Here is a 72,089-nt window from a genome sequence, read left to right as displayed (position 1 = left end):
TTCGAAATCTTGCCTAAGGTCATCAAACGTCGTTTCTTGCTCATAGACATCATGCACTCATATTCATCACTAGTTCATCCACTTGCGTACCAATGGAAAATTTTCCGAGGTGTAACATTCTCCCCACTAAGAACATTCGTCCTCGAATGTTAAAGTGTTCAGGGATTCTAGAAAATTTTCGCCAGAGTTTCCCCTACATTATGGCACTGCCATCCTGCCACAACATCCCATAATATCGATGCCACACAGGGCCACTACATAATAACATAAAAATTGGCCACACACGACCCAAAAGCATAAAAGGAAAACATGTATACCTTATGATCTCGACGTCTCATTTTGTACTTCTTCCAAGGGCTGAAATAGATGTGGGTATTTGGATCGCATACTCTTCTGCTTCCCACGTCATTTCCTCTCGATTGTTGTTCCTCCATAAGACCTTAACTGAGGCCACTTCTTTGTTTCTAAATCTCCGTACTTGCCTATCTAGTATGGCAATGGGTATCTCTTCATAAGTCAATTTCTCTGTTACTTGCACATCATTCACTGGGACTGTTATATCCCGCATTTTTGGGCAATCGAATAATTCGAGATAATCGCGGGAAGATAACAAGCAAGGCCTTATTTTTATTTTGTTTGGCATACAAGTTGTTTATGAAAATTTTTGAAGTGGGAATGTTAAGAAAGGTCAAGGGTGTAAAGGGAAGTTCGCAATATGACTCGAGGAAATATGGAGGAAGACGAAGGGTAAATTTGGAATTCGGAAAAAAAAATATTTTTCTTGAAGTGCAAAATAGAACAAAAAAAATGGGCTTGGGTCATTGGACCATGTTGGCCGTCCAAGTGGGTGGGCTTAGGCCCAATTAAAAGCTTAATGGACAAGATTTAAAAGATGACTAATTCATCTTTATCCTCATAATATTTCCTAGAAACTTCAAGAAGTCTCAAGAAGAGAAGAAGAAGATAAATCTCCAAGGCCATTCGGCCAAAGCAAAATTCAACATAACCTTGGAAAACATTTTCTTCAAAAATCATTTTCTACCAATTGAAGGGTTCCTAGCAAGGTGGAGTGGTTCTTGGAACAAGAGAAATTCATATTCTTGCAAGTTACAAGTCTTAACTAAGTGGGAAGTTAAGGAAGAAGGTAAGAATTCATTTTTCTCCTTTCTTTATATGTTATGGATATTGGTGCATGTTGTAGAGTACAAAAATGGATGAAATTCATGAGGAATATGAATATAGGGGTGTGGCCGTGCATGTGTGTGTGTGTAGGAATCATGTCTTAATTATTGTATCTCGTGGTTAGTTGTGGTTGTAATGAATGCTATGTTAATAATGGAAGTTGGATGATTTTAGTGAAGTTGTAGCCATGTGTGTATGATGTTGGCCGTGAGTTGTATATCACATGTATAGCCGTGTATATTTGGTGAATTATGAAGGAATGGTGAGAAAGTTTTATTTAGTATGTTGGTTGTTGTGTTGTGGATTTTATATTGCAAATGAAAGCCTCATGAGCTTAGTGAAGTTGTTGTAGTTGGAGACTTGTTTTAGAGAGTATGTTAATTGAATACAATGTTCTTACATGTATGGAAGACAATGATATTAGTATGGTGTTGTTGGAATATAAATTATAAGGTTGTTATTGTTTTTATTGGAGTTGGAAAGTCTTGAAGGAAGTAGTATGTTAATTGAAGTGTTACAATGTATCTTGGGTTGATTATTGAAATTGTTAGTATGGTTGTTGACATTATGTTGATAGTTTGGCCGGGTTAAATTCCCGGATTGTTGTTGATTAAGAATTGGCTAAGTTGAATTTTGGGGATGGTGTATTTACAGGGGAAGTGCTGCCGAAATTTCGGTAGACAAGTGTTATCTTAAGATTCAACTTCTAAATGCTCTAATCAATGTTTGGTAAATGTGACCAAATTGTAGATTTTGGCGGATTTGCAACTTGAATTTGGAGTAGCATAAGGAGCGGAAAAAGGTATGTAAGGTTTTACTCTTTCTTCTTTGGCATGTCTTAGGCATACTAGGTTGGATACGAGCCTCGGGGACAACTCTATTCTCCGGAATCCGCACCTAAAGTTACCCCTTTTTCATTCAGTAGAATTGAATTAGATATTCATGAATAGTTGGGAGAATTGCCTAGATATCTAAAACTTGCACAAATGAGACCCGACCACCTTAAAACTCTCACAAGTGACGTCATGAAATGTAATGTACGTAAATTTTGTACGCTACCTCACTCGGCCCGAGGTGGGCCCATTGTTCCCGGATTTTCCTTATTGTTCCGTATGACTTACTTTGAAGTAGAATCCAAAGGAAACTTTTGATCCTTGTTCCGTTTATCAAACGATAAGTACTGTAACTATTCTAATGGAAATATGTCTATGATGACAATGATAACGATGATGCTAAGAAAGAGAATATGTCTATGATAAGTATGACAAGAATGATTCCATGACTAAGAGTCTTAAGCCAAGGATTCAATATGAGTATGAAAGTATTAAACTAGTTCTTGATCTTTAATCCTATTCCTTGGTTATGACACTATCTTCTAAAGATTCCAAAGCAGATGAATTGATTTCTATGACATCCATGACTTCATTCTATGTTTCTTCCAATGCTATTCTCCGTTGATAGTCTCGCCTTAAAATACTCATTCCTTCAAGGTGAGACAAAGCGATCACGGTTATCCCATAATGTAATCGGAGATCACCGACCTTACGTCACTCCGATGGATACATGATTTTTTTTGGGCTCTCCTGCATGCTTACATGACATATGTATATAAGATATGTATATGTACATGGGGTGGGGGGAAGGGATACATGGGGGATGGGAAGGGACACATGTTTCATTGCCACCTGGTCAGCTGGCGTTATCATCCCGGACGCGGGATGCCCAGACGCGGGATATATGGGCGAGCCGGCGTATTTCGGCTCAATGTGGGTGAGCCGACGTTGTTCGGTGCTATGATATACATGATATGATATGACATGATACGATATAACATGATATGATGTGACATGATACGATATAACATGATATGATATGACATGATACGATATAACATGATATGATATAACATGATATGATATGATATGATATGATATGATACGATACGATATGATATGATAACACATGACATGATATAAGCTCTATTTTCTATGTCTATGGAAAAGAAATGTTTCTAAAAAGGGAAAGACAAGCATGCATGGTATCCGGCCTGAATGGGTATTCCTATGTACAGGTTACTTCTTATCTCATTATATGTCTGATGATCCCATGATACTGTTATTCATACTTTATGTTTCTGTTTGTATTATCTTCCATGCCTTACATACTCGGTACACTATTCGTACTGACGTCCCTTCTTGTGGACGCTGCGTTTCATGCCGCGCAGGTCAGCAGGTAGGCGGATTTGATTCCTAGGAGCTCTATCAGCAGTACTTGGCAGCGCTCCAGTTGTTCCGGAGCCTCAGTTCCTTGGTACTATTTTGTGTATATATTCAGGCACGGCAGAATCTGGCCCCTCCTATGTATATGTGTACTTTGTTTAGAGGCTCGTAGACAGATATGTACAGTTAGATGTTTTGTACTTTTGATTGCCCTTGTCGCGGTATAATGTGCTAGCAAAGTTTATTAGCCTATGTTTATAATTATGCTACTAATGTTACTGTTAAGTAACAAAAAAAAAAGATATGGTATAGTTCATACGGCCCACTCGGAAATAGAGGTAAAATGATAGATAAGGGGTGCTCGGTACAAGTATCGGGTACTCGTCGCGGCCCCTAGTAGGGTCGTGACAGGGACGATCCTAGTAGGATCTCCAACACATTTCCGAAGCATCGAAACATGAAATACTGGATGAACTGACTCCAAGTCTGGAGGTAGATTTAACTCATAGGCCACTTTGCCTATCTTGCGTACAATTTCGTATGGCCCAATATACCGGGGACTGAGCTTCCCCTTTTCGCCAAATCTCATTACGCCCTTCATCGGCGACACTTTCAAGAATACCCAATCCTTCACTTCGAACTCTAAGTCTCTTCGACGATTATCCGCATAGGACTTTTGACGACTTTGATCCGCTAGCAACCGATCTTGTATGAGCTTAACTTTCTCTATTGCTTGCTGGACCAAGTCTGGCCCTATCAACTTAGTTTCTCCGGTTTCAAACCACCCAATTGGGGATCTACACTTTCGCCCATATAGAGCTTCATACGGTGCCATTTGAATGCTAGAATGATAAATGTTATTGTAAGCAAACTCAATGAGTGGCAAATGGTCATCCCAATTTCCTCCAAAATCTATCATACATGCTCGCAACATATCTTCAAGAGTCTAAATGGTACGTTCGGCCTGCCCATCGGTCTGTGGGTGAAACGCCGTGCTAAGGCGCACTTGGGTCCCTAAACCCTCTTGGAACGATCTCCAAAACTTGGTCGTAAACTAGGTCCCTCTATCGGAGATAATAGATACTGGAACGCCATGGAGTTTCACTATCTCTTTAAGATAAAGCTTCGCATAATCTTCTGCCGCATAGGTCGTCCTGACCGGTAAGAAATGAGCTGACTTTGTGAGTCTATCCACAATCACCCATATGGAATCATACTTACGTCGAGAACGGGGTAACCCTGTAATGAAATCCATATTAATCACTTCCCACTTCCAAGTTGGGATTTCTATAGCTTGCAATAATCCCCCCGACTTTTGGTGTTCAATCTTCACTTGTTGGCAATTAGGACACTGAGCTACGAATTCCGCTATATCTTTCTTCATTCCATTCCACCAGTATATAGACTTAAGATCATGATACATTTTCGTCACTCCGGGGTGAACGGAGTAACGGGAACAATGAGCTTCCCTCAATATTTGGTGACGTAGACCTACCACATCGGGAACACATAACCTGCCTCGACATCGGAGAACTCCGTCTTCCGAAATATCAAATGATGACTCCTCCTTCTGAGGGAGTGTATCTCTATACTGCATTAGCATGATATCCTCATATTGTCGCTCTTTTACTTCCGCTACTAGCGATGAAACTGCTGAATTCTGAATAGTAGCTCCGCTGCTACCTGAGTCCACTACTCGAACTCCTAGGCTCGCTAACTGTTGAAGCTCACGGGCCATCTCTTTCTTTTCTGGTCGTACATCACTTAGATTCCCCATGGATCTGCGGCTAAGAGCGTCAGCCACAACGTTAGCCTTTCTGGGGTGATACAAGATATAAACATCGTAATCCTTTAGCAACTCCAACCATCGTCGTTGTCACAAATTCAATTTTTTCTGCTTGAAGATATACTGAAGGCTCTTATGATCTGTATAAACATCCACATGGACACCATATAAATAATGTCGCCATATCTTTAATGCATGGACCACTACGGCTAATTCTAAATCGTGGGTTGGATAGTTCTGTTCATGTTTCCGTAATTGTCTAGAAGCATACGCAATCACCTTACCATTTTGCATCAATACACAACCTAGCCCGACGCATGAAGCATCACAATAAATAACATATCCTTGCAATCCCTCTGGAAGTGTCAAGACTGGGGCTGAAGTCAATCGGTCTTTCAACTCTTGGAAACTACGCTCGCAAGCATCTGTCCATTGAAACTTAGCTGACTTCTGAGTCAACTTGGTGAGTGGCGCAGAAATAGAAGAAAAACCCTCAACAAATCTTCTGTAATAGCCTGCTAAGCCCAAAAGGCTACGAACCTCCGTAGGAGTCGTGGGCCTTGGCCAAGTCTTCACGGCCTCGATCTTTTGGCTATCCACTCGAATACCATCAGCCGCAACAATATGGCCCAGAAATGATACTGAGTTCAACCAAAACTCACACTTGGAGAATTTTGCAAACAACTCTCGAGCTCGAAGAACTCCAAGGACAATTCGCAAATGATCTGCATGCTCGTCCTCGGATCTAGAATACACTAAGATGTCGTCGATGAATACAATTACAAATAGATCCAGAAAAGGTCTGAATACATTGTTCATTAGGTCCATAAACACTGCCGGGGCATTAGTTAACCCAAACGACATTACTCGGAACTCAAAATGGCCATATCTTGTTCTGAAAGCTGTCTTAGGGATATCTTTCTCCCTAACTCTTACTTGGTGATACCCGGACCTCAAATCAATCTTTGAAAACCATTTGGCACCTTGCAATTGATCAAATAAATCATCAATCCTCGGGAGGGGATACTTGTTCTTAATCGTCACTTTATTCAATTGCCGATAATCAATGCACATTCTCAAGGAGCCATCCTTCTTCCGGACGAACAATACGGGTGCTCCCCACGGGGATGAACTAGGCCTAATGAAGCATCTTTCAAGCAAGTCTTTCAATTGCTCCTTCAACTCTTTCAACTTTGCGGGTGTCATTCTATAGGGAGGAATAGATATGGGCTTAGTGTCTGGCAACACAACAATCGCAAAATCGATCTCTCGCTCGAGAGGAAGGCCTGGAAGCTCTTCCGGGAACACATCCGAAAATTCGTTCACTACCGGAACTGACTGAAGAGTCGGCGACTCAGCTCCTACATCTTGAACTCGCACTAGGTGATAAATACACCCTTTCGTGATCATCTTCCTAGCCTTTAGATAGGAAATAAACCTACCTTTTAGTGATGCCGTATTTCCTTTCCATTCTAAGACTGGTTCTCCCGGAAATTGGAAACGAACCATCTTTATTCTACAACCAACATTGGCATAACAAGAAGCCAACCAATACATGCCCATAATGACATCAAAATCTACCATCTTTAGTTCATGCAAGTCAGCTATAGTACGGCGGTCACATATCACGACTACACAATCTCTATACACTCGGCTAGCTATCACCGATTCGCCAACGGGCGTGGACACCTCAAAAGGTTTGATCGACTCCGGCTCGACTATAAATCGACCCGCAATGTATGGAGTAACATAAGACAATGTAGAGCCCGGATCAATCAAAGCATATACATCATGAGAGAATACCGATAATATACCTGTGACCACATCAGGAGAAGACTCAAGATCTTGGCGTCCAGCCAAAGCATAAATACGTGCTGAGGACCGCTAGTACTGGGAGCTCTGCCTCTACCTCTGCCATGGCCGACTGGCACATATGAACCTGGCCCCGTAGGGCGTACAGATGCCGAAGATCCGGCTACCGACCCTGATGGCTGGGTCCTACCTCTACCATGCACTGAGGGGCAATCACGCATAATATGGCCCGGTCGACCACATGAATAGCAAACATCTGAACCCAATCGGCATTGACCCCAATGCGACTTCCCACACTGGGAACATCGTGGTATAGGTGGCCTTGACTGGCCTGAATCACCTCTAAACTGGGACCCCGAATAACTCTGACTCGGCCCGGGATGAGTAGATCTATCAAGGCTCTGGCCTGAAAACCGTGGAGGTGCACTGGTCATAGAATAGCCCGAATGTCTAGGGAACTATTGCCTGTGTCCGCCTCTGGACTCACTTATTGGGCCCGAAGATCTGGCCCTCTTGCTATGTCCCCTATCCTGTCCACGTTCACTTCTCCGCTGCTGTAGGCTTTCCTCTAAGTTCTGAGCATGTGCCTGAATGCGTGCAATATCCATACCGTCCTGAAGGGACGCAGTCAAGCATTTGTCCATCAGATGGGGCCCTAGGCCCTTTACAAATCGGTGTACCCGGTCGCCCATATCTGCTACCATGGCCGAAGCATACCTGGCCAAGGAGTTAAAACGGAGGCTATACTCTAGGGCACTCATACTGCCTTGCCTCAAATTTAAGAATTTATCGGCCCTAGCTCGCCGAACTTCTGGAGGCATGTAGTGACGGAGAAAAGCATCGACAAACTCTTGCCATACCGGCGGAGGTGCATTGGCTCCCCGCGAAGCCATCCAAACCGTATAACACTGGATTGAGACATCCCTCAATCTGTATGATGCTAGCTCCACCGATTCGGTGTCTGAAGCATGTATCAACCGGAGCGTCCTTAGCATACCATCAATAAAGTCCTGGGGATCCTCCTCCAGTTTCGACCCAAAGAATTCCGGGGGTTTCAAAGCAATGAAGTCACGGTCCCTTGCACTAACAGTCCTGTCACCTTGCCCTGCGCTTGGCCTCTGAGTCTGGGCCGCAACCAACTGAGTCAACAAATTAATGGCCTCTCTCACATCTTGGCCTGAAGCATTCGGTGGAGGAGCTGGAGCTGCGGCTGAGGCTCCCACGTGCTCCTCAGTAATAGGCACTGTCTGGGAGGACTGAGATTGAGCTGCACTCTGGGACTCATCTTCCTCTACTACCGGTGGCGGTGCTCTTTCGGCCCGCTTTTCTGCCACCGTCTTGCCCTTTTGGGCTGCTGTAGCCTTTTTCTTTTTAGGCATCTCTGAAATACACAACACACGATTTAAGAACAAGAATTTCTTACATCATAGCTCTATCGCACGATTCTTATGAAGAAAGAAGGTCATATATTCCTAAGATGTCCGCAGCTTCTCGTTTATAAGTGTGGCGCGCAACACACCCATAACCAAGACTCTACTAGACACGGCTCGTAGACACATCCTAGGACTGAACTGCTCTAATACCACTTTTGTCACGACCCGGCTAGGGGGCCGCGACGAGCACCCGGGCACCCTCTTATCGGACATAACATAACATCTAGGTGAACCATAAGTCAATTTGTGCTCTTCTTATCGTTAATCATATTGATCCCATTAGACGACCATCATCATTTAACATATCATAGGAATCTATGCCACATCATAAGTACAAGGCCGACGAGGCCAACAAAAGATATACAAAACATGGGCCGACATGGCCGAACATCTCTACCCACATACACATGACTACGAGCCTCTAAGAGTATGACATATCGTATGAGCGGGACAGGACCCCGCTATGCCCATAATTATATACACAAAAGAATGAGTACCCAAAAGATATGGCTCCGAAGGAATTGGAGCTCTCTATGTAATCTCCGAATAGGCAGCTATGGATCAAGTCTGTCTCTCTGTGCACCTGCGGGCATGACGCAGCGTCCACAAACAAAAGGACGTCAGTACGAAGAATGTACTGAGTATGTAAAGCGTGATTAACATCAATATAGAAGCATCATAGACAATATATGAAGTGGCACAGGAGGGAAGACAATAATATCATCATCATGGCACTTACCTGCCTTTCATAGGAACTTTCCATTTCTCATGCGTATGTCATAATAGTACTCGTACCCTACTTGTGCTCATATTCGCATACATGTCCTTATTCGTATCCGTATACATAGTCTTTTCACATTCATATTCATATTATATACATAGCCATACACTTATATACATACATAGCGTGCCCGACCATAAGGTTCGGTGTTTCATACGTACTTAGCCAACAAAGGCTCAATGTTATTTCTACCTGGCCCTACTAAGGCTTCAGGGTTATCCGTACCATCTGCAGAGGTGTGCGCGCGTTACGTAGTCATATACATACTTTATACATAATCATATACATATATACATCCATATACATATATTCTACCCGGCATTATAAGCTCGGGGTGCCATTATAGCCCTTCATAGGCACATGTGAATATAATAGCCCGTAGGCACCTTTAGCATCATTATTATTATCATCGTCATCACTATCATCGTCATTATTGCTACATCCATATCTTAGGCTTACTCGTCATATGAGGGGCGTAGTACAATCGTAGTACATGTTAAGGATCGTGAGCTTATGAGCTCGGAGTGTCAATCACTTGAATACAACATACTCATATAGAGGAATTAGAAATTTGGCCAAGAACCATGCCTTATGAAAGAAGGGTTAGCCTTACATACCTTTTCGTCGGACTATTCTACACTTGCACGTTTCCTTCCAATGCTAGCGTCTATACCTTCATTAATATCATAACAATGGCCATTAGTCATTCACATCATCCACATTATCTAGATTTCTCAATTTGCTTCTAATTCTCCCATATTTATGGTCATGACCTCCAACTTCGTCCATTCGTCTAAAGTGTCTAGTTCATGATCTTAGTACCATTTATAATACATTCATATCGTAACACAACAACATTCATAATTCAATTCAAACTATTCCTCAAAATGTCACTATTCACCATTCATGACCTAGTTGACCACATTTTCTACAATCCATGTATTTTAATTCTCCAATACCTTAAACATCATGTAAAAATCATGAATCTTACCTTAGAAGTTGTAGGAACAAGCTTTGGTTGATAATACTCCTCTTTGAGCAAAACCCTAGTTTTTCTCCATTAGCATTTCTTGACTTGGATGATCCTTGATGATTCCCTTATCCTTGATTCACTTGTCTTAATGTTATTGTTGGCTTATGGTCCTTGAAAACTTATGAAATAAATGTAGAGAGATGATTCTAGAGAGAAGTGGTGTAATGTTGTAATGAAATAAGACAAGTCTTGATCCTCATATTTAATGAATTGACAAATCTGTGTTGGGTGAACAGTGGTCGTCCATGGAGGTTTACGGCCCGTATTCCACTATACGGCTCGTCCTCCATGGGCGTAATTAACCATTTCCAAAACCAAAAGCTGGGCTGCCTTCATGGTGGTTTACGACCATGGTTTACGGGCCGTAAATCACTTTACGGTCCGTCCACCTGGTCGTATTTTACCATTTCTTGACTGGGCAGAAAGTTGAAGCCTTGCATGGCAGTTTACGACTGCCAGTTTACGGACCGTATAGCAATTTACGGTCCGTATTTTGCAATACGACCACTGGGCAATTGCAATTCTGCAACATCCCATATTTCTTAGACTTCTCATTTGAACCACCCACGTCCATGCACATGCATCACTCACCTTATATCTCATCTAAACTTGGCCAACTCTCTCATCTCATATCGGATACCTTCGAAATCTCGCCTAAGGTCATCAAACGTCGTTTCTTGCTCATAGACATCATGCACTCATATTCATCACTAGTTCATCCACTTGCGTACCAACGGAAAATTTTCCGAGGTGTAACATTAACGATAAGTTTCGCTGTCAACTTCAATCCATCTATTCCAGAATAAATATCTTAGATGGTCACTCAACTATGGGTGTTTCAATCAGAAAGTCACTCAATTTTATTTTCTAACCAGAAAGTCACTCAACTATGGGTGTTTCACTCTGAAAGTCACGCAACTTTATTTTCAAACCAAAAAGTCACTCAACTATTGGTGTTTCACTCACAAAGTCACTCAACTTATTTAAGTGATTTTTTAATTACATTTTGCTAATTTGTATTTAAAGCCAAAATTATAAGAAATAAACAAGTACCCATGTTAACCATTTATTGACACGGCCCACTAAAAATATATTGACCAGGCCGTTTTATTTTACTCTCATTCCCTCCTAAATATCCTACAAAATTATAATGAATTCCTCCTCTCCCCTAAATTGAGAGAGGGGAGAGGAGGAACCCATTATAATTTTGTAGGATATTTAGGAGGGAATAAGGGTAAAATAAAAAGGGTTGGTCAATATATTTTTAGTGGGTCGAGTCAAGTGGGCAGATCAATAAAATAGTTAAAATGGATACTTATTTATTTTATAATTTTGCCTTTAAATAAAAAATCAGCAAAATGTGATTAAAAAATAAGCTGAATGACTTTCTGAGTGAAACACCAATAGTTAAGTGACTTTCTGAAACACCAATAGTTAAAGTGACTTTCTGAATGAAACACCCATAGTTGAGTGACTTTCTGGTTAGAAAACAAAGTTGACTGACTTTCTGAGTGAAACACTCATAGTTGAGCTCAGATATATCATATTAGTTGTATAACTTCCCAAGGTGGATGTAGTATTTTGCCTATGGGTTCATCTGAACCCAAGATTTTCAACATGAAATATAAGATATATGTAAAAACATACTAAAATTTTAAAAAATATTAGATTTGAACCCATAATTTTAAAAATACAATAAGTTTAGTGCTAAAAATGTTAAAGGTTGAATCTATTAAATTTAAATATTGTATCTGCCTCCGAACTTCCTTAATCATAACAGTCATTACTTCATAGCAAATCTAAGCTCACCTTCTGTCAATAGCATACTTAAGCAACAAATCAAAGTATAACTGGATATCTCAGATTGGAGAATTTCCTACACATTGATGACATCTTGAGATACACTTCAATATTTTTGCGGGGAGCTTTCAATTTAGTTGTTCGCTTCAGTTCTACAAGTGAAGCAAAGGAAGATAACACTGCAAAGTCATCAACAAGACTCTAAATCGGAATAGTCCTTAAAATCATGTTATTAGAATACCCCAGGCTTCCTCCAGGAACATCATAGACAAGGTTTCTGTGTGATTTTTCAACCTCGGGATACAATGTCAAATAGGGAGAACACATATTTGGATGAGAAACTGATCAACATCCAGCAGTATTTCTTATGTGTCATTAAGGAACACAAATTATCTGCTAATTCGTGCCATTAGCATATATAACCAGATTTTCTTCAAATCTTGGCCTGCTTCACAAATTAAGTTAGTGTTTGGGAACTCTCAAAATCCAGATTTAGTGACACAACCTAAAGTAGCGTTGTTATCTTGCTCAGGAAATGTTGAAATTGTTACCTTTTTGGGGTCAACATTGCTCCAAGGGGTCTAAACTTAAATCTCTCGCAACCTCTCTTCCCCTCTCGGCCTCTCTCTCTCTCTCTTTACGTGCACACTCAAAACACATTATGCAGACTCACATATTGTACAATGTGTATGCGCATAAACAATAATATCTTACCACTATTATAGTACATACAATTTATTGCCACTGATCAATGTCAAAGTTTAGACGAAGGCTAGCAAATTGGATTGAACAAGACGTACATCAATTACAAACTAGATTATAAATAAAATAGAATAAGAATCAGTAAGATGCTAATCTTTGAGTACCAAACAGACTCTAATGTAGTCAATGATATAGTGAAACCAAAGAAGCAGTAAACAGACTGCCGTTTCATTGTATTTCAACCACTAATGCTTACTTTGATCAGCCCACCGACTTAATATGTACGACTAGCTTCATCAGAAAAAAAAAAAAAAAAAAAAAAGGACAACTAGTTACCCCTTACATGGGGATAGTACTTAGCATCTGACAAGCCAAAGGAAGACATTAATATGGGGGTCGTTTGGTATGCGAGATAAGATAAGCAAAGATATTCCATGGGATTATTTTATCTCATCTTCTGTATGGGAGAGTAATCTCATCATTTTAGTACAAATGATGGGATAAAATAATCCCTGAACTAATTAATATCCATTACCAAACGTGCGATAAAATAATCTCGCATCTTATCCCGGAATTATTGTTCTTGTTCCAGCAACCAAACGTGCCCGGTTAAAATGTTGGGACCTTTTCAAGTCCAATATCCAAGTAATTAACTCAATTTCGATAGCAAAAAGCATAGGGACCAACAAACAACTCAAATCCGCCCATTAAATAGATTTGGGTAGACAGATTTTCTAAATAGCAACAAAATATCAGGTACTGGCATTTCCTGTAATGCTTCCGGTTCATTTTAAAAGAAATTTGTTGAAGTATACAGTATATTTCGCATAAATGAGTTAAACACCAAAAACTAAGTTAGTCGGTATTACTAGATTTATTAAGGCCAAGTGGCCCTATTCACGCCGAACCCATCATAGGTCTGTTACAGAGTAAGGTGTTTTATTTTATCGTCCACAAATATATTCAAATTCTTGACTACATTTAGGCAAACCAACATGGAAGGTCTACACATCTTACCTGTACAACAACAGATGAGTTCAGAGTAGAATTTATGTCGATCGATCACGATTCTCTAACTAATCTCTTATCTGAATCTGCATTTATACATTGAAAATCTCTCAGATGTGCCTACCAAAGGTGATTTTTGGGGGTAGACTGACCAAATCATTTTTTCTCTTGATTTTGGTCCCATCAATGTACTGAGAAGTTGCCTTGTTAACTGCTCTCGCAGTTGGTTATTCAATGCCAAGCTTTTCTCCAAATTCGCTTTTATAGCTACAAGTTCTTTTCTTCTCATCTCAGCAGCAGCAATCTCAGAATTATTTGAATGGTTAAGGTTGCCTTGAAGTTCAGAAAATCTTGTTTTGAGCTGGAGCAAGGATCAGAGAAACCAAAGAAAATTCTGTTAAGAAAGCAAGTTATAAGTTTTAAAAGTGAAAATTGGAGAACTAAACAAAGACAAACTAAACATTCTCCAGAAGGTTTAGTCAAGTCAAGTTTTTCTGTTTTATTTATTTCATTTTGTGTGTTGCTCCGAGGACTTGTACCTTGAAATTTGACAGATCTGCTAGTCACTCCACTGTATTTACTAGGATAAAGAATCACAGAGCTTAGCAAAATAAGAGAAGAAAATACTATTTCAAAAGTAATTTCAAGAAAGTACTCCAAAAAGCTTGTATGCCCGACCAACCACCCAATCATATTGCTCGTGATTGCTGTATGCATTTCACTCGCTGCGTGATGATTGATTTACATGGCATCTTGGGCCGATGCATATCAAAGAATAACCTGAGAATTGTAGACGTTGTACCAGCAAGGTCTACGAGGAACTAATTATTTATGGCTACTCAGGAGTTAATTTTTTTGCCAAGCAGACATGACTAACTACTTCCTACAACGCGAACAGATGCAAACATGAACTTGACGTTTGAGTTTGCAAAGTCAATCACAACATAACTACAGCTTCACAGTTCAGTTGTCTCTTCATCGTCTATTTATTCATTAAAAAATGTGTGTCCATCAAAATGAAAAACAATATTCAGGAGAATATATGTGTATGCCTCACTCTTCCACGATGCACAACGAGAAAAAAAAAATATGTGTATGTCTACAGAACATTTAGGGAAACAAAGACTACCTGATTGACGTGACTCCTCAATTCTTCGACTTGTACTTGGCATTCAACTAGGAAATTTCCAACTTGATCCCTGAATTCCTCCATGTCTCCACTTTCTAAACTGTAATACATCTCTTTCTCTTTCTCTATTTCCTCCAACTCCTCCACCTCATCCTTCAAATCCCTAACCACAAAATCCATTATGTTTTGAGAAGACAAAATTCAACAGAATGTGGTTCTGAATTCAACAGGTAATCGAATATCTTTTTCTGATACAACTCCATATTCAAAACTAACAGGGATGTCTTTTAATGTCCTTTTTATTTTCTAAATTCATCTTAACAATTAGTACTACTTATTATTCAATAAAAATAAACTTATACACCTGGCACAAAAAACAAGAGAGAATAATCAAAATGTAGAGAGAGGTTGCAACAATTGTGAAACGATAATGATAAGTAGAAGAGAAGAGAGTAAATGCCTGTATATGTTGAGCTTGTTTTGATAATTGGGATTGTGGTGGTTGAGGCGGGAATTGAGAGAAGAGAGAATGAAGTAGTGAGAAGCTATTTTGCGATCAAGGTTGAGGCAACGGAGTTGGATGGATGTGATGTTGGAGAGTCTCGAAGCCAGGAGCTGAGACTTGATGTGCTGAAGCTCTTTCTCCGACTGAAGAAGAGAGAGACGCCCCTTTCTCGTCTCCTCCATTTCTTCAACTCTTTCACCGAATGCCGACGGAAGCGCCATACTCCTCCCGCGCACGTTCACCAATTCCTACTCCACTACTTATACGGCACCAAAATCCCTCCAAATTTGACAATGCCCCTTCTACCCTCCCCAGACCCCTAATTTCAACTGGGCACTTATTGTGACTGCAGATTTTAGTCGTCTTCTTTTCTTTTTTTGAACGTTTGAATCGACTTATTTTAAGTGTTTTTTTATTTTGCTTTTAAACTCTCTTTTTATTTTTGTTGTGTTTAGAAAAGATAAAAAGTATTTTTAAGTAATTAATACTAGCATATAAGCTAGTTTTAAAAAGTCAATCTAAACATTTTCTAAGAGATTATTGAGTTTTGGGCCCCTCTACTATAGCCCAAACCTAAGGTACATCCTTGTGTTAGCATAGTGAGCAAAAAACATCCTTGTACTATTCAAAAAGTGGCAAAATCCGTCGTTCTCTTAGAAGTAGGAGTGGGCGTTCGTTCTTCAGTTCGGTTTTATCAAATTTCGGTTTGACTATTTCAGTTTCAGTTTTTTGAAGGTGGACACCGAACACCGAATCAAACTAGTTCGGTTTCGGTTTTTTGAAGTTTGGTTCGGTTCGATTTCGGTTTTTCCAATTCGGTTTTTTTGATATGATATTAGAAGTGATTCCATTTACACTAATTCATATTCTCAAAAGCAACAAAATATAAAACTAACAAATTAAAATCAAAATCAAACAAACAGGATACACAAGAACAAAAAACCATAACCATAATATAGGATTACTAGGTGTTATATACATACAGTAAGAATAATTAAGAAAACACATAAAGGACATACATTAATCCTAAAGACACATCCTAGTCACCTTTCTTTGTTAAGGATATTTGATTTTCTCAATTGAAGTGGAAAATTAGGTATACAAAAGTAAAAGAGAGCTTATTACAATTGGGTTTTTTTGGGGCTTAAACTTAATGGATCTGGACTATTTTAATTTTTTTGGGTAATGTATAAATTTCGATTTAAATTTCGGTTCTTCGGTTCGGTTTCATCAAAGTTCGGTTCTGCTATTTCGGTTTCGGTTTTTTGAAGGTGAACACCAAACACCGAACCAAACTAGTTCGGTTCGGTTTCGGTTTCTTGAAATTCAGTTTGATTCGGTCCGGTTTTTCGGTTTTTAATATTTATGCCCAGCCCTAGTTAGAACCTGTCAAAAAACTCATGGTCCCAACAAAAGAACGTGCCAAGCACGTGGCTTTCCCCTTAAATTTTCCAAGTATCTCCTTCCCGCCCGATCGTCTTCCACCTTTCACCAAACTAATACTTCTAAAACTAGCAGTTTCTTTCCATATATGAACTTTCAAAAATAATCTAGGGTTACTCGATGAAGAAAAACAGAGTGTTCTCCTGAACAAAAATAAAGGACTCTTTTCTCAAGCTTCAAAAACAAGGGAAAAAGAATTGTAGCAATCGGAAAAAGTTAGAAATTTTCCTATTCTATTACGATTGTTGCTTTTTATCAAACTAAAATTCTTCTTCATTCTTAAAACACCAGATATTGTGGGTTGGAGCAAAGAAACAATAGAAAGAATGTTGGCTCGATGTTTAAGTGGCCGATCATCCACACCCAACTATGGTATTATGGATATTCAAGATCTTTAAGTCTTTGTTATGAATATATTGTTTGTTACTGGTTATTATAGTATTATACGCAGTCGCTTTCACATTAATTTATACAAATACTACGGATTTTTCAAAGTCCTGATAACTTTTTTATTTGATATATAAGTCTATTAGATTAATATTCATTAGACGTGTATTTTATTTGTTAGCTGTTTATATTCATATTCACATTTAAAATAATAGTCTCATATTGGTAATGTTATATGCAGATCCTATCTCTGAAGCCTCACTTTTCACAATTAAAGTACACCATGGTGGATCATTTGTGCGTACTCCGGCACGAGGCTACATAGGTGGGAAAGTCGAATATTTTGACTATGTAAATGGGACAACGATAAAGCTATCAGATTTTAAGAATATGGCCGAGCAATGTAATTATGAGAAGGAGCCAGTGGTGTTTTGGGATAAATATGGTTTAAACCTTTATAAGGTTCGATTAGTCGGGAGCAACACTGAAGCTACTAGAGTTGCTACTTGCATTCCAAAGGATAGAGTGGTTGAGATATATTTTGAACATTTGGATTTCTATCGTGACGAAAATCAATGTCATGAGGAAACAAAAATGAATTCTTCACCAACGATTGATGTAGGAGCAAGCAGTGATGATTCTCATGATAGTGATTTTGAAGATTCTGATTATACTTTGGAGGAAGATGATCTATTGTTCTCCAAAAATGTTGATCCTTCGGCTGAATCTTTTGGGATAAGTATCCATGGGAAAACAAAGAAAAATGATGCAACGCAAGATTATGTAAGTGAAGATATGCGAAGAAAGATGCAGAATGAGGAGGGTGACTCGGATTGCGTAGATTCTGATGACACAAGGAGTTTGAATAGTGACTGCGATTCTGAAACTAATGATTGTGAGTTTCCCAAGCACAACCCAAAATTGATGCCCTTAATCCCAAATTAGAGTTGGGAATGATATATGGTAACAAAAAAGAGTTTAAGGAAGCTGTCATTGCAAATCAAGCCAAAATTGGAATGTCAATCAAGTGGATCAAAGATGACAGAGAAAGAGCTAGGGCCGAATGTAGACGTAAAAAGTCTGGATGTAAGTGGAAGATATTGGGCTCGGCAATGCAAAGGGACACATCTTTTCAGATAAAGACTTTTGATCCCGATCATACTTGTTTTGGATGGAATTTTAAGAATAAAATTATCATTTCAAGCTGGATTGCAAGGAGGTATGTTGATAGAATTAAATCAAATAAGACTTGGAAAGTATCAGAATTCAGAGATACATTGAGTAGGGAATTACAATTGCATGTGAGTATACATCAAGCAAGAAGGGCAAAGGAAAAGGCTATTGCAATGATCGATGGACATATCAATGATTAGTTTAGTATATTATGGAACTATTGTAATGAAATTGTTAGAACCAATCCCAGGACTTCTGTTTTCATGAAACAAACTTCAAATGAAAGTTCTGACAAGCTGATGAGATTTTAGAAATTTTATGTTTGCTTTGCAGCTTGTAAAGCTGGTTTCAAGGCAGGTTGTAGGAAAATTGTTGGGGTTGATGGGTGTTGGCTGAAGGGTACTATGTATGGGGCACAATTACTATCAGTTGTTACTTTGGATGGGAATAACAACTTCTTTCCAATAGCTCATGCAATTGTCGAGAAGGAAAATAAGGAAACATGGAAATGGTTCTTAACCTATCTGATGAATGATCTTGAGATCGAAGAGCAGTACTTGTGGACTTTTATGTCAGATAAGCAAAAAGGACTCCTTGAAGCTTTTGAAATTGTATTGCCTGGCGTTTCTCATAGATTTTGTGTGCGACATATGCATAGCAATTTCAAGAAAGTTGGATATTCTGGAATGACTTTAAAAAATGCTCTTTGGGAGGCAGCTTCAGCAACAACTATTGACAGGTTTGATGATTATATGGCTAATTTAAATGGAATTTGGGTGACATTTGTCCTGTTATTAAAAAGAAGTTGGCCAAAACAATGAAGAATGCTGCTTATATTCCTAAAAAGTCGAACACTTGGAATTATGAAGTCATTGGACCTATCGAAGGTGACGCTTGGGCTGTAGACTTGTATAACAAAACATGCAGCTGTAGGAAATGGGAACTTTCAGGAATTCCTTGTAAGCATGCCATACCGGCCATTTGGTTGAAAGAGGATGAGGTTCTAGACTATGTTGATGATTGCTACAAAGTCGAGACATATAGAAAAATTTATGAAGTTTCTATATTTCCTATGAATGGTCCTGATTTATGGGCTAAGTCACGGAATCCTCCACCATTGCCACCTTCTTACTTGAAGAAGAAGAAAGGGAGGGAAAAAAAAAGGAAAGAAGATGATGAACCAGGAGCTGGCAGGACCAAGTTAAAAAAGAAATCAAAGTCAGTTGATTGTAAAAAATGTGGTAGACTTGGCCACAATAGCAGAACTTGCAGTTCTTACTTAGATACCATCGAAATTCATCTGTCGGACTAACCTTGCAGTTTGGAGTCCGTTATAGTCAAGGAAGCATCAAGTTCTCATACTGTCGAAAAGCTACCGGTAAGAAATTTTACATCATTTTGTGTTTTAATTTGTTCTTTCAGGTTAGAAGAGGTACATCTCAGGTTACCCAACAAAGTTACATCTTTCCGTCATCTCAACAAGGCGACGATTGTTGAAGAAATTTGGCTTCTTATTATATTGAAGAAATACTGATAGTTTCTTCTCTTCTATTAGTGTATTGGTTTATGGAGCTTTTGGTTTCTTGTTGATCAGTTGCTGGTTTCCGTTTTAGTTTTTATGCTGCTAGGTTTTTGTCTTTAATTAATTAGTGCTACTATTGCTTTTGCTGTTGCTGGAGAAATGGTATTGTAGTACATGGGTACTGAGTTTTGTTTGATTATTCTGTTATTTTTTTGCTGCTCATTATTGCTGGTGTGAATCAGTAAAGCCATAAAGTTGTTCCTTGTTACTTGTCTGAAGTACTACAAAAATGAAGATTTAACTATACAAGTACTTTATTAGACTTGAAAAACAAAGAACTTAACAGTACATTGCACTTGTTAAAGAAGAGATGATACAAGTACTCTTGGGCAACAATAATACTTTTCATTTAACTTGTAAACTGTACATACAAGGTATTCAACTTCTTCTCCAATTGCTTCTCATTGTTGTAACAATCTTTAAATTGTGCCTCGCGATCAACCACTTTTTCGAGAGTTTTGAATCATATGAAGAGATCTTAATTAGGCTCTTCATTGCTCCAACTAAAATAGTTGCATTATTCTCCTGTTGCTGCAATAACAGAAAAAATAAAAATATCTTCGTGCTTGAAATGGTCATTGATGTAAAATATAACTAGAAAAACATGCTAAAGATTTTCTTTTGAATTGTAAAGCAGTTGTGGAGGCTTGTTTCACACATATTTTTTCCAAGTCTTGATAATCAATTGTTATGCTAGATAGGGTGTAACTTGCCATAAAAATTTGGGTGCAGTTGACAGAATGCATAGAACAAGATACAAACAAACTAAAATAACATGGTCTAATGATGATGGCATTAAGTTCATGATATTGTTTCTTTAAAATCTGCATTCCTCCACTATAGGTCTCAAATAACCACCTAAATAGAATCAAGACAATAGGCTTCTTATTTGAGAAAGAACTGACAAAGTTGAATCACTCCCTAGCATTTGTATTTTTCAAGTGTAAATTCAATTTTACATCATGGAACACCATCTGCATTCTATCCCTGTAATCGCACTATACATAACTATGAAGGGGGGTAATGATATAATTTAGTGCAGTTCTATATCATAGACTGCTGAAATTAGCAGAGTAAAGGACTAAAAACGTTCTAGAATTAGAATCAAGCGTGGGAAATGATTGAAAACTTAACAAATTCACCAAGTGATTGAACCTATCAATAAACCAATGCAGTTGAGAATCTCAATGAAGAATGGTACCTCTCTAATCTAGGATACTCAACTTTCGAAGAAAACAAGATTAACCTACTTTGATCTATGTTGCGTGGACTCTTCAAAATGTCAACTGATGCGTGTCGGATTCATCAACATTAGTGTATTTTTGGAGAATCGAACACGGGTGCGGCATTAAAAGTGAAAAGTCCACGCAACTTAGACTTTGATTTTTAGTGTCGACATATTTCTTTATATATTACAAAATGAATACAATACTGGATTATCCAAACCAGAATGAGAAAAGAAACAAAATTGTCAAGTCATTCTAACATTTTATCAAACAGGTAAGGGACATCTTAATGTCCAGTTATCAAATCTTGGTAATTTCTAATAGTTCTTAGCAAGCAATAAATTTTTTAAAAATGATGAAGATGAGGAGAACACAAGTCAAATACATCAACCAATTAAAGCACTACAGGAAAAAGAAAGAAACGAAAAGCTTGCGAACTTTTACCATGTCTTGTGAGAAGCGATGACAAGGTAGACATAGCCCTTTGAGTTGGTGTAAAAGAGTTGGAGCTATGATTTCTGTTCCCAGAAGTTCTAGGCTATTTTAGTTGAAGGACAGTTGAGTTATTGAAGTCTGCTTTGCTGAAGGTGGAAGACAATGAGAAGGATACTTGGAAAATTTAAGGGGAAAGCCACGTGCTTGGCACGTTCTTTTGTTGGGACCGTGAGTATTTTGACAGCTTCTAACAGAAGAATGGATTTTGCCACTTTTTGAATAGTACAAGGACGTTTTTTGCTCACTATAGTAACACAAGGATGTACCTTAGGTTTGGGCTATAGCAGAGGGATGATTTTAGCCCAAAACTTGAGATTATTTGGTTGGTCAAATTAGCTTATAGACACGTTTTACCTTATTTCAGTAAATATCATAAGTGTTTATAAGTCAGGTGCTTATAAGCCAAAATCAGTTATAAGTTACTTATCTCATATGCCAAAATCAGTCATAAGCCAAAGGCTGAACCCATCGGGAGGCATCTGTGGTTGGCAGCATCTTTCAATTAGACACATCAACTAAACCTTGTATCTATTGAGCACTCAGACTATATCGAATTTGTTCCAATTAGACATTTATTGCTGACATGACATTGTGAGTGTAATACACTCAAAGTCAGCACGTGAGAGGATCTCTTTAGCCAATTTTTACTTTATTTTCTCTTCTTCTTCCCATGTTTTCAGCCACTACCTCCCACCATTTCCCTAAGCTTAAACTCCTTTAGTGGAGGTCGAATTTGGTCTCTTCAACTTTTGAATTCAAAAAGCAGTGAAATACATAGGTTTCTATGAAATTTGCTTGACTTTAGACAGATTGATGATGGAGGAGCATGATGATTTAGTCACGAACGCGTCGATCATGAAGAAGAAGAAATTGAAGATTTGCTAGAAGTTATTCATGGAGCGAAAGTTGGAATTTTATCGGGAAAAGTGTATCCAACTTTAAATCAATCTGCGTGAATTGTGACTTGAATATTCAACCCTTGAAATAGTCGGTCACTATATAGGGAACGAGGGGGCTGGTTCGTCATCGTTGGGCCGGAGTTCGCAGGTCAAACTTCTTTTTAGGCCAGATCTAATTTATTTTGGCATGAGAGCAACAAGGGAGCAATGAGGTGAGGGGAAATGAGAAGTGGCTCATTGTTTGGAGTTCGTCGGAGCAAGTGGTGTTGGTGGTTCCTGGAGGTTAGCCAGCAATAGTCCAGTAGGGGTAGGGTAGGTGGGGTAGGATTTAAAAAATAGGTCTGAAAAATAGTTTTTTCTTTTATTTTCCTTTTTATTTATTTTTAAATTATTATTTAGCACCCAAATGCTATATGTCCTCTTTTAATTAGTCATCATGTCACGTCACCCCGAGCGTATTTGTCACGACCCAACTAGAGAGTCACAACATGCTCAAAACAGTCCATAAACACAACAACTACAACACAACACTTTATGACCTTTCCTCCATAACTATTTTCACTTTTAAGACTTGCTAAACCTTCAAATCAACTCAACATAAGAGATAAGATGAAGAACATACCTTATACTTGAAGAACTTTAGCCACACCAACTTTCTTCAAGACCAAACTCACCACAACATCAAGTAGAACCAAGAACAGTCACCTTTCATGGACTAGTTTTGTGTAATCTTGTTAAATTCTTGATTTAATGGGCTATAAATATTTGGGGGATGTGTTAAGAGATTTCTAGAACTCATGGGAGTGTAAAATGCTGAAAAAATGGGGTTGATGGGGGTATTTATACCCCTCATAAGTTGGTTCCACCAACTTTCCCAAGTGGGACCCGCAGAAGCCATTTGGCAGCTTGGATGGGTTATCTTAAAATGGCCATAACTCCCTACTCCCATGTCGTTTTGACGAGCGATTTGTTGCATTGTAAACTAAACTCGACGAACTTCATTTTAGGATTTTGAAACACCTTAAAACTCCTAATATACCTAGAGATATACCCCTCCAAAGTTGACCCAAAATTCTGTCCAAAATTCTGCCAACTTTTTTCCAAATTTTCGACAAACTTATTTTCTTCGATTTGCTTGGTCCCGGAATCTTCCGAAACTCTCCATACATGATATTTATCATTAATCATACTTGATAATGGTCATGTGTCCTTTTTTTTCAAGGTTGTCCTTCCCGGTTACGACTTAAGAGATCGTAATTCATCTGTACTTCATTGATAGGTACTTCCCATGGCTTGTACCTTTCAAAACTTCAAGGGACGTCTCCGATAATCCATTAATACGGTGAAGTACATAGCATGCTCATGCTCTGAAAGTGCGAGGTATAACCGTATTATCATACTTTGTAATTTTAACTGATTGTCAAAAAAGTGCCTAATTGGAACAAATTTTATGTAGTCTGAGTGCTCAATAGGTACAAGGTTTAGTTGGTGTCTAAGTGAAAGATGTTGTCAATCACGGGTGTCTCCCTATGGATTCAGCCTAAGCCAAAACTTATGGTGTTACTACTTATAAGCCATTTTGATTTGATATACCTTTTACGATTTTATCCCTGACATCTGTTGTAACCTCCAAAATACTCTTCAGACATAACTTTTAATTATTTGCTATTTTATTTCCTTCATATATCCTATTTTATGTACAATACTTTTAAATTAATGTTGAGTAGTTGTTGGCTCAGTGATTATGTCATGACCCGACTAGGGGGCCATGACGGGTACCCGGAGCTGACTACCGAGCACCACTCATTATGTCAATCATCACACTCATCCTGGACACATATAATCTCTAAGACAACACATGCATATATATAGGCCCTCACGACTACAAAAAAAATGATATAAAAATGTACAATGTAGTCATTATGGAGCATCTACTACCCACACATACACATCTACGAGCCTCTACTAGAGTATTGTGACATAAGGACGGGACAGGACCCCGTCGTGCCCAAATATATACACAAAATAATATCTCAAAAATGGCACCTCCGGAATAGTGGAGTCCTCCTGTAAATATGCTGAGCAGCTCCTACGAATCTGGGCCACCTCCCTGTCTACCTGTGGGCATGAACACAGCGTCCAAAAGAAAGGACGTCAGTACGAACATCGTACTGAGTATGTAAGGCATGAACAATAATAACATATCGAAGAAACAAGGGAACATCAAGTAAGGAAAACAACCTGTACTGAGGATCACTTAAAACAGAACAATGCATGCTAACTTACATCATAAAAATCATCATGTCAAGTATGCATATATAAGCTGCCCGACCATATAGGTACGGTGTAATCATCATTAGCCCGCGTACAGTCCTCTCGCGTCCGGGGTAACCATCTCATGCCGCCCACTAGTGGTGTCTGCCCATGCCCTCTAGACATGGTGTATATGCCGCTCACCTTAGCGGTGTCTGCCCGGTCATCTAGGCATGGTGTAATCTCATCATCATGTACTTATCATAATGCATGCATAAGAACTCAAGGATAAGCTATAACTCTATCGGGGTGACGTAAGGTCGAGAACCCCCGATTCCATTATGGAGCAGTCATAATCATCCTGCCTCACCTTGAAGGAACTAGCATCATAAGGTGAGTGTAGCAACAATGGATATCATCAAAGAATCATTGATTTCATAAGAATACCATATCATAAGCTTTGGAATCTCTAGACATAGGCTCATCATCATCATTATCGTATTCATAACATGTCTCTTATCTTTATCACATGAGAAGCTCTTTATAAACATAGACTCATAGTTTCCGGAATATAAGAAAGTCATGGAAAGATAAAAGGAATCATGTCATAGGAATCATGTCTTAGAAAAGAAGGTACTAGCCTCACATACCTTTACGCCTTTCTAACTTGCCGACTATACGCTTCCTTCCAAGTTCGTAATTCTACCTTCAAAGGAATTCGTGCTAAGATTAGATAATCGACAACATACTCAAGCTTAAGCCAAAGCTAATGAAAATTGGCAGCATTTCCTTTGTTTCTATAACTTCCTCCACATGATATAACAACTCCCAAACATCAATAACAACATTCCTAATATTATAATCCATAACTTGACAAGTTCAACATTATTCAATACCCAAAATTCCCCTCACAGTCACTCATAACCATAGCCATATTATAACACCCCATTCATCCTCATATAATGTTTCTCCAATATTCTTAATACCATTTATAACAAGATTATACTCATAACATCTCAAGAATTATGGTTCATGTCACACTATTATTCAAGAACACCATTTCTTCACATATGAGCTCTATATTCTACCTTCTTCCACAATCCAGGTCTTTCAACCCCTCAATATTCCAAATAACATGAAATGATCATAAAACTTACCTTTGATTATGTGAGGACGGGCTTTGGATGGAAATGTTTCACTTGAAGAAAAACCCTAGCTTCAATCCAAAGAGATTTCTTGACTTCAAACAACCCTAGCTAACATTCTTCACTTGATTCCTTTGAATTTATGATATTGATCTTTGATTTCCCTTGAATTCTTGTGAAAGAAGGGTGTAGAATGTTCTAGAGACTTGGAGAGAAGTGGAGAAGTGAGAAAAATGAAAATAATAATGTGGGGTCTTGTATTTTTAATTGGAAAAATCTGACCCGTCGGACATTCTACGGACACTTATATGGTCCGTATAAGTGACCGTGAAATTGCCCCATCAATTCCCCATTTCTGTAACCATTATACGGTACCTTATACAGTCCGTATAATTTTATATGATCCGTATAAGTGACCGTATAACTCCATCAGTGATGGACCTTCACTGTAACGGTTATACGGACCGTATAAATGGCCGTATAATCCACTTTTCTCCCAACTTATTCTTGTCGTTTCGTTTAATCTCCAATCCTTATGGAACCTTCTTGGCACTTGTTTAACACTTCATTAACAATCTAAGGAGTATTATAACTTTTCCTCAAGACATTATTAAATCAATATTAGCTCGGTACTTGGCAAATCCTTTTTCAAAACACGACTTATACTTAATCATTCTTCAACGAACTTTCTTTTCTTGCCTCAATCATCATTGGAATCTTAATGGGAACTGTTAAGTAACCTTTCTTTCTTGTAGGAACATTGAATACGTCTCACCTTGTGTTAGTCTATCTACCATACGACGACATGAATTTTCTGAGGTGTAACATTCTTTTCCCCTTTAAAAACATTTGTCCTCGAATGTTAAGTTCTCGGGAATTCTATAAAAATTTCGCCAGAGTTTTTTCTGTAATATGGCGCTACCATCCTGTCACAACAACCCATAATAACAACGCCTCACAGTGTTACAACACAATAGCAAGAAATTATGGCCACACACGACTTAAAAGGATAAAAAAGCATACATACCTTATAATACTGATGTCTCATTTTGGATCTCTTCCGGGGTTGAAAACAATTGCGGATATTTGGACTTCATGTTTTCTTCCGCTTCCCAAGTCATTTCTTCTTTGTTATTGTTTCTCCATAAGACCTTAACTGAGGCTACCTCTTTATTTCTAAGTCTCTGTACTTGCCTATCTAGTATGGCAATGGGTACCTCTTCATAAGCCAATTTTTCTGTCACTTGAACATCATCTACCGGCACGATCCTAGTAGGATCTCCGAAACATTTACGGAGCATTGATACGTGAAAAACTGGATGGACTGATTCGAGTTCGGGAGGCAAGTCCAGTTCATAAGCTACTTGACCCACCTTGCAGACAATCTTATAAGGTCCAGTGTACCGAGGACTTAACTTTCTCTTCTTACCAAATCTCATCACGTCTTTCATTGGTGATACCTTTAAGCATACCCATTCATCAACTTGGAATTCTGAGTCTCGCCGACGGTTGTCCGTATAATATTTCTGGCCACTTTGGACTGTTAACAATCGATCTCGGATAACCTTGATTTTTTCCACCGCTTGTTGAATCAACTCAGGGCCTACTAGCTGTACCTCTCCTACTTCAAACCACCCAATTGGGGATCTACACTTTCTTCCATATAGAGAGCTTCATACGGGGCCATCTGAGTACTGGAATGATAACTGTTATTGTATGCAAACTCGATAAGAGGCAAGTGATCATCCCAGCTACCTCTGAAATCTAGCACACATGCCCGCAACATATCTTCCAAGGTTTGAATGGTGCATTTAGCTTGTCCATCAATTTGTGGATGAAACGTTGTGCTAAGCCTTACCTGAGTACCCAAACCTTCTTGAAAAGACTTCCAGAATTTAGTTGTAAATTGTGCCCCTCTATCTGTGATAATAGATATCGGGATCCCATGAAGTCTGTGATAATAGATATCGGGACCCCATGAAGTCGTACAATCTCTTTAAGATACAACCTTGCATAATCTTCTGCCGAATATGTGGTTCTGACTGGAAGAAAATGAGCTGATTTCGTGAGTCTATCAACGATCACCCATTTTGATGCTCAATTTTCACTTGTTGGCAATTTGGATATTGAGCTAAAATTCTGCTATGTCTTTCTTCATTCCATCCCACCAATACATTAATTTCAGGTCATGATACATCTTTGTCGCTCCTGGGTGAATGGAATACCGAGTGTAATGAGCTTCTTCTAGAATCCGATGACGTAATCCTGCAACATTTGGAACACATAGCCTATCTCGGTATCTAAGAACTCCATCTGTAGAAATCTCAAACGGCGACTTCTCTTTCTCAGGGAGTGTATCTCTATAGTGACTCAACTGAGGATCTTCATATTGGAGCTCTCTCACCTCCATATCTAAGGATGAAACGGTCGGGTTGTGAATACCGATTCTTTCATTGCCTGAATCAATTAGACAAACTCCAAGACTGGCTAGCTGGTGCAGCTCACGGATTAATTCTTTCTTCTCCGAAGGAACCTCACATATACTATCCATTGTGTCACACCCCGACCTTACTAGGGTGTGATGGGCACCCGACCCCATATTCGGAGCCGAGCGAACCCGCTGACTCTTATTACCTACTTAATCTCCTTAGATTCTTACCTCAATAAGAAATGAAAAACATAATAATGCTTTCAGAATTTTTTTTTCTTTCTTTTCCATCGTACTCAACTCAAATAGAATCTGTAATCTCATTGACTTTGATACATAACACAAAATGACATATCGACTGGTGGAGCCGATTACAATACCGACATTCTATACCCACGACTCTGTCTGCAAAGTCTCTAACATCAATCCAGAAATCCTAGCATACAGGCTCTGACTCGGCAGCATTCCCAGGAACAAGTGGGGTCTACCAACTTCGCTGGAACCTCTTCTATACTAGCTTCTGCTCGTCTGGGTGTACCTGCGCGGCATGAAACGCAGCCCCCGAAGAAGAGGGGTCAGTACGAGCAATGTACTGAGTATGTAAGGCATGAATAGTAACAAAGTAAGGAATATAAATGTGTACAGTAACAAAACGGAAACATAGGGCATATCATGAAGTAAAAGAGTAACCTGTACATCTGAGTGCCGCTTAGGCGGATACCCTGCATGATTGGTATGTCATATTGCCGAGGCGTCGGCTCCGATCCATTTAACCCCATATATATATATATATATATATATATATATATATATATATATATATATATATATATATATATATATCATACTTTACTTTCTTTGAAAAACACTCATTCCTTTTTTTTATATATATAGAAAATAGAACATATCATATCATATTGCCGAGGCGTCGGCAGCCGATCCATTTAACCACATATCCCGCGTCCGGGACGATATCATATCATACCAACTGATCAGGTGGCTACGCGTATATAACGCTCTGCCCTTTTTCCCATCTTCCCCATATACGTATACATATACATATATCAGCGTCTATAGCGCTATGACCCTTTCTCCCCTCTTTCCCAATATACATATACGTATACATATATCATATAGCAGCACGCAGGAGAGCCCAAAGAAAGTCATATAACTATCGGAGTGACGTAAGGTCGGTAACCTCCGATTACATTATGGAATAATCAGGATCATCATGTCTCGCCTTGAAGGGACTAGTATTATAAGGCGAGACTATCAATGAAGAATAGCGTCAAGAGAACACGTAGAGTAAGGTCATAAGCCTCATAAAACATCAATTTATACCCTTTGGAGTCTTTAGAAAATAGAGTCATAATAAGGAATAGAATTAAAATCAAGACTAGCTCTTTGTTCTTATATTCGTATTGGCTCCTTAACTTAAGACTTTTAGACATGAAACCATTCTTGTCATAACCATCCTAGACATATTCTCTTTTTGACATCATCGTTATCATTACAAAAGCATATTCATCGTTGTAACCATAAAAGTTTACAAAGTCATGAGCCTTTGTTTTGGGAAAGTAAAGACATTTTGGAAAACGCTTACGGGTTATTAGAAAGGAAATCATGCCATAGAATCACAAGCTTCTAACTTTTGAAAATAAGGAAAACATGGAAATATTTATGAAATTACAACCTAAGGATCATGCCTTTGAAAGAAAAGGGACGAGCCTTAACATACCTGTGTCGCGCCTTACTAGCTACGCTTATTCGTCCAACTTGTTAGTCTACATTCAAGAAGATCGACGCAATCATTAGATTCATTTCCACACACACTTGTCTTAGTCTTTCAAATAAATTCACTTATGATCTGCCGAAATTTCGGCAGCATCTCCCCCGTTTATATGCCTAGCCCAAAATTACAATTCAGCAACCAATCAACAACAACAATAATGCCAATAGTATTAATACCATTTCCAACACCAACGTATGCCATAAAATAGCCCGCACACTGTTTTCTAGATTTCTCAACCCACCAAATTTGCGTTATACTTATATAATAATTTTATTTCCGTAAAGGAGTCGGAATTCATATGAACAACATCAATAACAACATCCTCCACATTCTACAAGTTAACTACATTTATTTTCATCCAAAATTCTCTTCAAATTTCATCCCATAATTCACAATGCCAACGGACGAATTTATATCGCTATTTTCCCCATTCTAATCCGTTAAAACTTTAAATAAACTTATTAGCAATGAAAAATAACCTTATCCATACCTTAGTCATTCAGCCACCACGTTATCATCCTCCTCCTTGGTTGATTTTTAGCTCAAATTGAAGACAACGCAGCGTACAACACTTTTCCCTTCATGGGCTTCGGGATTCGGGGCTCGGATTTTGGTCAAAATTGGTTTTTCTTCTCCAAGGCTTTTTCTCTATCTCTCTCCAGAATTTTCTGGCTGTTCCAGATCTTAAAATGAGGAGGGAAGGCCTAAAATATCACTTATATAACATGGGTCATGGGCCTAACCCGGTTGGGCCCGAGTTGGGCCTAGCCCACTGACCTTTCGACCTTAAAACGTACATATCTCCTTGTACCGACGTCACCTGGGAACTCACGACCTATGGTTGGAAAGCTAATTCACTTATCTATAACTTCTATTTCTTGGTATTTTTCCAAATTCCAAAATTATAATACCGTGTTTTCCTCTCGAAGTCAGGTCACCCGAAAACGTTTTCTTAAAAATATTCGTTTGGAGAACTTCCACTTTGATTCGGCTCAAGGGTCCTTCTTGAGTTGTGTTCAACTTCACATGTGTGCTTAATATAACTTTTCACGTGTTCCTAAAAAATCTCGATGTGTGGACCCCACCTCCGCTTACGACTAATCCGACGTGCAAAAATACGAAATATAATACCATCAACGTGAGTTTGAATTATGTAGAGACAACATGATTGTCAATTTTGAGGAAGCACGTGTCACGATCATACTCTTAAAACGCGGGGTATAACACATTGATTTGCGGCTAAGTGCATCAGCTACTACATTTGCCTTCCCAGGATGATATAAAATACTCACATCATAATCTTTCAGCAGTTCTAACCACCGCCTTTGCCGTAGACTTAACTCCTTCTACTTGAAAATTTATTGGAGACTCTTGTGATCTGTATAAATATCAACATGAACACCATACAAATAGTATCTCCACATCTTTAGTGCATGGATAACCACGGCTAATTTAAGATCATGGGTCGAATAGTTCTTCTCATGTTTCCGCAACTGCCTTGAAGCATAGGCAATGACTTTACCGTGCTGCATCAACACACAGCCTAACCTAACACCAGAGGCATCGCAATACACAACATAACCATCTGTCCCCTCTGGGAGTGTCAGGACTGGGGCTGAAGTTAATCTATCCTTCAATTCCTGGAAACTGTGTTCACAAGCATCGGTCCACGGGAATTTTGTCGATTTATGAGTTAACTTCGTTAATGGTGCTGAAATAGAAGAAAATCCTTCCACAAATTTCCTATAGTATCCTGCCAACCCCAGAAAGCTACGGACTTATGTAGGCGTTGTAGGCCTTGGCTAAGTCTTCACAGCCTCAATTTTTTGAGTATCAACTCAAATGCAGTCAGCTGAAATGATATGGCCCAGAAAAGTCACAGAATTCAGCCAAAATTCGCATTTCAAAAATTTATCGTACAACTCACGAGTCCGAAGGATCCCAAGGACAATGCGTAAATGGTCTGCATGATCTGCTTTTATCCGAGAGTATACTAGAATATCATCAATGAACACGATCACGAACAGATCTAAGAGAGGCCTGAATACATTATTCATCAGATTCATAAACACTGTCGGAGCATTAGTTAACCCGAATGACATCACCCGAAATTCATAATGGTCATATCTCGTTCTGAAAGCTGTTTTGGGAATATCTTCTTCCCTAACTCTCACTTGATGATACCCCGATCTCAGATCAATTTTGGAAAACCATTTGGCACCCTATAATTGGTCAAACAAATCATCAATTCTTGGAAGCGAATATTTATTCTTTATCGTCACTTTGTTCAGCTGTCTATAGTCAATGCACATCCGTAGGGAACCATCTTTCTTTTTCACAAATAGGACGGGTGCTCCCCACGATGACGAACTGGGCCTAATGAATCCTTTCTCGAGCAAATCTTTCAATTGTGCCTTTATCTCTTTCAATTCTGCAGGAACCATTCTATAAGGAGGAATAGAGATTGGTTTAGTATCCGGTAACACATCAATAGCGAAATCAATCTCTCTTTCTGGAAGAAGGCCGGGAAGTTCATCTGAAAATACATCCGGAAATTCATTTACTACCGGGACAGATTGAAAAGTCGGTGGCTTTGCTTCGGTGTCATGAACTCGGACTAGATGATAAATATATCCTTTTGTTATCATTTTCCTCGCCTTAAGGTGGGAAATAAACCTACCTCTTAGAGACGCGGTACTACCTTTCCATTCAAGCACTGGTTCTCTCGGGAATTGAAATCAGACTATTTTCATTTTGCAATCGACATTAGCATAACAAGAAGCCAACCAATCCATACCAATAATCACATCGAAATCTAACATTTCCAGCTCAACTAAATCAACTTTAGTCTGACAATCACATACCACAATTACACAGTTCTTGTATACTTGTCTAGCTATCACGGGATCACCAAACGAAGTGAATACCTCAAAAGGTTTAATTGGCTCGGGTTTCACCCCAATGCGACCAGCAATATAATGAGTAATATAAGACAATGTAGAACCCAGATCTATCAATACATAAACGTCATGAGAGAATATGGATAATATACCTGTAACCATATCCGGGGAGGACTCAAGATCCTGGCGTCCTGCTAAAGAATAAATACAGGGCTGAGTGCCACCTGGACTGGATGTCCCCCTCTGTCCCTACCACGGCCTGCTGGAATCTGGGGAGTTGCTCTATCAGGCGCACAGACGAAGAAGAACCAGCTGTTGATCCTGTGGGCTGAACTCCAACTCTACCACTCATCGATGGGCAATCTCGCATCATATGCCCAACCTGACCATAGGCATAGCAAGCATCAGAACCCCGGCGACACTGATCGGAATGTAATTTACCACATTGGCTACATTGCGGCACCGGTGGTCTCCGCTGACTAGGATCACCTCCAAACTGAGAACCTGAGACTCTCGAACTCTGACCCTATCCAGACTAAATAGGGCGATCAAATCTCCTGCCCGCAAATCGAGGAGGTGAACTCGTCGCGGACTGGCCCGAATAGCTAGAATATTGTTGCCGCTGACCCCCTCTATACTCACCACTAGCAGGTCTGGCCCTCTTACTCTGCCCTCTATCAATATCGCGCTCACTTCTTTGCGGATGCTGTTGCTCTTCTAAGTTCTGGGCATGATCCTGAATACGGGAGATATCCATCCCCTCTGCAATGAAGCTGCAAAGCAATCTTTGAACAAATGTGGCCCTAAGCCACTCACGAATCGATGTACTCTATCTCCCATGTCAGCCACCACAGTCGGAGCATATCTAGCCAATGAATTAAAGTGAAGGCTATACTCTCGGGCACTCATATTCCCTTGCTTTAAATTTAGAAACCTGTCAGCTCGGGCCCTTCGAACCTCGGGTGGCAAATAATAACCAATAAAAGCTTTTACGAACTATTGCCAAACCGGGGAGGTGCATCCTCTCCTCTTGAAGAAATCCAGTTGTTATACCAAAGAACCGCCACATCCCGGAGCCTATAAAATGCCAACTCCACCGATTCAGTATCGGAGGCATGGATGATTCTCAACGTCATCAGCATCTCATCAATAAAACCTTATAGGTCCACATTCGGCTTTGACCCGAAAAATTCTGGGGATTTAAAATCATGAAATCACGGGCTCTAGCACTAGTCGCCATGTCACTTGGACCCATACTCTACCGCTGTGCCTGAGCGGCAACTAACTGTGTTAATAGCTAAATAGCTTCGGTCATTTGTTGACCCGAAGCACCCGGTGGAGGAACTGGAGGCATAGGAGCCGAAGCTGAAGCCCCCTCTTGCTCTTCTAGATTAGGTGGAGTGTTAGAGGTATTGGATGGAGCCTTATTATGAGATTCACCTTCTTCTATATTTGTTGGCGGCTTCCTTTCTATCCGCCTTTCTGTCGTAGCCCTGCCCTTCTGGGCGGCTGTAGCTTTTCTCTTCACCGGCATCACTGAAATCATAATGCACAATTAGGGAGGAGAAAATCTTATAACATAGCTCTATGGCACGATCTAATGAGAAGAAGAATGGTCATTTTTCCTAAATGCCCCGCAACCTCTTGTTTATAAGTGTGGCGCGCTTCACACCCATAAATGAGACATATGGACGGGACAGGACCCTGTCATGCCCAAATATATACATAAAATAATATCTCAAAAATGGCACCTCCGGAATAGTGGAGTCCTCTTGTAAATATGCTGAGTAGCACCTAGGAATCTGGGCCACCTCCCTGTCTACCTGTGGGCATGAACACAGCGTCCAAAAGAAAGGACGTCATTACGAACATTATAGTCAGTACGAACATTGTATTGAGTATGTAAGGCATGAACAATAATAACATATCAAAGAAACAAGGGAACATCAAGTAAGGAAACAACCTGTACTGAGGATCACTTAAAACAGAACAATGCATGCTAACTTACATCATAAAAATCATCATGTCAAGTACGCATATATAAGTTGCCCGACCATATAGGTACGGTGTAATCATCATTATCCCGCATCCAGGCCTCCCGCGTCCGGGGTAACCATCTCATGCCGCCCAGTAGTGGTGTCTGCCCATGCCCTCTAGACATGGTGTATTTGCCGCCCGCCTTAGCGGTGTCTGCCCGGCCATCTAGGCACGGTGTAACACTACTAAAAAACCAGCGTTTAGTAACGGAATATTAGTGATAGCCCATATTACGTCGCTAATTAACGACAGATTAGCTACGGAGTACTCATTTTGTCGCTAGAAAAGCAACTAAAATTTTGTCTCATTATATAGCGACGGATTAGCAACGAAAACTGAGTTTCGTCACTCATGATTAGCGCGAAATTTGGCGCCTTAAATTTCACTACAGATTTAGCAACAGAAGAGGCGTGACAAATTTTATTTTTATGTAGCGACGGATTCAGCAATAAAAACTCCGTCGCTAGGCCTTTTAATTTTTCTCGAAAAAAATATATATTTGCAGCAACGGAAAAATTTGTTGCAATATTAATGATTAAAAGAAATCAATGTATTATTTAGCGATGGAATATAAAATCCGTCGCTATTCCGTTGCTAAGTGTTAAAATAGAAGATATAACCTAGGGTAAACATTTCAGTTCATTTCACTTCAAAACACTCCCAACACAGATATAGAGAGAGAGTATGCGAAATTGCTAACATAGAGAGAGAGAGAGCGCACAACAGAGATCAAAATAATGTGAATCTAGGATTTCTATTGTGTTTTTCTCTTCTTCTGCTACATCTTTTATCTAAAGGAAAGGTATGTTTTGATTTTTCTATGTTTTATGGGCAGTTTCTTTCTTCTTTATCTCCTTCTTTGTGTTTTCTGACATTAAACCTAAAAATAGAAATTAAGAAATCTGTGTTTTTTTGCTTATTATCTAAAGGACAGAGTGTCTTTAAGTGTTTTTTTTGGCTAAAATCGAAGGTGGGTGTCTTGAAAACTGTTGGGTTTATAATTTATTTGAAGGTTAAGTGTTGGGAATCTCTATTTGGGCCAAAATCTGATGAAAATGGAAATTCGACCTTTGTTTGTGCTAAACCTTGTAGGATAATATTATTTGGTGGTTAAAGTTTGTTTTAATTCGTTGCATGTCGAGAAAAAGCTTGAAGGACTCAACATTCTTTATATTCTGTGATTTGAAATCAGTGTTAGTGAACTGGGTTTCTTACTTGATTTTTTCTGTACTCTGTGATTTGAAATCAGTGTTAGTGAACTGGGTTTCTTACTCGATTTTTTTTGTTTCAGTTTCAGTTTTGTTTCAGTTTGTCATTTTTTTTAACTAAAAGGTGAATGATATGTTCTGTTTCACTAAGTTATTTCAGCTTGTTCTTCCATTTAGAGGTCATTCGGTTGTATTAATGATATGAAGACAGAACATTAATTTGATTGCTTTGTTTATGTCAACATTAATAGGAACATGAATAATCTAGAGCGTGATTGGATGTACGATAGGTTGGATGGCCGAGGGGGTATAAACTCTAGCTTTGTAACCAGTGTAGATAATTTTATCCAATTTGCACTTTCTCAACGAAATTACATGAGCGGTAACAAGGTTAGATGTCCATGTAAAAAATGTCACAACATTAAATACATGGATGTTGAAATCGTTGAATATCACCTTTTTAATTTTGGATTTATTGAGGACTATTTTGCTTGGGAGTATCAAGGGGAAAAAGATGTGATTGGTGAGATAGCTTATGGTAATGATTTGCATGGTGGTTCTCAACCTGAATCGGGATTCGATAATCCATACCGACAAATGGTCTTGGATGCAGCTGGACCCAATTTTGGTCAGGGTTCGAGTTCGCAATATTATAGCAATATTGAAGTTGATTCTTCTCATCCTTATGAACCTTCAATGGAGGAGGAGCCTAATCCCGAGTCCCAAAGATTTTACAATTTGCTACAAGCTGCTGATGAAAAATTATATCCCGGTTCTTCTCTCTCTCAACTTGTAGTAGTCTCCAGAATGTTAAATATTAAAATGGAGAATACTTTGTCACAGAGAGGTTATAACCAAATGATACAATTTTTGAAAGACGCTTTACCTGAAGATAACAAAGTGCTTGATAACTATTATCAGACTAAGAAACTAGTGCGTAGTTTGGGTTTGCCAGTTGAAAAAATTGATTGTTGTGATTCAGGATGTATGTTGTATTGGGGTGATGATGAACACCTTACATCTTGTAAATTCTGTGGTAACCAGAGGTATAAGCGTCGTGTCGGCTCTCGTAAGAGGAAATTGGTCCCTTACAAGAAAATGTATTATTTTCCTTTGATTCCTAGATTGAAAAGATTATATGCATCCCATGCTACAGCTGCCGACATGAGATGGCACCATGAGCTTACACAAGAGGATGGGGTAATGCGTCATCCATCAGACTCTGAGGCTTGGAAGAACTTCAATGAAACTCATTCTTTTTTGCTGATGAACCAAGGAATGTAAGGTTGGGGTTATGTACTGATGGTTTCCAACCGTTTAGTCAATCTGGGAGGAAATACTCTTCGTGGCCAGTGATTGTCACCCCATACAATTTGCCTCCAGGAATGTGTATGAAAGAGGCATATATGTTCCTAACTGTCATTGTTCCTGGGCCAAACAATCCCAAACATAAAATTGATGTTTATCTGCAACCTCTAATAAAGGAATTGACTTTGTTGTGGGAGACAGGTGTAGAAGCATTTGACATCTCGCAAAAGCAAAACTTTCAACTGAGGGCAGCTTTGATGTGGACAATCAGTGACTTCCTAGCATATTCTATGTTATCAGGATGGAGTACTGCGGGCAAGTTAGCCTGTCCTTATTGTATGGAGGAAACACAATCCTTTAGATTACAACATGGCAGGAAAAAATCTTGGTTTGATAGTCATAGAATGCTCCTTGACCAACATCATCCTTTTAGGAGAGATCGTAAAAACTTTCTCAAAGGTAAGACTGTCAAAAGACTATCACCACTCTATAGAACAGGAGAGGAAATTTTGAACCAAATTTGTGACTTGGGGATAAGGAAAGTAACAGAGTTAGATGCACAGGAAGTTAATCAGAGAATATGTAAGTCTTGTGGGTGGAAAAAGCGAAGCATATTTTGGGATTTTCCTTATTGGAGTTCTAACATGATTCGACATAATCTTGACGTCATGCATATTGAAAAAAATGTCTTTGATAATGTATTTAATACAGTTCTTAATATTGATAACAAAACCAAAGACAATCTACAATCACGTCAAGATATGGTAAATTACTGTGATCGACCACAGTTGGCAAAGGACACTAGTGGAAAATATCCAAAATCTATATATACAATAGATAAGGAGGAAAGAGCTATCTTGTTCAATTGGGTGAAGGGTTTGAAGTTTCCAGATGGGTATGTTTCGAATTTGGGTAGATGTCCAGACACAAACGCGAAAAGATTATTTGGCATAAAAAGTCATGATTGTCATGTGTTCATGCAACGACTAATGCCTATTGCTTTTCGTGAACTGCTTCCCAGTAATGTGTGGCAAGCACTTACAGAATTGAGCTTATTTTTTAAAGATCTTACTTCGACCACTCTACGAGTGGATGACATGGAAATATTAGAGGCAGACATCCCGCAAATCTTGTGTAAGTTAGAACGTATATTTCCCCCTGGGTTCTTTGACTCAATGGAACATTTGCGTGTGCACCTGCCATATGAAGCAAATATTGCTGGACCTGTACAATATCGATGGATGTATCCTTTTGAAAGGTAAATTTGAAACTTTATGTTCAAATTGTGACAAGTATGCTAAACATAACTTTTCTAATAGAACGGTCCATCCATTTATGAATTTAGGTACCTCGGAACTCTTAAAAGAATGATTGGGAATAAAGCTAGTGTTGAGGGTTCCATTTGTGAAGCATACTTGATGAAGGAGTCAACACATTTGTTTTCTCATTATTTTGAACCTCATGTCATGAAACGTAATCACGATGTGGACCGTAATGATGATGGTGGTGCTGTAGAAGATCTTGTAGGAAATTTATCAATATTCACCCGTCCCGGTCGACTATGGGGAGAAGCAAAAAAGAGGAATTTATCCCTTGAAGAAATCAAGGCTGCCCAAACTTACATTTTACTAAATTGTAAAGAGGTTGAACCGTTTGTGAGGTAGCATTTGAATGTTAAACTCTCTTATTATTATAAATGTCTATATATATATATCATGACTTTCTATAGAACTTAATTTGTTGCAATGAAGTATGTACGTGCAACGTTTGCAAGGAGAATTCCCGAATCTATCTCAAGGTCAAATAGATGAGAGCCTTGAAGCATATTTCTCTATATGGTTCAAGGAATATGTAAGTTTCAACAATCATTAATTTTTATACAATATGTTATTAAATTCTCAAAATTTAACTAAGTCTTACATTTTTCCAAATAGGTCCGCTACAACCATATTGAGAATAAATTCTTGCGTAGTCTTGCTCATGGACCACTAATAGGCGCTACATGTCATTCTGTGTATTTTACTAATGGATACAAATTTCACACAGACAATCATGGTAGCACAAGATCACAATGAACAGCGGAGTTTGTATCTTGGATCCAAATTTTGGTGATTACTATGGACGGATAAAAGAGATTATACAAGTGGAATTTTGTGAAGATCCTTTAAAGCAAACTGTGTTATTCAACTGTGAATGGTTTGATCCAACTATGGATGTTGGTGTCAAAAAGCATAATCAGTACAAATTGGTTGATGTTAATCATCGTCGCCGATATAAAAAATATGAACCTTTTATTCTTGCGATGCAAGCAACTCAAGTGTGTTATGTGTCGTATCCTAGCAAGAAAAAGGATAAGGATGATTGGGCAGCTGTGTTGAAGGTCAAACCTCGGAATGTTGTTGAATTACCCGATGAGGAAGTAATGGTGACAGCTCCAGATTTGAATGTTCCATTCCAAGTTGAAGAAGTTGAAGTCCACGAGATAGATATGAATGTTTCGATTGATGAAAATATACTCTTATATGATCCAAACGGGAATGCAATTGAAATGGATGAACCCATCGATGATAGGTTATTGCCAGAGCATCATGAAATCCAAGATGAATCTACAGAAGAAGAGTATGAAACAGAGGAAACTACGGAGGATGAGGAAGAGTTCGAAGAAGGAACAGATAGTGACTAATGCTTAGTAACATGTGTTGTTGTATCTTTATTGTATTTTGCTTAAGATTTGGGTGTAAAAATTTCTGATGGATGGTTGAGTGTTTTGATTTGCACCACAGTTTTTGTTTATTGTTTTCTTTAACCTATTTTACCACTTTCATCATTACTTACTGAATCTTGTAGTGTACTATGCGACTATGTTGTTTGATAAATGCCTTCTTATTTATTGGCTACTTATTTGGGGTTACGTGCTTAAGTTCGTAGCCAAAATACTTGCTTGGGATAAAGTAACATGTAACTAATACCATTAAATCCTTTATTAGACTTTTATATTCCATTATAGTTTTAGTTCAACCTTTGATAGAATCCTCCTGATGTTATTTATATTACAGATACGTAGTGGACAGCTGGTCAGAATTCATTGACGTGCTACTCATTGAAGGTTCTACATTTTAGCTGCTGTTGTTGAGGTATTGTTGCCTGCTATTGAAGTTCTTCTCACTTAGGTTTATTCATCTCCTCTCTCTCTATACAGTAATTTGTGTAATTTGACGATGAAGTGGCCGCATCAAATTGTGTGTAATTTGTGTGCTTTAACTCTCTTTTTGTTTTCTGCTCTGCTGTTTCCTGATCATCTACCTTTGTTTGGTTGTTTTATTTCTGAGCTTCTTCATCAGAGGTGATGAGCAATCTGTTACCTCTAATTTCTGCACAATTATTGGGTCCTTTTCCGCTATAATTTCGATTCTCTTATTCTTCTTTGTACTTATAATCTTTTGCAAGTTTCTGCAGTTCGTTGGTGTTGAACGTCTTTTCTTTTTCCAGTTCATTTGAAAAGGGTAGTTTTCCAAGTAAAAATCAAATGTGATATACTTTCATCCTCCTGAGCACATAAAGGACAAACCTGGTTCTGTGCAATGCCTCATTCTCCTAAAATCACCTATTAATACCAGCAAAAACTTTGCATGTTTGCCTTTGGCGCACCATGCAGTAGTATCATCAAACAGCTAAGTCTATTCCCTTCTGTGGTCTATCTGATATTCATACTTCCCATCCAACAGCTACTGCCTTCTTAGAGCACAATCCAAGTTTTATAGTTGAAGAAAAAACCGAGACTCCTTCATTTTGGTTCACCAGAAATTTTCAGGTGTAACAGCAACTATGTACACTGGTGTCTTTAAATTATATGTTTAAACTGTCAGGTACATCAACAACTAAGCTTTGTTCACATCTTAAACCGGAAGATTATTCAACGTGTATCCATCGAAGCCAAATTCAGTTTCAACTGGTCCAACACTTCCTTGCTGTTTTAGGAAGGCACTCATGAGGTCATCCTGTCCAAATTGCTCCGGGAAAATGGTATTCTGATAGTCTGCGTCGGGAAATATTTCGTCTTTAACAGCAAGCATATTCCCACCAACAGAGTTAAGTTGTTGTCCACCCATAGGATTAGAATGTCCAGTTTCTTCCCCATTGGAGTACATTGGTTTCCCAACAGGAGCATTTCTGTTTTGTCCACTGTTGTGTGTTGAAGATGCAAGAATATGTTGCCAGTTATTTTTTTTAGCCTAGTCTACATGTTCTTTTGAAGAAATAAAATGCTCGAATAAATTATTAAGAGACTCTGCCTCTCGTCTACTAGCAGATATCATGCTCGTTAGATATTAAAATGTGAATGTGTGTTTTGTTTCGTGACCGTAGAAATAGAACATTTTACCTGCTATTTAACATGAGAATATGTTCACTGGTTAGTCTATCCTATTTTCATGTCGCTGTTGTTACTCCATTTGAATAGAAAACATGAGTTAATTTAATGCTTTGTTAGTTTCCATTTTATTTCCTCATGTCATCTCCATTGCAAAGTATGAGTTACTTAGCATTTCCTGCACTTTTTTTCCATATTTAGCCTTTCTTCATTTCTCGCTAAAAGTCAGTTGGTTTATTAGTCAATTAGTGTGTGTTAAAATCTGAGTGTTTAAGTTCTTATTTGAGCATAAATTCACCTTCTTCTTTCTTAATTTTTCCGGTTCTGTTTGGCTGTGTCGTTTTTAGCTATTTTCCTAGTTAAGTTTTCTGCCTATTTAAATTCTGTGTGAGTATGAGTTAATGGACTCGATCTCATGTTTGTTAGCGTCGTTCTGATTTTTGTAGGAATTCAGCATGATTAAGTTTACAGGTTTAGATGTTTAGCTTCCTTTAAATTTGAGTGAAAAGTATGAGTTTATTTCCCTTTGCTGTTTATTGTTTTTTTCAGTATGCTCAACTCGTTAGAAAATGTTTGTTTGGTTAAATACCAGTTTTGTAATTGTTAATGAAATCCTCATGCATTCATCGATAAGTTTATGTTATGAGATTTAGCTTATGCTCAAGCTTAGATTAGTATGAGATTGAGTATTGCCTAATGTTTCAGCCCGTTTTACTTCTTCCTTGAGCATTTTAGTTCCAAAAACATGAAATTATATATTACAATGAGTGACTTTCTTTGTTCTCCAAGCATGTTAGAGTTATACAAATGTTAATCGCTATATAGATTTTTATCAAGTTATGCTTAAAATTTCCAGTTTAAGCATATTTCCACTTTGAGTTTCCAGAAACAAATGTTGCTCTCTTGATGTATTCACTAGCTTGCCTTTCTTTAAGTTAGTTCCCCTGTTTCCTTTATGTCTCATGAACCAAAAGTTCATTTTTGTGTATAATTCTCCAGTAAGCATAAAGAGATTTTGGCTTAGTTGACTCGTTCCAATTCATTTGTGTTAGTTTTTTTTTTTCCTAGTTCATGCATTAGTTTGCTCTTTAGTTTAATAAAGTTTGCTTAGGGAGCAGTGATAATTCAACCAATAGCTTACCCCCTTGTTAAGCGAATGTTGGTGTTTGATTCACTGTTCTTATCTACTACATCAGTTTCGTATGTTAATTGGTACTTTTTCACTATTTTATGGCATGTGTGAACTCTTTGATAATTTCCTCTCTTTCTGTTTGTATACCTTTTCTTATATAAGTCCTAGAACTTGTTTGGAGTAAGAGCTTTTCTTTCTTTATATTCAAAGAGACCTTAGTCTTAAAATGGGCTAATCTGCCATGATTTAGGATCTTAGTCTCTTTCAGATCTTAGTCTTAAACTTTGGCTAAAGTTCTTTGGAAGAATTTCGTTTTGAATTATGACTGTATCCACTTCAAGTTATTTTAAGTGCATTGATTGACCTAGACTTGTGTGTTTTGCTGGAAGAAAAAAAATCATTCATTTGTTCTTAAAAAAAAAAAAACCGAAGTTACTATTTTGATCAAATAAAAAGTTACTCTGTATTCATGTCCTTAAATTTTCCCTAAATATCCACAGTGATGGCTTAGTTTAAATGTGCAGTGCATCTTTTCCTTGTTTAGTAACCTTGCTTACCAAAATGCATATTCTTTTGAAAGACTTTGCCCTTATGTTTATAATAACCTAAGATAGGGACTTGACTCAAATATTCAGTTTTGAAAAAGAAAAAAAAACATGCATCAGGACATGCTGTAAGTTGAGCATAAATCTATCTTTCATAGATTTAAGTTGATCCTATGGTTTTTCAAACTCTTGATTTGAGCATGATCTTTAAAAGGGTGGACTGTCCATCAGAGAGGAGGCATAGGCAAGTCTTCAGAGATGTTTTCCTGCAAGTTAACATTTCTGGGATGAATAAAAGCTAACCATCAAAAGTTTTACTGAATGCAGATTACTTCAACTAACAGTAAAAGGTGTCAGATGATTTGTCAAATTATATTTTTCTAACATGATTTTTCCAATTTGCTGTAACTAGTATAATCCCACTGTAACATTGAATCATAATGACGAAGAACTTCATTTTTAAACCAGAAAAAGTACTTAACTACGTAAACGTGAAAAAGAGAACTAACTGACATGTAGTCAAGGTAACTCGGAAGATCCACTAGCATAATTAGATAGAGGCATCTTGTCTACCAGCACAGAGCTGAAAATGAAAAAATAAGGTTCCTGTCATTAAATTGCTGAAAATATTAAATTGTGAGCCCGAAAAGTCAAACAAGGTGATACGTCAATAGTTGTAACTAAGTCCTAAACCCATAAAATTGAAATTCCAGATTTGCTCGGATGCTATAATCAAACCATGTACAACCAGTTTGACATTGTTTCATGGGTTTGATTCCAACTATAAGTTATTCGTATGTTTCATGGGTTTAAAAAGCTCTTTACTAGCAGCCTGCTTGCATTTTACTGATTACCTTTTTACTGATGGTTGCTTTAATTTCCTCATGTCCACATTTTTTTGTAGATATGGCTCGAGGCAGAGGTCGAGGTAGCGGAGGTCGTGTAGGAAAGTCCTCATTAAGGTATGATTCTACTGGTCGTGCAAACATGCCTACCATTCCCATTCCCACCACAGTTAGTCCTCAACAAGGTGGTACACCACCGGTTCAAGCCTCAGGTCTGTTTATTGATCCTCGTGACTTTTTCTTTCTTCTTGGCTGTGGTGACAAAAGTGTTCCTGCAAGATGGGTGGGAAAGGGGTAGAATTCTCAGGAGTTTCAAATATTTGAAAGTTTCACTGTCCTGTACAATTGCTGAAATAAAAATAATCTTGATGGCAGCATCAGCAACCATAATTTAAACCTCTCAGTTTCCTGCATGTGGTAGCAACTACTGCCTCTCATAATAGAAACTATAAATTGTAGGTTTGCTTGTGTAACAAGCTGCAGATTTTGTAAATCAAGCTGCAGATTTTGTAAATCATGATTAGTCATATTTGTAGACTTGCGAACAACTTGTATAAAAACCTCTTTACTGATGGTTGCTTTAATTTCCTCACGTCCACATTTTTTTGTAGATATCGCTCGAGGAAAAGGTCGAGGTAGCGAAGGTCGTGTAGGAAAGTCCTCACTTAGGGGTGATTCTGCTCGTCATGCAAACATGCCTACTATTCCTATTCCCACCACGGTTAGTCCTCAACAAGGTGGTACGAGTTCCATAGGTGGGCCAGATCCTATAAACCATGTTCAAACTTTAGGTACGCCACCGGTTCAAGCGTCAGATCACGGTAGTAACCCAACCATCCCTGAATTATCTCCCATTACACCTGATCTGAGCAGCCCAGTAGATGAGGGTACATCAAACCATAGCAACACTGTCAGCGAAGAAGAGTCCAGTAGTCGTCGTAGGCAGCGGACACTTACACTTGTTACTCTTACTCCTGCAGGGTTAGTCCATGTTTGTATTTTTTTATATATATAATTTGTGGTAGGCCTTGAAATAATATTTTCAAATTTATGCAGGTTGGAACCTTCTAAAGAATGCTCTAATACCATATCCGCATCTTTCAAAAATCAACTTGATCCCAATGGAATCAATTGGAAAGGTGTCTCAGAAGATACTAGAAATTTTTATTTTGGGGAATTCAAGGTATAACTTTCATCATAATTCGTTTTATAAGTGTATTAGCTTTTATAGTTACGATACTAATAATATTAGTTTACAAACTGTTTTCAGAAGACATACCATTGGGACTCTTCGATTCCTGAGAGTGTAATCAGAAAACATTGGAATACTAAGGCAGCAACAAAGTATAAGAATTTCATTAGCAAAATTAAACAAAAAAGGATTAAGCCGGATTATGTGTCTGATAATGTGTGGGAACGTTGGTTGCAACTTTGGGCGGATCCTAAGTGTGTCGAAAAGTCAGAAATAAATGCAAAGAATCGGTGTGGAGGGAAAGAAGTTGCTGCCGGGACTCACACGGGTGGCTCTATCTGCATTGGGGAGCATCGCAAGAGACTTGTAAGTATATATATTTTTTTCATACACTTTTAAATTTTTTATATTTACTACTTGAAAATTGGTTATACTGCCATTGTTCTTGGTGTAATCTTCTAAAATGAGTAACTTTTGCATAGGCTGTTGCAAAAGGTCGAGATCCAACACCAGGTGAGGTACATTTGCATGTCCATACACATGATCATAATGGAGAATCTTTTGTTGATGAGCGTGCCCGAGCTGTCCATATAAGTTCAAAATTTTATAATTTCAGAATTAAACTAATGAAAAACTTAAGCCTTATATGATGACTTTAGTAAATAGCCCGGCTGCAAATATACAGACAATATTTTCTGGTACTGTGCCCTCAGCTTGAGATAACACTCTTTAGGAACTTATTGCAAGGAAATCCTTAGCAAAACCAATTGCACTTCACTTTATAGTTAGATCATTGACACAACTGACTATCTTTGTGATAGTATAATCCATGCATTGCACTGCTTTTACCTAGCTACTGTAAACAGCAGTGTTTTGCCCACGTCTCGTAAAGGTGTGGTTAATGATAACTAACCTCAAACAAAAATGTATTTTAACTGAGCGGAATGATTAACATGTACATAATGTGGTCGTTCTATGATAATTGTGCAGTTAATTGATGTTCGTCGTTTATCATTCTTAAGTCTATTAATTAAGTTTGTTTAAGCAAATCATTCAGCAAGTCGTTAGTCAAGTGAAGTTTTAATTTATCAACCATGTGCCTCAGTCATCAATGGTATGTTCACTTGTTATTAATTTAATTCCTCACTGATACATACATAATTGAATTTATCAACCATATGCCTCAGCCAAATTCATTTTACTCTAGCTTCAAAACCTAATCAGATCATGTTTAAATGATAGGTATATAAATGTGATGGAGAAATGATCACCAACTATTTGGTACAAAGAATGTCAGCATTCCTTTCATTTAGCTATAGAATACTGGTTGAACAAATCAGACATATTCAATCCGCCAGGAAAATATGTAGTATCAGACTATCAGGACATAGTCACATAGCAAAAACAATATATTTTCCACATTTGGCACTCTTGACTCCAATTTTGCAGCAATCCTTATGTCTGCAGAGTCTTTTTTTTTTAATCCTTGTGTTCCCCTGCTGACTCGCAGCAGCAACAAGTGTTGCATTTATGCAACCTTGTGCCTGTTAGTCTGTATAACTTGTACACCAACATCAACCAAACCAAGTCCGCAAAGTGACAACACTAGCTTGTTCCTGTGATGCCGTGGAACCAGCTGCTAGTTGCCCTATTCAAACTCCCATAGCTGTTACTCCTTGTGTAATAATGCTGAAATTGAATCCTTTGAGCCCTGCTATTGATGTTGGTCAATTTACTTTTTCTTGATATAAACAGTCTACTAGACAGGAAGAACTGAAAAGTAGTATCAGTAGTGACTTAAATCAATAGGAAATAGCCTGAAATTGTCCTTCTATTTGTTGTTTAGGAACTCTAATTGTCTTTTTTTCATGTTCTGTTACTTGACTATGAGACAGTGTATATCATCATTTATATCCAAGTTGTATGAAACTCTTTTTTGTTGGTCATCATGAGACTTCAATTCCAACGAAAAATGGATAAATATCTGCTCTCTTATCTTTGGAATTCATTTCTCTTTTTATTTGGTAAAATTGAATGGTTAGTATTCTTGATGTTTTAATTTCACTAATTATTACAGGAAAGATATCAAGAAATATTACGGGAAAAATCACAGTCTCAGTCTGATATTGATTAATGTGAAGCATATTATGAAGTTGTTGGGGGAACAAGGAAGAGAAGAATATATGGTCTTGGATCTCAAGCACAAAGTTACTATGGGCCGAATCTTTGCGTCAATTTTGGATTTAATGCTTCAGCATCAGCAGCACCTTCAACTTCTCAATCAGCACCTACAGAAAATATGGAGGAGTTAGTGATCGATTGATTCCTACACTGACTGATCGCTTGCGTCCTTTATTTATTGAGAAGGCACGCGGAGTGATTTCTTCACCATCAGATCATCCAAATACTCCTATCGACAAACCATCAGTTGTGGCACCCATAGTGCCTCTTCCTACTACTGCTAACGTTGACGATGTTGATCCTTTAGTTTCTGATGATGATCGTAGTCCTTCACCCATGCATTAGTTTTTTATGTTATCTGCTTTTTGTTGGAAAGAACAAAATTATGCACTAACAATACTTGATGGATGTGTGGGTTCTTTTGGTAGTTGATAGCTTGGTGTTGTCGGTGTTTTGGACTTAACGATTACGATTTCGCTATCTATTTTGAATTTTTTTTTATAAATATTATTTTATGTGAATGTCAGTTATTTTTAAGGGTATTTATTAATTTGTATTTAGTATGTTTCAACAGGTGTATTTAAAAAAAAAATCAGAAGAAAAATATTTGTGACAGATTTGCGACGGATTTTGGTCGTTGCTAGAGGGAAAACAGTAGGCTACAAACTGCGACAAACATTGTATTGTCGCTAAATGCAGGCACAAATAATTCAATATTTTGTGACGGATTAGCGACAATGGTTTTCGTCGCTAATTTACTAAAACGACGAAATGAAATATGAAATTAGTCACGGAATTCATAACAATAGCAACAAAATATTCCGTTGCTATAATGTGGAACGGATCTCATACGTCGCTACTCTGTCGCTAATTTTGCTACGAATTCATTTTTCCATCGCTAATAGGTTAGCAACGCGCAAAATCGTAACAGACGATATTCCGTCGCTAATCCGTAGCAACACATGTTTAGCAACAGATATATGCTGATTAGCGACGGAATACGTCCGTCACTAAACGCTGCTTTTTTTTTGTAGTGTAATCGCATCATCATGTACTTATCATAATGCATGCATAAGAGCTCAAGGATAAGCTATAACTCTATCGGGGTGACGTAAGGTCGAGAACCCCCGATTTCATTATGGAGCAGTCATAATCATCCTGCCTCACCTTGAAGGAACTAGCATCATAAGGTGAGTGTAGCAACAATGGATATCATCAAAGAATCATTGACTTCATAAGAATATCATATCATAAGCTTTGGAATCTCTAGACATAGACTCATCATCATCATTATCGTTTTCATAACATGTCTCTTATCTTTATCTCATGAGAAGCTCTTTATAAACATAGACTCATAGTTTCCGGAATATAAGAAAGTCATGGAAAAATAAAAGGAATCATGTCATAGGAATCATGCCTTAGAAAAAAGGGACTATCCTCACATACCTTTACGCCTTTCTAACTTGCCGACTATACGCTTCCTTCCAAGTTCGTAATTCTACCTTCAAAGGAATTCGTGCTAAGATTAGATAATCGACAACATACTCAAGCTTAAGCCAAAGCTAATGAAAATTGGCAGCATTTCCTTTGTTTCTATAACTTCCTCCACATGATATAACAACTCTCAAACATCAATAACAACATTCCTAATATTATAATCCATAACTTGACAAGTTCAACATTATTCAATACCCAAAATTCCCCTCACAGTCACTCATAACCATAGCCATATTATAACACCCCATTCATCCTCATATAATGTTTCTCCAATATTCTTAATACCATTTATAACAAGATTATACTCATAACATCTCAAGAATTATGGTTCATGTCACACTATTATTCAAGAACACCATTTCTTCACATATGAGCTCTATATTCTACCTTCTTCCACAATCCAAGTCTTTCAACCCCTCAATATTCCAAATAACATGAAATGATCATAAAAATTACCTTTGATTATGTGGGGACGGGCTTTGGATGGAAATGCTTCACTTGAAGAAAAACCCTAACTTCAATCCAAAGAGATTTCTTGACTTCAAACAACCCTAACTAACATTCTTACACTTGATTCCGTTGAATTTATGATATTGATCTTTGATTTCCCTTGAATTCTTGTAAAAGAAGGGTGTAGAATGTTCTAGAGACTTGGAGAGAAGTGGAGAAGTGAGAAAAATGAAAATAATAACGTGGGGTCTTGTATTTATAATTGGAAAAATCTGACCCGTCGGACATTCTACGGACACTTATACGGTCCGTATAAGTGACCGTGAAATTGCCCCATCAATTCCCCATTTCTGTAACCATTATACGGTACCTTATATGGTCCGAATAATTTTATACGGTCCGTATAACTCCATCAGTGATGGACTTTCACTGTAACGGTTATACGGACCATTATACAGACCGTATAATATTATACGGACCGTATAAATGGCTGTATAATCCACTTTTCTCCCAACTTATTCTTGTCGTTTCGTTTGATCTCCAATCCTTATGGAACCTTCTAGGCACTTACTTAACACTTCATTAACAATCTAGGGAGCATTATAACTTTTCCTCAAGACATTATTAAATCAACATTAGCTCAGTACTTGGCAAATCCTTTTTCATAACACGACTTATACTTAATCATTCTTCAACGAACTTTCTTTTCTTGCCTCAAATGTCTTTGGAATCTTAATGGGAACCGTTAAGTAACCTTTCTTTCTTGTAGGAACATTGAATACTTCTCACCCTGCGTTAGTCTATCTACTATACGATGACATGAATTTTCCGAGGTGTAACAGATTATGAGCTTACATAGAAGTTTTGATGATTTGACAAATAATGTACCTAATGACAATCAAGGGAGACATACGAAATGATTCAAATGAAGAACCAAACATATAAGCATATCTCCAAAGGTTTCAGTGAAACGGTCATATCGACAAAGCAACTGCTCAAAGAAACTGATTCTTGCTATGCAATTAGAGACTGGAAGTTATTTTATGTCGACATTAGTAAAGACGAAATATTGACTGATTCCTATTCGATGAAGAGTTGGATTTCAAGTTGTGGCAATATTCTTACAAATACCATAAGTTGATCAACATGAAAATTAAAATTGAAGTAGGACAAGGAAGCCGACGGGCAAATAAGGAAAAAAGGAAGATCCAAGTCAAACAAGGTTCAATTTCAGATATAATTGATGAAACCAAAACTTGATTGGATTCAGTTATAGATTCTAATTATAAAAAGATCTCATTTGCAAAAAGGGAAATACACAGTTAACAATTTCACGGAGTTAGAAACACGAGGAAGGAAATTGATCAACATTAATAAGTATAATTAGGAGTTGCAAGAGACGATGAAGATAACACACAACAATTGTACATGAAGAGAGGATAAGTGGATGGAGAAGCAGCAGAGTAATATCCAACAGAATTCGACACTCTCAAAAACTCTGGAATAAGAGAATGTTGATCTGGTTTTTTACTAATTATTTGTTGTGTTTTGCAGGTTTCGACAAACTTACTGTTGAATGTCCAACTTCCGGTATTAGTATCGTTGGATGCTTATTCTATTGGACAGGAAACATGTGGATATACAACATGCACATTAGAGAACAACATAATTCTCTAAAGGATCTACAGGCTGTTACAAACATAAGAGCAAAGAAACAACGAAAAAGGGCCAAAAATGCCCTTGGACAATCTCAAGGGGTCTAAATATACCCTTCATTCATCTATTTTGCTAAAATACTTCTTGCTCACCTTTTTCACTCACTTTTGCCCTTAAAGCTAACATACCTTTTTTTTGTTTTTTAGTAAAATTATTTTAAATTTTCATTTTGTTTTCTCGCTTTCTTTTTAAAGTGGGAGGACTCATATTAGGGTAGAAGGATAGTAGGTAGTCGCGTTTATCCTCCCTTAAGAGTAGTAATGTTGTTCTATAGTTTTTTTGTCTCTTGATTTCTGCGAGTATCTGTTGGTTTATAATGACTTATTTACTTTCATTGTTTTCATTTTCATAGTTATCTATAGCAGTTAATTCTCCTTTTACCATGACTTTCTTGCTTTGTTATTCATTGCTTTCATATTGTTTTCGATCCGCTTGATCATATCTAACCTTTTGTCTTTTCCCCTCTTTGTCTCCTCTCTTGAGCCGAGGGTCTTTCGGAAACAGCCGCCCTACCTTTCAAAGTGGGGGTTAGGTCTGCGTACACTCTACCCTCCCCAGACCCCACATAGTGGGATTATACTGGGCTTGTTGTTGTTGTTGTTGTTGCTTTCTTTTTAAAGTGACAGTTGAGGCTCAAATTTGTCTTATGATCAGGTATAACTTTTTGCTTTAATTAAACCCGCCCCTACTGAATATACTCAACTTTGTCATAAAACATACAAATCATTTTATTTGTTCATAACAAATTATTTATTTTTTCACCACAAAAACATCAAAAAAAAAAAAATTGCTCATAACACATTAATTTTATGAACCAATCATCAACCTTAATTTTATTTTTTTGTTGGTTTTGTTCATAAGAAATTAATTATATTTTTGTTGTTTTATTGTTAACAAATTAAAGAATTTTATGTTTTATGACAAAGTTGGATGAACCAAAAGAATAATAATTTATTTTTTATTATTTTTGTGGTGAACAAATAAAATAATTCGTTATAAACAATTAAACTAATTTGTATGTTTTGTGACAAATTTGGGTATGTTGGGTTTTAGTTTCGTCCTATAAGAATATGACATGTGATAAATAATAATTAAAAATAATTTATATCTGAGTATAAGACAAATCTGAGTCTCGGTTGTTGCTTTAAAAAGAAAAGGAGAAAAAAATAGAATAATTATTAAATAAAAAGATAAATAAATAAGAGCTTTGTTAATTTTAAGGGCAAAGGTGAGCCAGAAAAGTGAGTGTAGAGATATAATTAGCAAATAGGTGAATAAGACCTTTTGAGATAGTTCAATGACATTTTTGCCTCTTTTCTGAAGCAACAACAGTTAAGCATGAGAAAAAATGAGCCAACTGAAGAGATCATGTCATAAGAATTACATAAGGAAGATTCACTGGACATCAATGTAATTAGGAAGCAACAAACAAGTCTCACTAATAGCAGTTGCACATGGAAATCAACAGGGATGATGAAAATGACACAAGAATAAAGCTGGAATAGTCGGTTGCACAGATGACAACACAGTACATACACAAGATTCAACATCAATATCAGACAAACATAGCCGTTTTGATGGTTAGCATTAGCAACATTAGGATTGGCATACAATTTTTTATTTTTTCTAGTTCTTACTTTTTACATTCTTGTTTTGTAATGATTACATTCTGCTTTGATTTTTTGCTTAATAAATATCAGCCTTAGGCACCAACCTAGTTTCCTTTAATTAAAAAAATAAAGAATATATAAATAAAGTAATAATAAACTCTAATTAAGAATCATGATTGAATTTTATCATAATAGTAAAATCAGTTAAAAAAGAGTCTAAGACAACAATAATATTAATTAATTAACAAAAAAAGAATAAAAATTGTACATTAAAGCGCAAAATAAATTCTTTTATTTGTGTTTTCTTCTTGTCCTATCTAAGTATACTGATTTTTTTTCTTCTTCAAATTTCAAATACTTTCATTGATAATAATAAATCCTGTTGAAAACGCATAGTTCTAAAACAAGAGAAAAACAGAAAATTAATCAATAATCCTAAATTTAATTGCAAATTAGAACAAAATTTACTCAACAACAACAAACCATATTGAAAGTTTGCATATTAAAACATATTTAAAGTAAACATTGTGCACGTTATAGGTTATGTCTTTTTAACTAAGTGTAACAGAAGACATAAAAAGATATAACAAATAAAAAATAAAAATAATCAAATTTTACAAAATGAATGTAAAATACAACAAAGATTTTCTTTGTGATCTATTTTCTAGCTCTTACACACTACAAAGAAAGTGAAGGCACTCCCATTAGATAATGAATATTATAGTCAAGGGTAACAACAACACCTCATAATTTAAGTATTAAACTGATAAAACGTGAATATTTTAGAGTTTTGATGGATATTAACTCTAGCTATGATAGATAGAATATAAAATAAAAATATGTATAGTAATATCTTTTAAATAAATTAATTCATGTAAATAAAATTTCATTATTAATTATTTATAACAATCTTTTCACTACTAATTATTAAATAAATAATTCTTCCATTACAATCTCAATATAACTAGCACGTGCACCAAATCAAAATGCTTAAAATGTACTAACCAGGATTGTGGTGCAGTGGCTAGTACTACTCCATTCTTAACCAAGAGGTCTCGAGTTCGAACCCCCTTGGGTACAAATCACCCTTGTTAAGGAGCGTTTCCTCCCTCCCCCCAATGTGAAACTGCCCGGCACGAATCCGGATTAGTCGGGTCCCAATGCGAGTACTTGACACCGGATGAAAACAACAAAAAATGCTTAAAATGTAGGTGTACAATGTTTAAACGTTATAACTAATGTTGTATGCTAGTGCTAAGAGGTGTATTTATTAGTGTTAAAATTAGCAAGAGCGTGGACTGGTGTGGTATTTCGCATCTCCGCTGCTTAAACCCTAAAACTCACCACCACCACCACCAAATATAGCTTGCAATGAATGGAGTCAATTATTAGTGAAGCTATTTTCTTCTCTTGTATATGTTCAAACCATGTTAATTTCCCCTCGTGGTCTATTGGGTATCACATTCAGAAAATCTCACCATTTGTCATCAGCTGCAACTTCATTTACTCCATTCCCTCAAAACTTCTTCTTCTTTGTTAACACCTTCCTTTGCTTATTCAGATACCCTTTTTCCACTAATAATAATAATAATATTAATATTAATTTTAATGATGTCGATTCCATTAAGAAAATCATACGGGAAGAGAAATGGGAAGATTTTAGGAATTCGGGTTTAGCTCCTATTTGGGTGTCCAATATCCTATTCACATTGAAAAAAGAGCCAAGGTTAGTCTTGAAGTTTTTCAAGTGGGCCAAAACACAGACTTCATTTTATCATACTCCAGAGGGTTATTGTATTGTAGCTCACATTTTGTTTTATTCTAGAATGTACAGTGATACATATGTTGTTCTAAAAGAATTGGTTACTCTCACTAATAATCCTATTGATGTCCTTTGGTCAACGAGAAACGCTTGTGAGCCGGGTGGGTATGGCGTGTTTGATGCATTGTTTAGTGTACTAATTGAGTTGGGTTTGCTTAAGGAAGCTACTGAGTGCTTTTTAAGGATGAGAAGTTTTAGCGTTCTTCCCAAAGCACGATCTTGTAATTATCTTTTGCAGAGATTCTCAAAGTTAGGGGATAAGAACTCGTCGTTGAAGTTCTTTCATGATATGATTGAGTCTGGGATTGTTCCGACGGTGTATACATACAATATAATGATTGGCTATTTATGTAAGGATGGGGATTTGAATGCAGCGAAAAGGTTATTCGCTCAGATGAAGGATAAGGGCATCGGTCCAGATATAGTTACATACAATTCTCTCATTGATGGAATTGGTAAGCATGGGGAGCTTGAGGATATGGTTTCTATATACAAAGAAATGAAGTGTCTTCCTGATGTAGTAACATACAATACATTGATCAATTGTTTTTGTCGATCTGGAAGGATGGTAGTTGCATGTGAGTATCTTCATGAGATGAAGAAAAGTGGGTTGAATCCCAATGTGGTTACTTATAGCATATTTATTGATGTTTTTGCCAAAGAAGGGATGTTACAAGGAGCTATAAAGTTCTTTGTAGACATGAGGCGGGTTGGTCTTGCTCCTAATGAATTTACTTATACTTCGTTGATTGACGCTCATTTTAAAGCTGGTAAAGTTGATGAAGCTTTGAAGCTTGTTAAAGAGATGCTAGAGGTAGGAGTTAAGTTAAATGTCGTGACCTATGCGACAATGGTTGATGGCCTTTGTAATAAAGGGAATATCAAGGAAGCTGAAGAAGTTTTTAGGGTCATGTTGAAGGATGGGATTGTCCCAAATTTAGAAGTCTATACTGCTCTTATCCATGGGTATATCAAATCAAAAAGGCTAGTGGATGCTTTTAAGATGTTGGAACAAATGAAAGAAAATAATATCAGACCAGACACATTACTCTATGGAATAGTTTTATGGAGTTTTTGCTCTGACGAGAAGTTTGAAGAAGCCAAAGTTTTATTTGATAAAATGAAGGGTCTTGGGCTAGAGGGAAATTATGTCATATACACAATACTTGCTGACGCTTACTTTAAGGCTGGAAAATCCGTAGAAGCACAGGCTCTGCTAAATGAAATGCAGGAAAAAGGTATTTCCCCTACTGTTGTGATGTATTCTGCATTAATTGATGGCTTGTGTCGGCTGGGATTTGTCCAGGAAGCAGTGGACCATTTCCATTCTATGCCAAAAATGGGTTTGCAGCCTAATGTCGTGGCTTATACAGCTCTAATTCATGGCCTCTGTAAAAATAAATGTCTAGGGGCTGCGGAAAAGATATTTGATGAAATGCTTGGCAAAGGTATAGTTCCAGACAAAATAGTGTATACATCCTTGATAGATGGAAATCTAAAGCAGGGAAATGTTCAAGATGCTTTAAATTTACAAATGAGAATGACCGAAAGTGGTTTGGAGCTTGACCTTCATGCCTACACTGCTTTGATTTCTGGGCTCTCAAAAAATGGCCAGGTGCCTCAGGCGAGAATGTTTTTTGATGAGATGATTGAGAAAGGTATTAAACCTGATGAGGTTGTATTTTCATGTCTCCTAAGAAAATATCAAGAGATCGGTAATCTAGAAGAAGTTCTTGCATTGCAAAATGAAATGATGAAAAGAGGCCTTATGACAGTTACAAGTGATAGAGCAGTTCATAATATGCAAACCTGAGAAATTGTATTTTGCTTGTCTGGTTCGATCATTGACATAAGAGGTCGCAATTATACACAGGGTGCTCTCCCATATCCAATTTAACCCCATCTTAATACTGAGGTAAGTTTCAGTTTGTTCCTCTATTCATTTGTGCTCATATGTTGATTAAATGTTATAAATAGAAAAACTGAGATAAAAAGCTCACTGTTTTGTAGAGATTATATTTTATTGCATACTTGAACTTGAAATAATGCTGAAAGCCTGTTAGATTTCGTTTCCAACTTGCACAATTAGTAGGAACTTTTTGTGCACCTCTGGGAACCTTTCAGTAAAATGCCTTTTTAAATAAATTGAATCCCTTGTCTAGTTTCCTTTAAACTGCAAAAAAGGACGGATGATGTACAACAGAATGGAAGATTTAACACTGTTCATACACAATGCCTTATCCATGTTATCTTTCCGTATCCAAAGCCAATTCATCCGAACATAAAATAATATAATTTAACATGACCAGGGACCTTCTTGATGTCCATTCACACAATTCGTGTGGTTCTCCTTTCCTGAATCTTGAGTCGACCATCTCATTTGCTATAAGGGATGCATCTAGTCACCAATTAAAGTATTCTGGGATGTGGAGATGAGTCTATCGGTCACCAGTTTGACCCTTCAATCTAGCTCCTTTGGCTATTATTTTATAAGCTCTCCCACCACCATTCTTCATTAACATGAGCACAATAAAGGAAGATTTTAAAAAAAATCCAAAAATATGGTATGGGTCCGATTTATTGCTGAAAACAAGGGTTATCTACTCTGTGAGAGTATGTGTTTCTAGGCATACCAGTTACAAGTTTAATTATCAACAAAGTTTAGTTTGTGAGGGGGCTTGTAGTTGGGGAAGTCAAATTAGTGGTGATTAATAATAAGTTCAAGATAAGTTGCCTGAGATTGAAGTGTGAGCCTTTTGTTTTCCTCTCTTCTTTCATATTTGTTCCTGGAGGTTCCTAAACTATTCTCTGTATAGCTTGTCTGCTGTCTACTAATTTATCTATAGCATCCTTCTAATTCTGTTTATTTGTGCCTGGTTCCACCTCTAACAAAGCATCTATGGTAATTGTTTCATATGAATAAAACTATTGTAAGCTAGATACCCCTACCAAGAACAAAAAGGTACTGTAAGCACGATACCAGTTGAGATATGGAACGACCCAATTGGTTCTTTTGCCGTTCTTAGGTGATACCACTTATTTTTTGCTTTGATCTTTGTTGCAGAGAGAATTATTGGGTTGTCTCCTAGGGTCTGATCCTGCCTGGAAACAGAGGAGAGGCGGTAAGTTCATAACATTATGGTTTGATTGTCTTCTTATGTTGTTGGAAAGAAAAGGGATACAGATCATTCTTAATATCAAAAGAAAAAGAGTAAATTGATTGTTGTCGCTTTTGTAATATGTGCATTACTTCTGTGTGGCAATGGAATAGGCTAATCAACCACTCTTGGTTTTAGACATCATGCGAATTATCCCCTTGTTTGCTAATCATTTCTAACACTGAAATTTTCTTTTCTAAATAAGTGAGAAAATGCATGTACTTCCTTAAAGTTTTATGAACTTATCAATGAAGTCATAGAATAGTAAAACTTAGGCTTAAACATACTTTACTTCCCAAAATTGGACAAAACTCCTTTACACCTTTTCTTTGTGGGCATCCTTTCACACGCTTTATCGTAAAGCAAATCGATTCTTTGTTACTCTTGTAGTGTCCCTAAGCCTACACATTGTTGCTTTGTCCCAGAGTTTCATCATATAGCTCGTATGTTTAATGTGATGATAGTTGGCAATTTGAATATCTCCTTTGTTCTTATAAATTGAAATCAGGGTACTCCTCGGATATACTACTTCTTAGTATAGCATTAAATAATTTTGTAAGCCATCATACTCCAACCTCTTCAAGACATTTCCAAACCTCCATGAGGATACTATCTGAACCAAATGCTTTTCTAATCTTCATAATTTTCATGGCATCCTTTACCTTTGTCGGCCTAATTCAATGAGTATAGCTAAAGTTTCTATTGCGCATGGATGTATATGTGTCCAAATTGCTTTCTCATGGTCGGAGTTGAAAGATTGATCAAGATAGAGACTCCATCTTTCATGGATCTCGTTATCTCCCATCAACACTTGTTGAGAATCGTCTTTGATACACTTCAAATGTTTAAGTCCTTACTCATCTTCTCTCTCAGTTGTGCTAGCTTAAGCATTTCTTTATCTCCTTCTCATTTCTCTCCTTTCAGGTCTTTAGCTTTTGGTACAATTCATCTAGGGCTTTCCCTCGAGCTTTACTAATCGCCTTCTTAGATTCCTCCTTAACTCTCTTGTAATCTTCAAAGGGTTCTCGGTCTTCTGCCTTTGGCAACTTCCTATAGCACTCTTTTAGATCTAATAGCTCTTCACACTTCCTAAACCTTTAGACACATCTAACACTTGCTGCTTTTTTTAAGCAACCGGACATTTCCTTCCCTAGGATATCTGCCTCACTCTAATCCCATGCTCCTTCCCCTCATAATATTTCTCTTTAATGACTACCATCAAAATCTTGATTGCTTGTGAATCGTCCCCTTTCTCATATTATAACACTTTACATTCAAGACCACCAATCTATGTTGGGTGGTCATCGCTTCTCCTAGAATGACCAACAGTCCTTTGCATGTGGTTCCATCATGTCATCTAGTTAGGATAAAGTCTATTCGGCTAGGGCCATTGATGACTTGAACACCTAGATTTACATCCATCTACTTGAGGGCCCCTCTCAGGAGCCTACCCCCTTTGTTTTCTCTTTTTCCTTTTATTTACTTATTCTTCCGTGAAACTTTTATTGTACTTACCACATCTTCTTGATGCTATGGCGTAGTGGTCAAAGAAGTGGGAGGACAACCATGAGGTCTCAGGTTCAAATTCAAGCGGAGGTAAAAACACTAGGTAATTTCTTTCCATTTACTTAAGCCTTGGTGACAGACTTACCCGGTATCTATGATGGTGGGAGGTAGCAGGTACCCGGTAGAATAATCGAGCCGTGCGCAAGCTTGCCCGGACACCATCGTCATAAAAAAACAAATATATATCAATATAACACACAAAAGATATGCAGGGATATGTACATATACATAATATACATATGTTTATACATTATGTATATGTTTATATACATATGTATGTGCAATTGACCCTGGAAAAGCATATCTAGTTTAGTCTACAAGGTAGCCTGCTTTTTTGGCCAAGGAAAGTTCAAATACTGCTCAAGTGAATATATAATTCAAACTGGTAATAAAGGTTAGTGCGTTTATTTTAGTTTTTTAAATGTCAAAAACTCTGCTAAAGGGTGGCTGTTTCGCACCTGGTGATTTCTTTCTTGGTGGACTGATCTATGGAGCTTTGACAGTGAGACTTTAAAGACATAAACTTTGTAGGTCTTATTGTTATACTTATCCATGCTGGCATGTCGTCACGGTGTCTGCAAGCTCCAATTTATCTTTCAATTGGTTAAATGTGTGGATCTCTTTTTTTCATATGTAGTGGTATATTCGAAGTATTTGGCTTATGCATCTTGTGTGGATTTTTTTTTTTTTTCATATGTAGTGGTATATTTGAAGTATTTGGCTTATGCATCTTCAAAAATGCTTTCCACAGTGAGCTAAGAGTTAATGGTTTGTTCAATTGAATGTGACATTGTCTTCCCGCTGAAGATCCAAAATAGTTGACCAATTATCATAGGTATGTTTGTGGTACTGACCAAAAAGAAGGGTTGCTTTTTGTGGAAGTGCCTTTGGGTTTGTGTCGGAAGAGGATATTTGGCTTCTTTAACGATCGGAAAAGGATAGGATATTTTTGAGATTATGTTTACCAATTAAAAAAAAAAAAAAAAAAAGATAAAGATACTTAGCTTCTGTGCATAGGCTTACATAACTTCTATGGAATTAGTCTGGTCATCTACGTTTTTCTTTTTCTGAATCCTCTTAAATGGTTACATGGGGATGTATAAGAGGAATAAAATCATTCTTTTCCATAACAGGCAATAAAATCTTTCCTCTAAGAACTAGCATGGTAATCTGTTAATAAAGCCCCAAGTGAATTGACCAGCTAAGACCAGAATATTATTGTGCTTTAACTTTTCAATTGGCTTTTCAACTTTATGAACTCTACATATTGTCTTGTTCTCTTGTTTTTGGTGTACTACAATAGCAATCACTTATCCAGGAGCGCACCCATGATTTTTTCAGGAGCTCATTACTGCTTCACAGTAGAGAGCTGGAGGAAGATCAAGTATCACTGAGAATGGTGGATCTGAGGAACTTCTACAACAATGTGCCCATCAACGTAACTGCAAATTTCCTACCTTAGTTTATTTGTAAGTGATGAAGCTCTATTGGCTGTTGATTCTACATTTTCTTATTCCAGTTTTTATGGACCAGATATATCACCATGAGACAGCAGAGCCAATATGGACTAAGCATGAAGTTGTTTAAGTCCATTGTTTTAGAGGCCAATTATTAGCTCAATCTTCACATGCTGAACTGAGCAAGAGGAAGTTACGAGAACTGTCATGAAGGTGATGCTAGCTAGATAAGTTTTGCACTTTACTGAGGGACTAACATGAAATAGTGGTCAGTGACATGAAAACAATGCTCTCTTTTTCTGAACGGCATTGGTGAAGAACCACTGGTTTTTCCCTGGAAGCAGCTATTAGTTATACAGATATCATTGAGGACGAGGGTTCAAATTCCAGTTGATGCAAGAAACGCTAGATGATTTCTTCCCAACTGGCCTGGTCTTAGTGGATAGAGTTAAACAGTACAATGGCAGCAAGTACCCGGTGGATTAGTCGAGGACACCAGTTATTTGTAGAAAAAAGTTGCAATGAGATCGTGCAGAAAAATTCCCTAGTACGGTAATTACGATTTCAACATCGCTTTGGTACTTGTAAAGTTGGCCCTTGTCCTATTTGTTTATCATTCTTTGCCAAATTTGAGTTATTCTGCTATGATGATTTAATTTATCAATTTACTTTTTTTTAAAAGGAGAGAAATTTGACATTGTGATTTCTTTGGTATGGTGAGTGTTTTAGCTTCATATTTGAGGCTATGCTTCCTTCTCTCTTGAGGATGCCATGGATATGATCATTGATCATCACAGTCCTCCTCCACCCGATTTAGCCACGAACGATGCCAAAACTAACTCCGCACCTAAAGAAGTTTTGTTGCTAAAGTTGCTCATCAATTAACAGAATCAAGATACAAACCGAGTTAGCCTTGTATTGCTAGTCATGGTATTGTAATTAAAAAAAACCGGACTAGTTTAGTCATTCTGAATCTTTATCCTTGTATTGCTAATCATGGTATTGTTACTCCATGTCAGTCTAGGTATAAAATTATACTGAAATTGGTGTATAAAATAATACATGGACTAGCTATGCTGAATTTGGAAAGTACAACCAAACGCTATATAACTTAATGATGAGTTTTGGCTAAATACCTAGATAGCCCTTTTTATATGGCATGTTATGTAAGATAGACACTTAAACTTAATTAGTGCCTGATAGACGCTTGAACTTGTAAAAAGTGTATCTATTATGTGGCAAAGTGTGTGGATGAAAAACATGCGTGTGACTTTCCAAATTAGCTGAAATATTGCAATGGACCTTTTCACTTTTATTTTGCATTTTCATCCTTATTTTTTACTTTATATATGAATGTCCCTATAAATTTGGTCATCTCCATCTATCTATCTCCATCCAGAAAAAAATGGCCACTCCCCGTCGAAATCCTCCACCGATATTTAAGCCATTGTGTCCACCAAATTTCTTTTCTCCCACCGACTGTAAAGCTGTCATCACTACAATGGCTTCATCTGAGTTTTCTACATTTCTTCCAACACAGACAAATCTAGTACAACAATATCAAATTTCAAGCTTAAGAATTTCAAATCAAGATCAGTTTTTTGGTGATTCAACAGGATCAAAGGAAAAGAGGCTATTTGTGCAAATGTGGCTATAATCGAAAAATTCAATCAAACCAACACATTTCAATTATGGCCGTAATTAACGCATGAATCAATTGGGTCATTTCAATTATAATCAATTTTGAGAACTATTGCAAATAAAGCCGAAAATCATGCAATTGAGATGTAATTGATCACTTATTTAATTAGTCAAAATTTCTTGATTTGACGGAGTAAAAAACTTATCAATTAATCATTTTTTCAGCTTAAATAATTAATTAAATAATTGTTTACGCTATTTTAGTTTAAACCTTGATAAGTACGCTTTGAAATTAAAAAGATATATAAGATATACAAATGACAAACAATAATATACTCGATGCTATTTTGTCAAATGAAATGACAAAATGTTAGTGAAACAATTTTGTAAAATCACTTTGAGCAGTACAAGTGTATATCTTACTCCGTTTGTGATTCAAGAAGTCCGAACAGCTAAAAAAAATTGTTGGAGGGAAAAAATTAGGTGTCAACAATGGGTAGGTCGGGGCCCTGTCCCGACACATGTATCAGTTGTCTAGTTGTAGGTACTCGTAGAGGCTTCATAGACTGTATTGGCGGGTTATTTGTATTTAGTTGTATGCATCATGCCAATTGACACATTTGCATACAGAAGCCATTACACTTCTCATTTACTTTCAAATTCGGCATGTAGCCTGTTACAAGTGCATAATAGTTGCATCTAGAGCATGGTCCGTTCCATTCGGGTTTTGGGACGTGAAAATAGTTTAATTCTCAAAGTTTATTTATAACCTTTACATTCGTAGTGATTTGTATTAGGTTGTTATTGAATTGTAAGAGACTTCACAGACTGGGTAGAGTCTTTGAAGAAGTTGGAGAAAGTACCAACAATCATGGAGAATTGTTAAGGTTTGGGTTAGGGGTTGTTAGAGTCAATTCCTTAGGTGTACAATGTGTTGTAGCCTTAAAAGTTGCTCGTGTTATAGTGAAGAGTTGGGGAAATTCTATTGGAGATAGGTCTGGGTTTTTGCCTTTGTTAAGCAAGGAGTTTTCCACGTAAAAACTCTTGTGTTGATATACTTTTCCGCACTTCACCTTCTTGCGTAACTACTGAAGAACTTGGTTCTTTTAGAATATTAGTGGCAACAAAATACCAAGTGTTGACAACAAGCCTCAATCATGACAAAGAAATCAAAACATATTAACGGAACGTATACATCAGAAATATCGTTTGTATTAGGAGAAATGCTTCGTTACACATTTGTACCTTATAAAAATAAGTAAATAATAACATGTATCTAATTAAATCTAAATTATTTATTTTTAGGTTCAGACGATATTCTATCATCTTAATCTCGATAAATAAGTCATCATACGCCGATTAAGATTAATCACACAACTTGTGTTGTATTCTTTCATGTATTAATATTTAGTCAAAACTTGATTATTTAATTATCGGTATGTGGTTGGAAAAGTTTGGATTAGATTGTGTAGGTTGCAAAAGAAAGTGGAATAGCCACCGGTGGAGGCTGTCCACCGGTAGAGGTTGTCCACCGGTCGAATCGGCCATAATGGTGACCTAATTGGTGGCGGCTAGGGTTGCGTTTCTAAAGAGCATTTTGATGATGACAATCTATGTACAAAAAAGATGGACAAATATGTACAAGACAAGAACCAGGTCTTTAACATATCTCCAAAAGGAACTGGTGAAGCAGGAATATGGATGCATGATTGCTGAGAAAATCAAGTCCTTCAGACAAGAACTGGAGACTATTTGGTCTACGAAGATGAAGCTGGTTCACGCGCTCAAAAGGATACCATGGAGAATTAGGATTAAAGCATAATCCAATTATACAAGGAAATGAGTTCAAGACTTGAAAACTTTACCATATTTGAGCACATGGAATTGGCTTGGGATTAGGAGATGAAGAGGCAATATGCGTGAGTCAAATCCAAGTCAAACAAGGATTGATTTCTTGATATTACTTGAACCAAGTCTTGATTGGAATGAGAGAACTACAAACGGCTATTCCACTTCTATATAAAGAAGCGTGTTGGTGTTTGTTGAGGACAAGAGACTCAACTACAAAGAGAGAATAAGAGCGATATCTTATCATTAAGTGTTCTTTAGCTTATGAGAATAAACTGCGACAAAGAACTTGTCTTATCAAGTGTAATCTTTATAATTCTTGTTGCACAGTTTAGTTCTCAAAGTTTAAACTTTTACATTTATAGTGATTAGTATTAGGTTGTTATTGAGTTGTCAAAGACTCACATAAACTGGGTAAAGTCTTTGAAGATGTTGGAGAAAGTACCAACAATTAGGGAGAGTTGTTAAGGTTTGGGTTAGGGGTTGTTAGAGTCAGTTCTTTAGGTTACAAAGTATTGTAACCTTAAAAGTTACTTGTGTTATAGTGGAGAGTAGGGAAAATTCTATTGGATATAGGTTGTGATTTTTACCTCCCTTGAGCAAAGAGTTCTTCACGTAAAACGTCACACCCCAAACCCGAGTGGCATGACCGGCACCTGGCTTGACTCACCAAGCACCACATGGCCATACAACATATATACATAACCAAGGCCGCACATGACATCTATACCCACGACACATGTCTATGAGCCTCTAAGAACATACATAAACCTCATGTTTGTCGGCAAAGGGCCCCGCCCATACTTGTAATGCAAAGATAGACATAAATACATACATACTCAAGAACCACCTAGTATGCCAACCTCTGCAGCGACTCCGGAAAGAGCAAAGCGTGACCATCGATGCTGAGCTGGAACTCCTATCACGAAGGTCCTCTCGTTGAGCTGTCCGGACCTGCGGGCACAAACGCAGCGCCCCATGTTATACCCCGTATTTTGCACATTCGGATATTTCAAGATAATTGCGACAAGTTAAGGACAAGGCTATAATTTTTATCTTGTTTAATATATAAGTTGTTTATAAAAAATTTGATGTGGAAATATTAAGAAAGGCTAAGGGCAAATTTGAAAATTGGAAAATAATTTTTCGTGCAACAAAAGAAGGGGAGATTGGTCTTGAAGAAATGGGCTTGGAAAAAAGAAAAAAAACCCAAGTGTGGCCACCCAAGGGATGGGCCAAGGCCCACTTGGGATTTAATCCAAGTAAATAAAAGGGGTGACTACTCACATTTGTCATCTTATTTCAAGAACATTCAAGAACAAAAAAAAAAACTTGAGAGCAACAAAGGCCATTCGGCCAAGAGAAAGAGAAAACAAAAATTGAAGCTTTCAACTTTGATCCAAAAAAAATTATTTCTTCTAGTATTCCTACTAATTCAAAGGTCCTCTTTAACGTGGTATAATTGTTGGAACAAGAAAACTACTCTTTGTTGCAAGACCAAAATTCTAGTCAAGTGGGAAATTAAGGAAAAAGGTAAGAATTGATCTTCTTTTATATGTTATGGAAGGTTTATGTATGTTTTAGTATGTAGAAATGAATGAAAATCATGGAAATAATGTGTGTTGTGTGTGGCCGTGTGGGTGTGTGTGTAGCATTGTGGCCGTGTGGGTGTTGTATGGCGGAGAAGAGATGAATTAATTTTACTTAGTATGTTAGTTGTGTGTTGTGGACTCTATGATGCAAATGAAAGTTTAATGGTTCAAGTTGGCATTGAAATTGGTTGTGGGTTGTTGTAGGAATTAATGTGATTTTAATATGTTTTTATGTAATTGTGAGAATGAAGTTGCTAATGTGTGAATTGTTGTTGTAGTTATGAATTTGAAAGAATGAAATGTGTTGCTGTGGCTTTTGTTGCATTTGTATAGTTTCGTGTGGAAAGGAGTTGGGTTGGATTGTTTTGAATGTTGTGTGGGTTACTAATGTTAGAATATGTTTCAAATTGATTGTTGGTATTGTTGAAATAATTGTTGGTATGGTTGTTGATAAATTTGGCCGAGTTAAATTCTCGGGGTTGTTGTATTTACAAGGGAGATGCTGCCGAAATTTCTGTAGACAAGTGCTAGTTAGGATTGAATATCTAAGTACTTGTAGCTAACGTATGGTATTTAAAAACGTTATTGTAGATCTTGGGGAGCCCGAGACTTGAGTTGGGAGTAGCTTAGGAGGCGGACGAGGTATGTAAAGCCTAAGCTTTCTTTCTTTTGGCATGGTCCTTATGAAACGAGCATTCGACGTATATGTATGATTTCACGAAAATCCTATTCTTAGAGCCACTAGGATGGCTAATATTCTTGACTTCCATAAGCTATTCCATATGGTTGATGCGTATCTATGACGTTCGAAGTTCCATTTGATATGTTTTCGAATGGTGTTCGAAAGATGATTGATATGACTAAAGTCTTGATTTTCAAATGCTAGCACATTTGATTATTCCATTGAGTCTTTGATATATTTTGATACGTACATATGGTTCCAAAAGCTCTATTTGATTTGATCCATAACGATATTCGAAAGGTACCTATATGATTGTTACTTGATTTCCCAAAAATGGCTTCTGAAGCGCTTTTAGAAGGTCCTGTACTTCAAAAGCTCAAAACTTTCGTATACCAAATCGGATTGACCCGAAATTTATTTCTGAGCCTTCGGGTGTTGGTAAGTATACGTGTCTATTGAGTCTTAAAATTCATTTATGTGCATGTAGTCTCTCACTACTCTGTTCGTGCATACTACTATTATATCGTTCGCCTTCCCGGGCCGGTTTTGTTGTCGTGCGCACTATGTTATATTCGGCAGTATGATGTGTTACGGTTCGCCGAGCCACTTACTAAAGGGCCGGGTACCGCCTATATATGGTGTTATGATGTGTTATGGCGTATGATGTGTTATGATGTTATGACGTGTGTCGGGGTTGCACGGAGATTTGAAACCTTCAGGAGTATGATGTGTTGTGGCGCCAGCGTCGGAGTGGCGACCACGTTCCTGAGCCATATGCATGATTTTTATTTGCATTATTTATGTTTTCAGAACGGGCTTTGATATACTGATTCTGTATTCATTTTCCATACTTCTTATTTCAATTATGATTTGGATTACTGTATTTCATGTTTTACATACTCAGTACATATTTCGTACTGACCCCCTTTCTTCGGGGGCTGCGTTTCATGCCCGCAGGTACAGACGTTCGTTCTGGTGACCCGTCAGTTTAGTATACCTATTTTGCTGCTTTGGAGTGCTCCTTTTGTTTCTGGAGCCCACATTCTGGTATAGACTTTTCCATTGTATATATATATATATATATATTCAGGGGTACGGCGGGGCCCTGTCCCGTCATATGGTTTTGCTGTCTGTTTTAGAGGCATGTAGACATAGATGTGGGTTGTGGATAGTTTCTGTTCTGTCATGTTTGTGTGATCTGTGTCTTAAGCGGTTTCGTTTGCTGTGATAGCCATAACGGCTGATATGTATATATATGTGTATGTATTTGTGGGACGACATGTTTTGTGGCAGCCATGCCGGCTTTCTTATGACACATCTTATTATACGCAACCGCTTAAGACAATATCTGATTTTGTATATGTGTAAGCCATTTGTATGTCGATTCTGTTAAATAAGTGTGAATGGGTGTCCAACTCGGGCACTAGTTACGGCCCCGGGGTTGGGTCGTGACACCCCAGCTAGGGACGTCATTATAGAATAATGTACTGAGTATGTAAGGCATGACTATATATATATATATATATATATATATATATATATATATATATATATATATATATATATATATATATAAAAAGTAAAGAAAAATAGAAAAAGATGTAGCTGAAACTCTGGGGACATGTGACATGCATGCATTAGTTTGAAAACATATACAAATACATATATATGTATATACATAAGTCATATCATCATAAAGCCTCTCTTTGGGGCTAATCATCATCATAATATCGTACCCGGCCTTAATAGGACTCGGTGTTATCGTACCCAACTGCAGTGGTGTGCACAATAGGTGTCGTACCCGGCCGACTATAGCGCGGCTCGGTGTAGTAAAATAGATACATATATATATACATATACACACACACACACACACACACATATATATACTAGACCTTTCAGAGGTCGGTAACCTCCGAATACGTTATGTAACTATATCATCAACATGTAAATCATCTGAACCAAGGAATCCAATATAGCATTTCAAGTAACATTTTGAGAACATGAAGAATGTGAAGCTTGAAAAATATTTGAGTGGAGTATTCTTTTATGGAAACGTTCATTAGTTCATGTTGTTGGATTCGCGCCGAAAGGAAAGAAGGGGAAAACCTTACATACCTCGTTAAGCTTCGTAATGACTTTACTCCATAGCTTATCTAGCGTCTCGTCCAAGAACAACGATAACGCCTGTCGTTAGGCCAAAAATACCCTTGGTATATCATGTATATTACGTATATCAAACGACAACCTGTTCTACAACGAATCTGTTACACCTCGGAAATTCCGTAGGTGTTGATTTATGGATAGGTTAATGTGAGCTTAAGGTGATTATGAAATCCCTACGAGGTTAAGCGAAGGATTAGGTAGCTTGAGGTTCATCTAATAAGATTTTGAAGTCCTATGAATATGTGAAGTTTAGCTTGTTGAAAAGAGCGAAATGCAAGTCGAGTTCGGAAGGATTGCGCTATGATTGAACTAATGTTTATGTGGTGATATTTTAAAGGGCTAATATAGAGCCTATTGTATGGTTAATGAAGTATTATACAAGTGCTAAGAAGGTTCCATGAGGATTGGAGATCAAACGAGTCGACGAAAACGAACTTCAGGAAACTGGGGATTATACGGCCAAACATACTGGCCGTATAAAACATACGGACCGTATGTTGGACCGTATAATCAGCCCAGAATAGCACCCCTCTCTGGACCAAATCTACGGCCAGACATACGGTCAGTATAATTTATACGGACCGTATGTTGGTCCGTAGAAACTGGTCGGGACAGATTTGTATTATTAATAAGGGATCAAGTTTCATTTCATTCCATTTCCCTTTCACACCCCTTCTCTCTAAAACATCTCTCTACACTTCTCCCACAAGAATTCAAGAGATATTAGTGATTAACAACATCAAACTAAGTGAATCAAGTGTAAGAAACCCATTAAAGATCATCCAAGTCAAGAAATCTCATTGGAGATGAACTAGGGTTTTGGCTCAAGTGAAGTATTTCCACCCAAAGCTTATTCCTAAAACATCTAAGGTAAGATTTATGGTATTTCCATATTGTTTAAGGTAATTGAAAGTTGAAACACTTGGATTGTAAAAGGATATAGAAAATGGGTCTTGAATGTGGGAATAGTGTCATTTTTGAGTAATAGCTTGGGTTGAGTAATGATTCTTGATACGCTATGAATACAATCATGTTCTAAATGATATTGAGAATATGGGATAGACATTGTATATGAGCGAAGGTAATAGTGTGCTATGACCATGGATATGGATGACTTGAAGTGAATTGAGGAATATGGATAATGTAGTTAAATAAAGACTATTGTCATGATGTTGTGAATGTATTATTGATGTTTGGGAGTTGATATATGATATGGAGGAAGTCGTATAAATAAAGGAGATACCGTCCAATTTTCTTTAGCTTTTGTCATGTATGCTAGCTATCGATCTTTCTAATGATAGTATAACTCTAATGAAGGTAGAAACGTGAGCATTGAAGGAGAACGTGCAAGTGATATAATAGTTGAACAGAAAGGTATGTAAGGTTAACCCTTCTTTCATAAGGCATGGTTCTTTGGCCAAATATCTATTCTTCTATGAACCTATGATGTCCTCCAAATAATTCTATCTTCAAAAGTGTTACACCTCGAAAATTTCCCCGCGAACGTACAGTGGGTAGGCTAACAAAGGGCATAGCGTATACGATATTTTAATAAGAAGGGAACAACGTTTGACGACCCTAAATAAGGTTCCAAAGGCAATTGCAATAAGAGATAGGTTATGCTCCATAATGACTAACTATAGGTTCTGAGAATGTGGAAAAGTCACAGGTTTGCACTTTGGCCAGTTGGTCGTAAAATGAAATACAGACCGTAAAGTGGTATACGGCCCGTAAACTGCCATGTCGTATTTCAAATTCCAAAACTTCAACTTTATGTCAAATGTTCAAATGGTTAAATACGACTTGGAATACGGACCGTAAATTGAAATACGACCCGTAAACTGCGATCGTAAATCACCATGATCCCCAGCATACTTTCTGGTTCTGTTATGCTTAAATACGCCCACAGAATACGGACCGTAAACTGGAATATGGCCCGTAAACTGGGTTTACGACCACTGTGCACTTTCGACGACTGTTCATTCCAGATCAGATTTTTGGGTTATTAAAAAGAGGACCAAGTTTATTATTTCATTTCCACATGACACCCCTTCTCTCTAAAACATCTCTCTACATTTATTCCACAAGAATTCAAGGATTATTAGTGATCAACAACATAAACCAAGTGAATCAAGTGTAAGGAAACCCATTAACGATCATACAAGTCAAGAAATCCCAATGGAGATAAACTAGGGTTTTGCTCAAGTGGAGTATTATCAACCAAGGCTTGTTCCTACGACATCTAAGGTAAGATTTATGATATTTCTATGTTGTTTAAGGTATTTAAGAGTTGAAATACATGGATTGTAGAAAGGTATGGCAAAATGGGTCATGAATGTTGAATAGTGCCATTTTGAGAAATAGTTTGAATTGAGTTATGATTCTTGATGTGTTGTGATGTAAATATGCTATGAATGATGTTGAGAACGTGAGGTGAACAATGTATGTAAATGGACGTAGTCATGTGTTATGGCCATGGATAAGAGTAATTGAAAGCAAAATTGGATAATGTGGATGAATAACGACCATCGTTATAGTATCGTGAATGTATTATCGACGTTGAGAGTTGATATACTCTATAGAGGAATGTCGTATAAATAGAGGAGATGTTGTCCGATTTTCTCTAGATTTAGTCATATATGCTAGCTATCGATTCTAATGATAGTATGACTTTAATGAAGGTAGAAACGCTAGCATTGGAGAAGAACACGTAAGTGTAGAATAGTTCAACGGAAAAGGTATGTAAGGCTAACCCTTCTTTCATAAGGCATGGTTCTTTGGCCAAATATCTAAATCTTCTGTGAGACTATGATATCCTTTAAATGATTTGATCTTCCGAGCTAGTAAGCTCACGATTCTTGATACGCCACGATTGTACTAAATCCCTCGTATGACGAGTAAGCCTATAAAGATAAATGTGATGAATGACGATAATAGTAACAATGATGTTGATG

The 72,089-nt window shown here is 37.5% G+C and overlaps 5 protein-coding genes and 1 long non-coding RNA gene across 13 annotated transcripts; 4 read left to right on the top strand and 2 right to left on the bottom strand.

Moving 5' to 3' along the window:
- Positions 1-13,584: 13,584 nt before the first annotated feature.
- On the bottom strand, positions 13,585-15,740 carry LOC132623989 (uncharacterized). Its single transcript, XM_060338803.1, has 3 exons — positions 15,346-15,740; positions 14,886-15,048; positions 13,585-14,117 (listed from the first exon to the last, which is right to left on the bottom strand). Exons 1-3 carry the CDS (start codon positions 15,609-15,611, stop codon positions 13,833-13,835), a joined length of 714 nt encoding a protein of 237 aa, XP_060194786.1. The 5' UTR covers positions 15,612-15,740; the 3' UTR covers positions 13,585-13,832.
- A 1,173-nt stretch (positions 15,741-16,913) lies between these two features.
- On the top strand, positions 16,914-40,815 carry LOC132624000 (uncharacterized). Of its 2 annotated transcripts, XR_009576499.1 has the most exons (3): positions 16,914-17,205; positions 17,462-19,771; positions 40,723-40,815. XR_009576499.1 is itself a non-coding variant. In XM_060338818.1 (2 exons), exons 1-2 carry the CDS (start codon positions 17,160-17,162, stop codon positions 18,163-18,165), a joined length of 750 nt encoding a protein of 249 aa, XP_060194801.1. In that variant the 5' UTR covers positions 16,914-17,159; the 3' UTR covers positions 18,166-20,164. The 2 variants fall into 2 exon arrangements, 1 of the variants encoding a protein (XP_060194801.1); XM_060338818.1 differs by lacking the exon at positions 40,723-40,815 and having other exon boundaries at positions 17,462-20,164.
- On the bottom strand, positions 20,206-22,026 carry LOC132624001 (uncharacterized). Its single transcript, XR_009576500.1, has 2 exons — positions 21,646-22,026; positions 20,206-20,506 (listed from the first exon to the last, which is right to left on the bottom strand). It is a non-coding gene; the product is annotated as an uncharacterized LOC132624001 (long non-coding RNA).
- Positions 36,788-39,741, top strand: LOC132624141 (uncharacterized). Its single transcript, XM_060338965.1, has 5 exons — positions 36,788-37,638; positions 37,680-38,924; positions 39,012-39,326; positions 39,418-39,517; positions 39,601-39,741. Exons 1-5 carry the CDS (start codon positions 36,788-36,790, stop codon positions 39,739-39,741), a joined length of 2,652 nt encoding a protein of 883 aa, XP_060194948.1.
- A 3,803-nt stretch (positions 40,816-44,618) lies between the features above and the next one.
- On the top strand, positions 44,619-51,640 carry LOC132624140 (uncharacterized). The gene is made up of 8 exons (XM_060338964.1): positions 44,619-44,769; positions 45,169-45,538; positions 45,614-45,740; positions 45,828-46,115; positions 46,232-46,262; positions 47,891-48,060; positions 48,117-48,252; positions 51,432-51,640. Exons 1-8 carry the CDS (start codon positions 44,619-44,621, stop codon positions 51,638-51,640), a joined length of 1,482 nt encoding a protein of 493 aa, XP_060194947.1.
- A 2,827-nt stretch (positions 51,641-54,467) lies between these two features.
- On the top strand, positions 54,468-61,942 carry LOC132622139 (putative pentatricopeptide repeat-containing protein At2g02150). 7 transcript variants are annotated; one of them, XM_060336681.1, is made up of 5 exons: positions 54,468-56,940; positions 58,090-58,147; positions 59,725-59,779; positions 61,091-61,187; positions 61,283-61,941. In XM_060336681.1, exon 1 carries the CDS (start codon positions 54,631-54,633, stop codon positions 56,836-56,838), a length of 2,208 nt encoding a protein of 735 aa, XP_060192664.1. In that variant the 5' UTR covers positions 54,468-54,630; the 3' UTR covers positions 56,839-56,940; positions 58,090-58,147; positions 59,725-59,779; positions 61,091-61,187; positions 61,283-61,941. The 7 variants fall into 7 exon arrangements, with proteins under 7 accessions (XP_060192664.1, XP_060192665.1, XP_060192662.1 ...); XM_060336682.1 differs by having other exon boundaries at positions 61,269-61,941; XM_060336679.1 differs by having other exon boundaries at positions 59,725-59,792; positions 61,269-61,941.
- The last annotated feature ends 10,147 nt before the right edge of the window (positions 61,943-72,089 follow it).

This window comes from Lycium barbarum, chromosome 12 (genome assembly GCF_019175385.1).
Source record: "Lycium barbarum isolate Lr01 chromosome 12, ASM1917538v2, whole genome shotgun sequence".
NCBI classification, from domain to species: Eukaryota; Viridiplantae; Streptophyta; class Magnoliopsida; order Solanales; family Solanaceae; genus Lycium; species Lycium barbarum.
The sequence above is the reverse complement of the archived record's forward strand: the minus strand, read 5'-3'. Positions and strand labels throughout refer to the sequence as shown.

Coding starts and splice junctions, on each gene's coding strand:
- LOC132623989 (XM_060338803.1), bottom strand. CDS start 15,611: ATGGCGCTTCCGTCGGCATTCGGTGAAAGAGTTGAAGAAATGGAGGAG. Junction 15,049..15,345: donor AACAAGCTCAACATATACAG/GCATTTACTCTC, acceptor TTTTGTGGTTAG/GGATTTGAAGGATGAGGTGG. Junction 14,118..14,885: donor TGAGGAGTCACGTCAATCAG/GTAGTCTTTGTT, acceptor TCCTTGCTCCAG/CTCAAAACAAGATTTTCTGA.
- LOC132624000 (XM_060338818.1), top strand. CDS start 17,160: ATGTTGGCTCGATGTTTAAGTGGCCGATCATCCACACCCAACTATG. Junction 17,206..17,461: donor ATCATCCACACCCAACTATG/GTATTATGGATA, acceptor TGTTATATGCAG/ATCCTATCTCTGAAGCCTCA.
- LOC132624141 (XM_060338965.1), top strand. CDS start 36,788: ATGGATGTTGAAATCGTTGAATATCACCTTTTTAATTTTGGATTTATT. Junction 38,925..39,011: donor TGGATGTATCCTTTTGAAAG/GTAAATTTGAAA, acceptor TTATGAATTTAG/GTACCTCGGAACTCTTAAAA. Junction 39,518..39,600: donor CTATATGGTTCAAGGAATAT/GTAAGTTTCAAC, acceptor TTTTCCAAATAG/GTCCGCTACAACCATATTGA.
- LOC132624140 (XM_060338964.1), top strand. CDS start 44,619: ATGGCTCGAGGCAGAGGTCGAGGTAGCGGAGGTCGTGTAGGAAAGTCC. Junction 45,539..45,613: donor GTTACTCTTACTCCTGCAGG/GTTAGTCCATGT, acceptor AAATTTATGCAG/GTTGGAACCTTCTAAAGAAT. Junction 46,116..46,231: donor GGGAGCATCGCAAGAGACTT/GTAAGTATATAT, acceptor ACTTTTGCATAG/GCTGTTGCAAAAGGTCGAGA.
- LOC132622139 (XM_060336684.1), top strand. CDS start 54,631: ATGTTAATTTCCCCTCGTGGTCTATTGGGTATCACATTCAGAAAATCT.